General features: G+C 38.3%; 5 protein-coding genes across 5 annotated transcripts; 3 read left to right on the forward strand and 2 right to left on the reverse strand.

The window, feature by feature from the left end:
• Positions 1-5,709: 5,709 nt before the first annotated feature.
• LOC137732278 (transcription factor MYB14-like) lies at positions 5,710-8,073 on the forward strand. Its single transcript, XM_068471583.1, has 3 exons — positions 5,710-5,891; positions 6,334-6,463; positions 7,214-8,073. Exons 1-3 carry the CDS (start codon positions 5,759-5,761, stop codon positions 7,749-7,751), a joined length of 801 nt encoding a protein of 266 aa, XP_068327684.1. The 5' UTR covers positions 5,710-5,758; the 3' UTR covers positions 7,752-8,073.
• A 10,868-nt stretch (positions 8,074-18,941) lies between these two features.
• On the reverse strand, positions 18,942-21,818 carry LOC137731168 (malate dehydrogenase-like). Its single transcript, XM_068470277.1, has 7 exons — positions 21,660-21,818; positions 21,170-21,328; positions 20,892-21,067; positions 19,807-20,084; positions 19,587-19,722; positions 19,390-19,501; positions 18,942-19,299 (listed from the first exon to the last, which is right to left on the reverse strand). The coding sequence occupies exons 1-7, from the start codon at positions 21,700-21,702 to the stop codon at positions 19,205-19,207; spliced, it is 999 nt and encodes a 332-aa protein (XP_068326378.1). The 5' UTR covers positions 21,703-21,818; the 3' UTR covers positions 18,942-19,204.
• A 1,117-nt stretch (positions 21,819-22,935) lies between these two features.
• On the forward strand, positions 22,936-27,400 carry LOC137732173 (pre-mRNA-splicing factor SLU7-like). The gene is made up of 10 exons (XM_068471474.1): positions 22,936-23,002; positions 23,742-23,905; positions 23,997-24,109; positions 24,685-25,098; positions 25,233-25,368; positions 25,449-25,748; positions 26,180-26,396; positions 26,652-26,755; positions 26,922-26,990; positions 27,109-27,400. Exons 1-10 carry the CDS (start codon positions 22,987-22,989, stop codon positions 27,184-27,186), a joined length of 1,611 nt encoding a protein of 536 aa, XP_068327575.1. The 5' UTR covers positions 22,936-22,986; the 3' UTR covers positions 27,187-27,400.
• A 1,239-nt stretch (positions 27,401-28,639) lies between these two features.
• Positions 28,640-29,314, reverse strand: LOC137732748 (uncharacterized). The gene has a single exon (XM_068472026.1). The coding sequence runs from the start codon at positions 29,312-29,314 to the stop codon at positions 28,640-28,642; it is 675 nt and encodes a 224-aa protein (XP_068328127.1).
• An 11,792-nt stretch (positions 29,315-41,106) lies between these two features.
• LOC137732749 (uncharacterized) lies at positions 41,107-41,989 on the forward strand. Its single transcript, XM_068472027.1, has 2 exons — positions 41,107-41,448; positions 41,687-41,989. The coding sequence occupies exons 1-2, from the start codon at positions 41,107-41,109 to the stop codon at positions 41,987-41,989; spliced, it is 645 nt and encodes a 214-aa protein (XP_068328128.1).
• Positions 41,990-72,089: the final 30,100 nt, after the last annotated feature.

Genomic DNA, 72,089 nt, shown 5'->3' on the forward strand with positions numbered 1-72,089 from the left:
ATAGCACTTGGGATTTTTCTACTTTTCCAACAACGGCGACCCCAACAACAACATCTTCAGTGTCGAGTTTGATGTCTTCGAAAACCAAGAGTTCCAGGATCCTGATGACAACCATGTTGGTTTGGACATTAACTCCCTTACGTCTAATGCTTCGAGCAGCACTGGGTATTGCAGTAGCGGACTTGATCAAGATTTCAACGAGTTGAAGCTCAACAATGGAATTAACTATCAAGTGTGGATTGATTTTATGGGCTTGAGAATTAACGTGAACATGGCTCGTGCTGGCGTGGCAAAAACAACCAAATCTAATTCCTCCATTTCAAAAACAACCAAATCGAATTCCTCCATTTCAAAAACAACCAAATCAAAGTTCAAATCAAAGTTGAAAAATAAAGCATTCATCAAAACAAAGCCGCCGAACACAATTTCAAAGAAGTTTAATGGCAAAAATTGATGAAAAAATGTCTTAAAAAAAACCAAAACATAATACTGTTTCTCAAAAAAAAAAAAAAAAAATCAGATACAATGTTTGTTTAGTCTGGCACAAATAAACACTGTATCTGGAAAAAAAAGAACCAAAATCTAGAAACAGTGACTTAAATTTCAGAAATAGTGACTTAGATTCCAGAAACAGTCTATGTTTTAACCTTTGACTATTTCTTTTCTTTCATGCATCCGTTGATTATATTTAAGAAACAAGGTGTTTAATTTTCTTTGAATCCAAATACAGTGAATTTCACTATTTCTTTTCTAACTTACATTTAAGAAACAATGTGTTTATTTCATTTGAATCCAGAAACAGTGACTTAGATTCAAGAAGTAAAGTAACTTAGGTTCCATAAACGGTGATTTAAATTCCAAACATAGTGTTAGTTAAAATCTAGAGACAGTTTATTTTTACAGTCCAAAAATAGTGACTTATCGTTATTATTGAATAACATGCAAATCTCAAATTTATTTTCTAGAGAAACAAACGATGAACTCCACTAATGAAGAAATATTGAAAAACAGTATCTTGAATACACTATGAATAATAATGACGATCACATTTTAATGAAATAATACAAACTATAGCATGAGGATCTATATTTTTGTTTCAAAAGAAAAAGAAGAAGGTCTGTAAAACAGATGACCTCCATTAACAACAAAAATCTGGAACTCAACTTAAAAAAGTTAGAGGTAAAATCGAGAAATCATAATTTATTATAGTTGAGCCATTTTTAGTTAGAATACTTTAATATGGGTCTTGTACTAATCATTAAACAAAACTTATAATATAATTTTTTATTAAAACTTTTCAAACTCTTTTCATTAGTTTTCCTAAGATTTTATTAATATCAACTAAACCTGTAATAGTAATATAACAAGCTTCAGTTCGAGATGCTAAAGCCTGGACATGATGTCCGTGTAATGGAAGAGATTTTCCTATACGATGGTCAATCTTTCACATGTTATTGCAAATTCCCGTATTATAAAAGAGCAAAATAGTTATTATTCAAATTTCATTACTAAATAGTGTAGTATTAATAAATAGATAATATTTGTAGAACAATAGCAACACATTATAAAGAAGGGGAACTTTAACGCAGTTTCAAAAATTTGAGTTATTGTTGGATTTAGTCTAGTTTTCTATTTTTCAACTTTAATTATTGGATTTATTCCAGTTTTTTAAATTTTCAACTTTAATGCATTAATGCAAGTATTATTTTAAATGGTTTTTTAGTCTAAATAGTCTTTGTGATTGGCATAACTTCTCGCTTCAGTTATTGAGATTTGAAATCAATAGAAGTCGTCCCTGAGTTTGTCCACCATCAACCATTTTAGTCATTCTGGTGAAAATCTCCATTAAATAAGAATAAAATGACAAAAATGCTCTCAATTTAATAAACAATGGGCCAAAAGGATTTGAGAAAATTGAGGATATTTTTGTCATCTTATCCGTATTTAATGGAGATTGTTCTAAGAATGACCAAAATGATTGATGGTGGACAAATTCATGGACGACTTCTATTGATTTTAAATCTTATGGACCAATATGAGGAGTTATGTCAATCTCGAAAACCATTTTGGCTAAAAAAAAACCCTTTTCAAATTATTAATCCATACCATCTCTAATGACACACCCCGACTGAAATAAAGGCGTGCTGGCCGTCACGTGAGGATGACGTAGCCATGTGCACAGTGTGAAAGCAATATTAATATAAGAAATGCGAATAAATAAAAAAAACCAAACTAACTAGAGCACTAAAAGATAAAGTGCAAGACGAAAGTAAGTGTGAATTCACAACCAGAGCATAAGTAGCCTAAGTGCAGTCCAACTAGACAAATACGAATTTTACAACACCCGAAGGTGATCCTACATTTATGATGTTCTGTCAGAACCACCGTCAAAATCCCCGAGGTCCACCAAAGCACTTCTACCTAAAACCTGGAGGGGCGCAAAACAGAAAGTGTGAGTGGGCAAAAACAAAGCTTTTCAAAATCATTTCATTTCTCAAAAGTTCTAACCCCTCACCGTAAAACTTGTATAATTTCCCAGAAAATATAATACATGCTATACCGCAACCATGTTCAGAATAGCAAAATTCACAAATATGCCATGACAATTATCTCAGCATAAAAAAAGAATAAATATATATATATATATATACACACACACATATATATATATAAGCCAGGTGATATAGGTCAATGCAAATGATATGTCAGCCGAAGTCACCTAACGTGACCTGTACAACTCAAATCCATATCTCAGCAAATATACCTGCACACGAGTCGGAACCACCTAAAGTGGTCTGTACGACAGGATTGGGTGTAAATAAATACGCTCAAATGCTACGATCACGTGAAGATTGTGCGAATAATCGCGGGTCACCTACGAGTCGGAACAACCTATAGTGGTCTGTACGACAGAACTGTGCACCTAACTTGGATCCAAGGTGAGCGTATGGTGCGGAAGGTGAACATCACGTGAATGACTGTGCCCTAACTCTGGGCAGAAGCACTAACACTAGGGTGCAAGTTTACGAGCTCTCAACACATCTCACATAAGCATCAATTCACATAAACAATCTACAGCTCACCTGAGCGTCCACCACGTTAAATCACAATATGCACATATCGTACAAATTCATAGTCCAAGCAAAAATCACTAGGCATGACATTTCAAACATAATTTCATTTAAATCGATTTTCTGGGAAAAAAACTCAAGTATATAGGTATATATGGAAAACCAAAAGTCCACTCACTGGTATGTGGAAGGGTCGTAGCCCCCGAGCCTCGATTGACTGCGCTCGTCCTGAGGATAGGTCTCACCTATATGCGAAATGATTGAATAAATGTTATTTAAAGCAAATATACAAAACTAGGAAATAACTTTTCATACATTGCTCAAATGGGGCATTTGAATATACCACCATGACCTACTCAACCTCAGGAACATCCCCATATTTTTAGAAAAATTTTCCGAGCACCCACGCGCCGACCAAGGCACGGCCAGACGCGCGGCTCACGCGCAAGCACGTGCTTGGCACACCAAACCGATTCCCTAACGGCATTAGGGAATATTCCATTAAAATTCATAATATGCCATTAAAGTTACCTGAAGGCGTCAAAATATTCCGTCAACTTCAACGGAATATTCTCCTCCTTCTTTCTTGGTTCGCTGGAGTCCGGCGCTAGTCACCGCTGCGATCGCCAGAAACTGGGAAATTTTAAAACTTCAATATCTTCTTCATTTCTCAACCAAAATCCATCAAATTAGAACCAAATTGAAGCTTAAGATGATAAGAACATAATCATACACCATGGGGGACCTAAAACCAACTGAAAGTTGCCTAAAAAACCTTCGATATTCCTGCCAAACCTGCAACTCACTAAACATGGGCTTCCCGACGTCCAAATCACTTCAAAATTACTCCCCGAGCTTCGTGAAGATGTTTTAAGGCTCCCTATAACCTTAAAACTCCTTGAAAACTTCACAATCACGAGTGCATGAACAGTACTCCAAATTGGGGTTCTTGGTTTCTCGGGAAAACAAAGGTTTCACATCTAAATAATAGTATCAATAGGTTCCTGGGCTTGCAAGGAACTCAAAAGCAACCTCCTCGACGTCGATCCGTGGTTTGAGAGCTGAGTTCAAAGAGTAACCGTACACTTGTACGGACAATGGATGGAAGTCGAGAGAAGGAGAGAGAGAGAGAGAGTCAACGTGATGCTTGGGTGTGTGAGTGTGTGTGTGGTTCAGTTTGCAGCCAACCAAAACAAAGAAAATAAAACCTAAATCCTAAATAGTTCCAAAAGTCTAGGAAAATTAGGAATTGGACCATAACCAAAAACATATCACACATAACACGTCTCAACGTCCAAGGGCAAATTAGACATTTCATACCATCGATAAAAATAATTCGGGACAGGCTGTGACATCTAACCCTTGGGTTAAAATTTAAAAAATTTTACCCAAAAAATTTAGGTTTTAACCCATAAACAGTTTTTCTCTTCCAACCTTTTTGTGTTAAATTTTTAGCCCAAGATTATTAAAGATTGAATTTAGGATAATTTTTTTCTTAAAGTAAATTTAAAAAAAGTTTATGTAGACTAACCTAATTTAATTTTATAAATATTTTAACCTAAAAATATTTAGATTCCAATAAATATTGAAAAATCAGTAAACCAACACTAATGAAACTCGTGGAATACTAAGAAAGAATATGAAGCACATAAAAGAAATTTTTTTTAATTACTTTCGCTGTTGGATTTAAGTTTGGACAGTTAGATCTGTTTTTTACTGTTGAATTTGATCATATTAGATCTTAACCGTTAGATTCAATGAATTTATAAATATAAAACTAAAAAAAATACACATATATAGTGGACCAGCCCCACTAACTCATGGGGAATCCTGGGCTAAATTTGCCCCAGAAATGAGTTTTGGGTTAAAACTCATATTTTTCTCAATGATTGAAGTAAGTTGGGATACGTTTAAAACCTAAAATTTGAGTCTTACTCTAAAAATTGGCGTAGGTCTTACAATTTCCTATTCAATATCTCAACTAAAATAGAAAATTGCTTTGATATTTTCAGCAAAACTACATAGAAAGAGTTAGTGTCAAACCCGAATTACTTTGGCTGCTTCAACCATCCAACGTCACACTACTAGTTTCCCTTGTTTTCCTTAATATTTTATGAGATCATGGCCAAGATTTTTTGTCTGCTGCACGTCCTCAGTCCCGGAATTGGATCTCATCCATATTCATTTTGTGAAGATCTTAAGAATTCTCATATCTCAGTTATTTATTGTATATCATATGGTAAAAAATTATTTGATTTTTTTATTTAAAATTAAAATAAATAGTATTTGACGAAAATTGACCGCACGATATACAATGAACGATTAGGCTGTGAGGATTCCTAGAATCCCGACAATGTGGATCCAGAGAGAATCCTCTTCCCTTGGTCCGTACTTTTAATAGTATCTATATGCCAAAATGTAGTAATCTGCAACTCTCTAAATCTTAATCATAATAATGAATTGCTAATTAGTAATTAGGTTAATTATTATTTTAATCGATAGATTACGAGCTCCTTCGAGGAACTTGCGAGTCTCTTTTTAATTTCTGTCTTGGTCCAGTCAAACATCCCTTTGTGTACTGTGGATCTTAAGATAAATAGCCAGCCAAGGCCTCAGAAATATTGAGCTCTCAAACCCAAGTACTGCTGTATTCTTAGCATTTTTCAACCAAATTAATTAGGAGAGAAATGGGGAGAGCTCCTTGCTGTGAGAAGATGGGATTGAAGAAGGGGCCATGGACCTCTGAAGAAGATCAAATTCTTACATCCTTCATCCAAAAATATGGCCATGGAAATTGGCGTGCCCTGCCAAAGCAAGCTGGTAATTACAACTTTCCATCTGGGTTTTTTTTTCTTTCTCCAAAGATATATAGGCCACAAAGATCGGTTCTCCAATCAAAGATAGTATTCCACATCTTTGCATTGCATGATGACAAATTTTACAGTTCTATATATGTTATATACCATTTGCAAACCTGAATTAAGTTAGCCAGCTATAGAAGTCTATTCTCCTCTTTTGCACCCAACTTCGAATTTTGCTCCTCATAATTTAAATGAATTTAGTGTAGAGTACCGTTTTTCTAAAACATGTTAGACACCATTTATGCATGTTTCATGTTGAATTAATTAAACAAAAACTAAAACTGGAAAATTACCAATAATAATTAAGAACACTTCAATAGCTGCTAAATAGCAACGTTGCTATAATTGCTTTGAGCCTTGGACTCATCTTTTTCACTTGTTTTTTTTTTTTCTTGAAATAGGGTTGTTGAGATGTGGAAAGAGCTGCCGACTCCGGTGGGTAAACTATTTGAGGCCGGATATTAAGAGAGGAAACTTCACAAGAGAAGAAGAGGAAGCTATCATTAAGTTGCATGAAATGCTGGGTAACAGGTAAATAAAAGCATCAAATTTTAATTTTCATGAAACTTTCGTAATTAAGCTAGCTTCAAAACATGCATGTTTATCTAGCCTTTTTACCCTGCAGCCGACTATCAAGTTATCAATCATAAGGAGGATTAACATAGTCAAATTAATAAGAAAATTTCTATCAAACTCATTAAGGCTTGTTTTTACAAAGAAGAAGGGCATTTATACATTTACTCGAGATCTGAGGTCAAATATGCACACCCTACTCCTCTCTAGCCTGGCTTATGAGCCAAAAAATAAAATACAGGGTCGTTTCTCGGACACGCAAATCAAAGGCACTGATTTTCTGTTAGAGAATAGCAAGTGGGAGCTGGCAAAAAAGATTCTCTATTTGGAAGCCACCACATTAGACATAATTTGATTGTAAATAACATGCAACCATGAAGTTGATAAATAATTGTCTTACTATGCAGTCACAACTCTCAAAACTCAAATTTAAGCACAAAATTTTAGGACAACTAGCTGAAATAAATATATTTTCACATTTGACATTTTATTGCAGAAAAGATCAGTGGGTTTTTTTTTTCTTTTCATTATTATATTATCATTACGTTATTGTTGTATCGTCGATATATGATTGTTATTATTAAAAATAATCATTACTGCGAACCAAATATCAAAGCATGTTATTGTAGCTATTTTCCCAAAATTACGTACTTGTTAGTTAAACTATCTTGCAAATGCTTAATTTTAATCTTTTGTTTCATTTTGCAGGTGGTCAGCAATTGCAGCAAGATTACCAGGACGCACCGATAACGAAATAAAAAATGTATGGCACACCCACTTGAAAAAAAGACTCAAAGATCATACTACAACAACATCACCAACAAGAAGTAGTAGTAACAGTACTTCCAATGTCACAAGCCAATTTGCTGATGAACCTGAAAATTTGAATTATCCACAACCATCTTCTAGTGATGTTTCCTCCTCAGTCACAGAAGTCTCAGCTGCATTGAGTACCGATCAGGACACAATCGTCGTCAAGGGCGAAAACATGGAGTTGTCGGAAACCTTCCCCGATATTGATGACAGCTTCTGGTCAGAGGCACTTTCAACTGATAATTCCAGCGTGCCATTACAATTTCCAAGGGCCTCAAATGATGAACCAATATTGGAGTTTCCCATCATCAAAAACGATTCGGAGGAATTTGGTTTTAGTTTTGGTCTAAACATGGATGATGGCATGGAATTTTGGTATGATCTTTTCATTAGAACTGGTCATGGGGGAACGCCAGAATTACCAGAATTTTGAGTTTTACTATTTTCTCTCTTTGGAGTTTAGGAGGATATTTTATATTGGTGGTTTGAAAAAGTTTTTAAATATTTTTATCTTGAATTTGACCGTTAACAAATGCTAGGTTGGGCAGAAATTTCAATTGTGGGGGCAAATGTTTGTCCTTGTACATCCAAAAGTTAGACTACCACTTGTGCATTGACGAAGAAACTAAAGCTAATTAGCTCTTTCATTATATAAAAAGGAGAAAAGAGGTGGATAAAGAACAGAGTAATGTGAGACAAAAGAATTGACTTGGAGCACAGTTTTGTTACTTTGTATAGATATATATATATATATATATATATATAGATATATATATATAGCTACAATAATTTAATATTTTAGAGACTTTGGTGATATATAATCCTCCTTAGAAGGTTTTATTTGTTCAAAGTTTATGTGTAACCATAATGATGATGATGAAAATGATGTAGCTGGACCTTTTTACTCTGAAATAAAAAATTCATTGTTTTAATGTATGCATATTTAATATGTATATTCGATTTTGCAGTAATTTGTTTGATAGTGCTCCAGTCATATATTACGTGTTAAAGAAGGATATATAGTGAAAAACAGAATTAAATTGTTCTAATAAAAATGAAAAATAAAAATGCAAGCTTACAACACATAGTTAAAACTTCTTGCAATTGTGTCTAAAGAAAAAGGAAACATGGTTCTAACAAATCAACACCAGAATTATAAAAAGATGAATGGAGGTTTACCAAAAGGCTATTTCGATTTCAGATACCACTAGCTGATACTCATGTCCGCAATATGATGATATGCAAGACAATTAACGTATGAACAAGAAGTCAAATAAGTACACAAATTTTGCGATCCAAAATTGACATACCTATTTTTTTCAACACAGGCATTCATCCACTGAAAAATGGTGATTTATACAGAATAAGAACCAAAGGTATAAGTAGCAAAGCAAAATTAATATTAAACTACTACTGGTTTTCTTCTTGTTGGATCTCCTATTTTTTGGAATGCTCTTTCCACTTGGGCATCTAAATCAACTCAAGAAAAAAATATCTCTAAACAAGGGTTTAGCACTATGCAAAATGTGTGTAAGGAAAGCAAAAAAATCAATTGATCCATATTAAGATAAGAAGTACCATTAGTCCAAGAGTTAGTTGAATATTTTTTCGAGCCTTTGCCCATAAATTTATTTTTTTCTTGTTGTTTATAGTGGGTTTATAAATATTAAATTGATATTTGGAAAACAGAGCAAGTTCTATATCTTCGTCACCATTTCATAGTCCAAAAGAGAGTTCTATTCCGAGGGTAAATAATGTTGTCATAAGGCCCACATTTTCCACAACTTCTCAATCCATGATCTATTAAATTACAGTTGAAAATCAAAGTATCAAATGGACGAGCAAATAAAATATAAACTACAAATATTATTATTATTATGAAAAAAAAATAAACAATTTGCCGAGATAGCTGCAAACTGAATGACTACATCTTAATTGACTTAACTTTCATACTAAACTACAAATTATATTTACTAGCCTTCATGCACGCGAGTGAGCAAATAAACTATAAACTACAAATATTATTATGAAGAAAAAAAAATAAACAATTTGCCGAGATAGCTGTAAACTCAATGACTACATCTTAACTAACTTAACTTTCATACTAAACTACAAATTATATTTATTAGCCTTCATGCACGAGCTCACGTGCGTGTAGAAGGTATTTTTTGAATTACGGTGTGTTACGCGCAACTTACACGTTTTAAATCTTTTTATATGCGTAAATTGACAAAAGGAAAGTCAAATATTTGCAGTAAATGAATAATCTTAGATCATGCTAGAAGAAACCCCTCATAAACCAATTAAAGCAGCTGAATCAACATAATAAAATCGATTTCTATTGAATTTATATTAAGAATAGAGAAAATAAGATTTAATAAACAGCTGATTGAATCACATTATTACTAGCTCATTGTGAGGCTAAACCCATTCTCTCCCCTTTAGTGTAGATAATATTGTTTGTTAAAAAAAAATTCATTTGATGTCACATGCCGGCCCGGGAAGTGATCCGCCCCAGGCCGGGATGCAGGCACGTGCCTTGGCCGGAGCGTGGGGGCGCGTGCGGCGGTGGAAAATTTTTCTAAAAATTTGGGGATGTTCCTGAGGTTGAGTAGATCACGTTGGTGTATTCATATACCCCATTTGAGCATTGTATGAGAAGTTATTTCATAAGGTTGGTTATGTGTTTTAAAATTAACATTTTTATAGTTGTTTCGCATATAGGTGAGACCTATCCCGAGGACGAGCGCGGTCACTCGAGGCAAGGGGGTTACGACCCTTCTACATACCAGTGAGTGGGCTTTTGGTTTTCCGTATATACCTATATACTTATACTTTTCCCAGAAAGTGAAATAAAACGTTTATTCGTTTATATGCCATGCATTATATTTGCCGTTTGTTTATGCATTATTAGTAGCATATATATATATATATATATATATATATATATATATATATATCTGTATGTTGGCGCTGCGGACGCACAGGTAAGTGCCAGGTAAGTTATGGTTTACGTTTATGTTCAGTAGTGATTTAAGATGCATAGAGAACTCATAACCTGCACCCCCGGTGTTAGTGCTCCCGCCCAGAGTTGGGCACAGTCCTTCACGTGATGTTCACCTCCCGCACCACACGCTCATCTTGGATCCAAGTTAGGTGCACAGTCCTATCATACAGATCACTTTAGGTGGGTTCGACTCGTAGGTGACCCGCGATTATTCGCCCAACCTTCACGTGATCGTAGCACTTAAGCGTACTTATATTACACCCAGTCCTGTTGTACAGACCACTTTAGGTGGTTCCGACTCGTGTGCAGGTATAGTTAGTGAGATGGAGATTTGAGCTCTAGATTCAGCCGTACAGGTCACGTTAGGTGACTCCGGCTGACAGATTACATGACATTGCTTTGACATTACCTGAGCACTTGCATTTTACTTCGAGGTTTTTGGCATGGCATATTTCTGACATGACTTATATATATATATATATATATATATATATGTATACTCTATTTTTCTGGGAAGTATACAGGTTTTACGGCGAGGGGTTAGAATCTTGTTTATGAAATGGTTTTTGAAAAGCTTTGTTTTTGCCCACTCACACTTTTTGTTTTGCGCCCCTCCAGGTTCTAGTTGGCTAGCACTTTTGGTGGCTTCCCAGAGGATTTCCCCGGCATATCTGACAGATTATTACCAGTGTAGGACCACCTTTGGGTGTGTTTTTGTAGCGTTATTTTCTCCCGGACTGCATTAGGTCTTCGAGCTCTGAACTTTGTTCTCACGTTGTGTATAACTGGTTTTTATTTAGCTTCCGCATTGTGCACATGGTTACGTTACTTCCACGTGACGGCCAGTATGCCCTGATCTCGGTCGGGGTGTGTCATTTGACAACTAATTTAATCACATTATTATCCGCGTACGAAAGACTTTTTTTAAACGTGTTTAAAATAGAAAAAATAATATTTAATGAACAACTGATTGAATCACATTATTGCTAATCAATTATGAGATACTAATTATTTTAAAAAAAAAATGTATGAAAAATTTTAATTATTAAAAAAACACTATTAAAATAACGAAAATACCCTGCCACATTTGATGCATTATTTTGGGTTGCTTTTGAAGTTTTTGGTTTGAGGGACATTTTTGTTCAATTCTTTTTTATGAAGCTTATGACACCAAAAAACACTGTTCATTGAACCCTTAACTTTATATATAAAAGTAAAGATGAATACTTTAAAAACCTTAATTCGCAAAATACCAAAAATAACCTAATACAAAATCAAATCAAATCTAAAGAATAGCTTCCTAAATAAAGTAATCATTCATTTTTGGATTAACAATTACATATAGACTCTGAATTGTTGAAAGTTGAGGGGAAAAAGAGTGTATCGCAGTCTTTATTTCCAAGATGCATTATGTTTGGGAAGTGATTTTAAAGGAGCAGGATTTTCTTCTTTTCTAATCTCTTTTTTCTTTCTTCTCCTTCTACTTGAACGGTTACGATTAACTTACATTAATATTTTATATTATTTTTTTAAATACAATAAGAAAGAAAGCAAAGTGTGAGAAGAGGGGAGGGAAGAGTATGAGAATTGGAACGGAAAGAATCTTACTCTAATTTTAAATGATTTAAAACGCTTTTAGAAAAAAAAATGTTTTTAAAACCAATTATTAGTAAAAAAAAAAAATTAATCCTGAAAAATCACTTGAAGCTTTTTGAACCAAAAAAAAAAAAAAACATTTTCTCTAAAAACACTTTCAGTCATTTAAAAGCATTTCATCAATGATGTACTTGTTAAAGTAGGAGTGGGTAATAATAAAGGGGATGTCACTTAGCATTTCATTATCGATTCTCGTCAAATGTGAATTTAAATCATATTATTGTTAGGTCATCGTAAGATTTAACTCGTTCCTTTACCTGTTAATGTAAAAGTATGTGTACTTAAAAAAAAGTAATAAAGGAGCTAACGACTTATAAAGTTATAGTCTTTGTCTACGGTACTGATTAAATAGTAGGACCAAAATATCCGCTTAGTTGCCTTTCTTACTAAGTAGTCATGAGTGAATCTTCTTTTTGGAAAAGTTAATCACCGATGAATTTCCAGTCATCCACAAATATCTGTTAGTCTTTGCTTGCTGCTTTTCTCTCTGTACGCACTACAGAAACTGTACAAGATATTCAGTCCAGTCTTCCATGCATGAACAATAATGAGAAGGTCAGCTTTAACTAGGGGACGAGGTTTAGTCGCTCTATAATTTGTGGTACAATATATCTAGCCTGTATGATGTCGACTGTCCAGACGAACTAGAACGACACTTGTTTTGGTTTTGAACGTGAGTTATCAGCTGTTGACTGTTGAATTCTTTGCCCCCGCTACAAGAAAAAGTGGCAACTACCATAGAGTAGTAAACGTGATTGTTATTGACGTAACTAATTAAAAACAATGACAAAAAAAAGTCGAAAAGTGTGACATCACGGTTTTAGGAATAACTATTCTTGCAACAATCACGCTTGCTCCACAGTTATTTTCTATTTTTCTTTTGCTCTCAATAGACAACTAGTGATCGAGCATCAAATTTGGTGATGGATTTGAGTGAGGATCCTTAAAAAGTTATGGTAGATATAAGCAGTCTTCACAGGATACATTACACTTATGAAACATCCATTAAATGGTGTACTTCGATCTTCCAGACTAGTGGAAAATTTAGTCTCATTTCTGTGGGCTGAAAAATCTGACTTCGTGAGAGTGATTTGATTTCTATACCATAAATGACCCACATTTTAAAGAAGAAAAGAGAATGGTTAAATAGTATTGACAAAACTTACCCCTATTAAACTTACACCACTGTTATAATTGTGCTATAGAAATCAAACTACCGTGAAAGGCCTTGATCAACTCAATTTTATGGTGCACCTTTAAATTGGAGCTAAACCACTCAATAGGCTAATTTTAGGTGTTTATATTCAATAAGTCTGCTGTCCTATTACTTGGTTCTTCCTTATGAAGCCCAGTTAACTGACTCGGATTATGGTACACATTGAAGGCCCAAAGTTACTCAAAAGGAACGTCATCATAATTTTTGGACTAGTAACGACAACAGAACTCACAAACAACACGAAACTGGGTTAAGTATAATGTTGTTCATGTCAAAATCGTGTCAACCTTCCTAAATTGAAACTGAGGTCATTTAAATGGATTAATAATTATGTATCTTGTTGACATATGTAGGATTTATCAGAAAAGATAAATTAAAGAATATTCCACCCACATGAAGATATTAAACTTCCTAATTATCTAGGTGATAATTTGATGAAAAATCAATGATATTCATTAGGATTTTCTTGGGCTAATTGATCATTCTTCATCCTACCTAACCACTATATAAGGAGGCTTTAGTGAAGAAACAAACACAACACAAAAACACCAAGGTTTTACATAGTTCATATATTCTAGTTGGGTCTCTAGGGCAATCACCTCAGCCCTAGGTCTTGGAGGCAAAAACCAAAGGGCCAACTCGACATACTGTAGACCTTCGAGCTTCTAGACATGCAAGGGGGTTCAAGGTCTTTGTTTGTGTTCGTAGGAACGTGTCGACATCCAAGCTTCCGCACAAGAGGTATAAACGTCCCTCTACCTTATTGATGTTCTTCTAATTGTCGTATCAAAGTCACTCACACACTCCTCGCACGGTTACACGATGTATTAATGTATATGCCATGTTAGGAAGGTTGAAAAACCATAGTTGCTTGCTTTTGAATTTTCGTTCATATGAGACTATGTTTACAATTTGGTAAAGAAAAACGAAGTGGTTGGAGAGATAATTGAAACCCTAGTTTCGGATTAGCATGAAAAACGAGTTTTTGCGAGCCTTTTTGCATGTGTTTAGAGGGTTTTTTTTTTTTTTTTTTTTTTGGGGATTCTCCCAAGAATACTTAATTGTAGATTGCAATCTTAGCTTTCTAACGACATATGATACACATAAAACGGAGGCATATTTACAAATTTATGGCCTTTGTGAACATGCCTTGTGAGAATATGAAATCTGGAAATTTCTAGATTTCATGGAGGAAGAAGATGAACAGTGGTTCATCTCTTCCACTCTCGGCATGGGTGAGTACACATGTACCGCTAAGATTTCGAGGATGTTAGGTACACGATTGGATTTATCTCACGGAGTTTTATCTAATGAAGGTCACTAGGATGGAAGTGGACCACCACAAGGTAGCACATGTAGGTCATGCACCACCTGAGGCACGTGGGGTGGAGTGTGTAATAAATAAAAATAATAATTTGCACCGCAGCTTTCGGCAGCACGTGGGACATATTTTTGGGGCACTGCTGGCTAGTGAATCATCATGGTTCCCTGACTTATGTAGGTGTATATTTAGTTTTGGTATTGGACATGTTTTTTATTTACTAAAATTAAGGAAACGTTTTTGTTATTATTATATTATCCTTTTCTTTTAAGTTAAAATCACCAAAATTAAATAATTATCCACAGTTTGCCCGAATTCTAGGAATGTCAAGGAGATTATATCGATCTAGTTTACTCATGTTATTGGGCATTTTAAATTAGAAAGGAATATTCTTTAGTTGAATATTTAAATTGATTACTTCATATTTGTTTGTGAATAATTGGATGTTGTTAATTGGGCTTGTTGAGCATGTCATTTAAGAAAACGATCCATATTTAGGATCTTTATCCCACATGATTTCGTTGGGCCCAAAATTAGATATTTGACTGGGGTTTACCAAGTGGTCAATCTTCTTACTTGATGTGGTGTCAAGGATCTTTATGGAGACATCTTGGGTGTCAAAGACGGTTAATTTTCAAAGACACAGTATTGCCAAGATATCGACCTGGCCGCACTTACGGAGGCCCACTTATTGAATGTTTCTTATGCTCCTAGGAATTAGATGCACACTTTGATCTTTAAAAGAACCGAGAATCTAAATGAGAATTCTCTTCAGGAATTAGCTCGAAAGTTAAGGAAGTTCCCTAGGAGGCATGCTCAAAGTAGTCCAATTCAAGAAGATGAGAAAGAGAAAGATAAAATCCTCAAACATCGTTGATGCTACTAATGTTGAAGAGAGAGACATCTCACTCACATTGATTGAGTGAATCTTCACATTGGTTGAGTGAATCTATCATGATCTTCAATATTAACTCTCTACTTAACGAAGTATCATGATCTTGAATATTAACTCTCTACTTAATGAAGTATGCACATGGTGCACATTTTGCTCATACTTCTTTTTTAGTTGTATTCGAAGCAATTTTGGCATATGTGGTGAGAATCCAAATGAAGATAAGGTAACTTGGTTACCTAATTCTATTCCTTAAAGTACTAAGCAATTGATCCCCGTGGGAAATGTAGGAGATTGCGGATGCGTTCGCATTCCTTAATTTGGGCTTAGAATATTTCTTCAACATTTCATGATTGAGCAATATTTTTTGGAATATTTTATCCTTTTCAATGTGCCAACATTTCAGAAGTTAAAAATACATTATAATTTTAAGACAAGTGTTAGGTTATGGAATTATTGTTCCACATTATTCCTCAACTTATATTGATTGTAACTTTCTCTTTAAATATATTATTGAATGCTAGTTGATCAAAGTGGTTTGAGATACGTCATTACTTGACCGAATCACTAAGTGATTAACCAGACATTGAAATTTTAGTAAGTTTTGAAGAAGCCTCAAGAGAGTGCTATTCAAATCTAGCTCGAATTAGTGTGCTAATTCACTACACTTACAATTTTATTTTAGTTGAGAGCATTAAGTAGATGCTCCACATGTTTTTCTGAAAAATTTATTGTTTTTTCCTACTACTCAAGGCAATTATTCTTTAAATGTACATTGTGGGAAAGCCTTGGTTTAACAACTGTTTCACATGTATATCAAAAGAATAGAGTCTATTATACTCTTCTTGGAAAACCAAGAAATTACGACTAGGATTCCAATCACTTGGAAATGAATTTTGGAAATTTTGTGTAATGTCACACTATTTTAAGGTGGTGTAGGGGTAATTTAACTCTTCCAACCTAGTGGGAGACATTTCTTGAAAGTTTGATGCCTACAAGTAGTCCATAAACCCTAGAGTAATTGGATGAGCGAAGAAAAGACTCTGAATTTCCAATTAGCTTACACCACTTCTCACATATGGTGAGATAGTTGTCTAGGATATAGACTTAAAGGTTAACTAATTTCTTGTGACATTTAAACTTTAATAGAATTGACTTTAAACTTGTTCTTCACAATGGAGAGATCTTTCAATCTTTAAGCGAAGGTGGGGAAAATGAAATATCCTTACCAAGTGTCGGTAAAAGATTGTAAGTTTAGTGGGAGTACAACTAATGGAAGTGTACCACTAGACTTTAGAGATTCTCCAACCAAAAGGTTGTTGGGCGTGGTGGTTGTACTACTAATGAACGTGTACCACTAGTCTGAAAGCAGTCTCTAAGCTAGAGCGCTAGCTTAAGTACAAGAGGTTGTATGTTTAGTGGGAGTGTACTAAATAAAGTGTACCGGTAAACTACAAGTAATCTTCCACCTTAGAGAAGGACAACCAAAGAGAATGTGCTAAATTGCACTGGGAGTAAAACTAATGGAATCATACCTTATGCCTTTTGGACTAAAGTCTATGTCAAAAAGAAGAGGTTTAATGATCACTACTTTAACATGTTTATCTAAGACAGTCAAGTTAGCTATTGTCCCAAGAGGCATGTCTAGGCAAGTAGTTAAACCAAATCAGACTAACATGAGAGCTTAGGGAAGACAATTTGAAGTTAACACCATGTCATGTAATTCATTAACTGTGCAACGTATTTTTTATATTTGTTATCAAATGTAAGACATGGATATATGATACTCTAAGACATGACTTTAAAAATGCCTCGATCCAAGTTCAAGTACCAGACACTACGGTGCTGAACTAATCCATGCCATACTACCACGAAAAGCTCGAATGACCTTCAACAAAAGGGTACTTGTACCCAAACCGACACAGGTAGGTAGGTAGAGAATACCCAGGGGCGTGAGAACTCTTTCTAAGGAACTCAGCAAAATAGCTCTGTAACTTAAGGGATAAAGAGTGTCAAGTTTGGTGTATGACGAATAGTCTGGAGTATAAAGCAAAGAACTTCCAAGTGATTCGTTTTTGTTAGTTTGGTAATGGCTTAATAACAATACTCCTGGATATGTACGTTCTTTTCCGCGAGGTCGCATGTCCCATTTTTTGTATGAGGAGATAGTCTAGAATGAATGTGAACTATATGTGTTGATTGATAGTCTAGAATGAATGTGAACCATATGTGTTGATTGAGATTATGCCACACCCTATGTGAGTGAATGGGAGATGTATTTATTAAAAAGGATAAATCAAAGAATATTCCACCCTAATGAGGATATTAAACCTCCCAATTATCTAGGTGATAATTAGATGAAAAATAAAAAATATTCATCCTAAAATATGCTTAGAATTTTCATTGGCTAATTGGTCATTCTTCATTCTCCCAAACCAGTATTTAAAGAGGCTTGAGTGAAAAAACAAACACCACAAAAACACAAAGGTTTTTCATAGTTCATATATTCTAGTTAGGTCCCTAGAGCAATCACCTTAGCCCTAAGTCTTGCGAGGCGAAAACCACAAGGGCAACTCGACATACCGTAGCCAACCCGACAACCTTCTAGGTTGGGGCAACTCGACATACCGTAGCCAACCTGACAACCTTCTAGGTTCTAGACGTGCAAGATGATACAAAACCTTTGTTTGTGTTCGTAGGACCGTGTCGAGATCCAAGCTCCCACACAAGAGGTAAATACGTCCTTCTACCTAATTATGGATCAAGCTTCAGGCTAAGCTCACTAGTGGTCGAGTCTCACCCTACGTGAAAACAATCAGTATTAGCTCATTCAGCACTTGGGGACGTATAAAAGAACGTCATAAGGAGATTCTGTAATGGCTGTTGAAAAGGGAAATATGATCCTTACTATGCGGTTAGTTGTAAATCATAGTCGAAGGTAACAAAGTATTTCGACTTAAAGGAGAGCGAGGGGGAACGAAATACCCTCAACCAGTAGAGCTATAGATCCTATCATCTAGAGTTATATGCACTCAAGGCTGCAGCTCCATTAGAACCAGTCTCCCACGAGCAACAGACCCGTAGCGTCCGCAGACATATGACTCCTTGACAAAACATGAACAGAACATGCAAGCTCTTCAACACAAAATAATCGACTTACAATTGACTCCATCAAAATTTGAAACCCCGATGTTTACCATTTCACCAAATAAAGACAAATGAGTACAACAAAAATGGAGGTAAAGTAGAGCTGCATCAAAACAAGCCGAGGGAAGGGACATCTTGAAAAGACAAACACAACACAACAAAAATTAAAGAAATCAATCACAAACCATTTACGATATAGACGAATGATTGCAGTCAACAATCCCTACAAACCATTGAAGTACGACCGCAGACTGGAGCCAATATGATAGTGGGTCATATATGTTAACGGAGGCCCTAAAGCCCTCAGAGAGGCAATAAGGCGTATAAAGCATTGTGGGCTCCTAGAAAGTCTTGGAAATCAACATAACCGCAAGAGCTAACAAATTAGAATCAAGGCAGATATGGATTATTTTACGTCAATGGGACAATCCCATTGACGTTCAAATATGCAACTAAAAGAAGAAAAAAGTCGAAGTGTCCACGTAGAATATTGGGCTCAACAACTGTAAAACCCACAAAAGCAGCTTCTGCATCATTAACATCTCTCTATCTTAACAATGGCATTATTCAAAACTTCAGCTACTTCATTTTCTCACACATTGCAGGGAGGCCAACTTACAACCACACCAAGGAATGGCCGAGAGCATCTAAGAGAGGCAAGAGTATGCCAAAGCTTTCTCCTCACCCAGCTCCTCTGCAGTTGCATTCAACTTCTTCCTCGAGAACTCGTCAATAGAGAGTCCTATACAATTGTGAAACAAATGTGTATTAGAACTTTGAATGTTCACATTCTATTCAATTGTTAAGAAATGCAGAGACTACAGACACTTACCTTGAACAATCTTCCACTCCCCATGTTGGCAAGTGACTGGGAATGAGAAAATGAGACCAGGAGGTACATCGTATGAGCCGTCAGAGTAAACACCCATGGAAACCCAAGTGCCCTGAATGTATGGTCAAAGAAATAATAAGCATATAATAGATCTGTATAAAATGTTCTAACTGAAAACCGAACAGAATCATAGGTACCTCCGGGGTTCCAAGTACCCAATCACGAATGTGATCACAAGCAGAACTTGCAGCAGATAATGCACTTGACAGCTTACGGGCCTTGATGATTGCAGCACCACGTTGTTGAACAGTGGAAATGAATTCTCCATTCAACCTTATTAATAAAAAGAGTGCTTCACTGTAAGTAAACCTAATAATAGGACTAAAGCGAATTTTAAATGTAGATCAAAGCATGTACCATGCATCATCAGCAACAAGCTCACGGACACCTTTCTCCCCAGATGGTGTCTTGACAGTTGCATGGTTGACATCAGGATACTGCGACGATGAGTGGTTACCCCAGATAATAACATTCTTAACATCAGAAACTTGAACATTCAATCTCTCAGAAACCTGGCCCAAGGCCCTGTTATGATCTAGTCTAGTCAAACAGGTGATGTTTTTCTCAGGAATTGATGGTGCAAATTCCTTCAAGATCAATGCATTGGTGTTTGCGGGATTAGCAACAACCAAAACCTGCAAATAGGAAAGGGAGCTTGTAATGTCAAATCAATTTGAACTTCTAACTGCAATAAGTGTCTTCATGTTGTACAGAAAATGTAAAAGCTCTTATACCATAAGGGATTTTAATTCTTTTAATAAATCTAGGGGTATTCAATTAAGATTTTAAGTGATTCCCTAAAATTTAACGTGTATTCAATCAGGATTTTAAGATAGTTTACTGTTTATTAAAATCCTAAGAAATCTGGTGATTCAATAAGAATTTTAAAGAAGTTTATAACATTCCAGGTGTATTCAATTAGGAATTTATTCAAAGACTTTTAAAAAATTGAGGAATTTGAGGGAATTGGACAGATTTCGAAGTGTATTTTAAGTATTCACAAATCTCACGTCTCCCCCTGAGATTCCGAGGAAGCAAAATTTTACATGAAATCTTTACAAATCAATTAAACTCCATCAAATCATAGACTTATATATTGATCAAAATTCCTCAAAATCTCAATTGAATACACCGATCCTGAATGATGAATTTGATTGGAAACTAAAAAAAGCTATTTGGTATCCAAAAGGGAGCTTAATCACACCCCTTACGGAGAACATGACACATTCATAATCTTGCAGCTGCAGAACCACCTATATAATTACATTCAGAAAACAGAGAAAATAACATAGCACAGTATGAACATAATTGACTGATTTGTCATGATTCTGCTTGAAGATGTATTTGAATCGTGCACAAATTCATATCATAATGAAGTAACATATCCCTTATAAAAATCAACAAACTACGCAATAATTTCTGTTCTATTCAATATTTTTTACCTTGCAGTTGGGAGCTGCATGCTTTTCCAGTGCAGAAGCTTGGGACCTGTAGATGGAAACGTTCTTTGTCATGACGTCTTTCCTTTCCATGCCCTCTTTCCTTGGGAAGCCACCCACCATGACGGCGATGTTAACTCCAGTGCATGCCTCCACAACATCAGTTGTAGCAACAACACCTAATACAATCCACAACAGGTACCAATCACATCAAACTCAACCACAACATGCACACACAAACACGCAGTTCCATATGCCGATAACAGATCAGTGGTATTTACCTTTAAGCAGAGGGAAAGCGGCGTCCACCAACTCCATCTTGACACCATTCAAAGCCTCAGCAGCTGGTGGAATATCAAGCAAGTGCAGAATCACCGGCTGATCCGCTCCGAGCATGATTCCCCTTGCAATCATCGGCACAAGCGCATATCCAATTTGCCCTGTAAATCCACAAATATACACACTTTCAACATCACTCACTCAAAAATCATCCAAATTCATAACTCATCCAAATCGGATCGCTACTTCAACAAATCACAAGCCGCATCATTTCAAAACATCGATCTAATTACTACTTCGTCACTCCTCCCACTCTCAGTCCTAGCACACACACACACACAAAAATATATAATCATGTACAGATCTAAACGGTGCATCAATCATATGAAATTTACAAGTTAACAACCAAGAACAAGATCGTAGATCTAGAAGACCGATCAGGGCTTGCTGAAAATTCGAAGAAACCATGAGATTATGGATTCGATACAGTACCTGCGGCTCCAGTAACGAGGATGCGAGCTGGTTGTTTCGCCATGAATTCCGATGAGCTAAGGAGGAAGACGAATCGATCGATCTGCAGTGGCGAGGTGGAGTTGCAGATGAGAAGAGCTTACAGTCAGACACTAAAGGTGAGGCAGCAGAAGGGTATATATCGGCGTGGAATTTACGTTGCCAAGAAGATGCGATACGGACAAGGGGATAGCTTGACACGGCGCCGTTTTGAAATTAAGTGCACCCTTTGACGGCGTCATCAAGCCAGTGACTCGGAGAGGACGTGGGCGGCATGGCGCGTGATGGAGAATAGGCGGAGGAGGGATATTCCGTTTAGATTCGGTCTCGTGATGTGTCCTAACGACGATCGTCATGATCCATGCGGAGGCCGTATAAAGTAGTTTTTAAAGTTTCTAATCCACTGGTTCTTGTTTAGGCTGAAGTTGTCACGTGGGGAGGGAGTACACCAACAAACCAAAAAAATTGAGAGATTTTTTAGTGCACTTGACGACATGGTTGAGTATACCAATATAACTAGTGAGAATTTCTTTCTGAAGTGTTCGTATTAGTATTATACTATTTAGTGTATTGGATTGTGGTTTAGAAAAATACTACTTTTACAATATTTTCATACCACAATCGTATTATCTCTCAACAAATATGGAATCCATATGTGTTGATGGATCATTTAACAAAATGGTACAAATGTATGAAAAATATGATAAATGTAGCATTAATTGTGTTCTGAGAACATAGAAAAATCTGTCAATGAGATGAGTGATAATAACTTTTTCCTTTACGTTTTCATTTCATTTTACACACTACTCCAATCCGTTAGCTCTGTGAATCGATTAAACATTTTGCTTACATGGCAGGAAATTTGATGATTTTAGTTTAATTATTCCTACTTCCCTTCACAATACCTACTTATTTAATTTGATTTAATTGTTGAAGATTTGGAATCCAAATTTTATCTTTTGGCTTTATTTCATGGTGTGGATTTCGGTTAAGATAAAACCCTCCCTTAATATGAAAATTATTCAGTGATGAAAGAAAACTTTGCAGTTGACGCTTTACCATGTGGTGGAAAACAATCATACTTATACATTTTGATGTGAATTCTCTCTCCTCCAACAAACTAACAATTTAGTTAACACACTATAAACGCCCCAATCGCATCTAACGGCCCAATCACAACTCAAGTTAAAAACATCAAAGAATTTCCCTTATATAAATACCCAGTTTTATGAAATAATTGGTTTCGGTGTTCCTTTATTTTTCCAGAACGTTCTCCGCTGCTTTAGCGCTGCTCTTCCTGCATTCAACCATGGCTACTGCATCAGGTATAGTTACAGACTTACAGTTCTCGTCGACTCCCAATTTCTCGAATCGATCGCCGCCTTTCAAATCAAAGTTGTCACTGGTTTTTTTGTCGCTAAATATTTTAGAATCTTGATTAACAAGGAGCGAACGAGGGCTTAAATTTTGAAGAAAACCCCATTCTTTTGCGTTTTGAGTGTGAATGATCAAAATATGCTTAGATTTTTTGGGGCTTTTTGAATTGTTGGGGAAGATTGGTCTCAGTTTTGTGGATAATTCTGATAATTAAGAGCACCCCGTCCATTGAATATTAACATTTATTGGATATTTTCTTAATTTCGAGATATGTTACGTTGCGATTTTATCGGAAGAAGATGGATTGGACTCAACGCTTAGGTTTTTGACATTTTGTTTTTTGTAGTGTGAGTTAGGGTGGGAGTGTGAAATGATATTTCAGACTTCAGAGGTCTATTTCTGCTCAATAATTGGTGAATGAAATTGATCCCTTTTTGCTAATTTAACTACCTTAACAGTTCACAATGTAATTCTGCAAATTCTAGTTAGTTATCAAGTGCAATTACTGAACAGTTTGGTAAATAGGAACCCATTATGCATACATATATAGACAGAAACATCATGCCGATGTTGGTGTGAGTAATTTGATTTCAGTTATGTAATTGTCTAAAACAATTTGAGTAATTGACACTTTTGTAAGAATGCAATCCCGCAATTTGATTTTGTAATGTTTTATGGTGTGTGCAGCGGCTTTCAAATCAAGGGAGGATCATCGGAAGCAGATGGAATTGGAGGAAGCGCGTAAAGCTGGGCTAGCGCCAGCTGAAGTTGATGAGGATGGGAAAGAGATTAATCCTCATATTCCTCAATATATGTCAAATGCACCTTGGTATCTTAAGGCTAATCAACGAGTAAGCTAACATTCTAAGATTCGTCAACCCTTTCCCTTACTTAGATGTCAAGGTGACATATGCTTAGCGTCTTTTTTCTATTTCTGTGTAGAGTTTGAAACATCAACGGAAATGCAAATCAGATCCAAATTATACAAAATCCTGGTACGACAGAGGTGCAAAGACTTTTCGGGCTGATAAATACCGGAAGGGAGCATGTGAAAAGTATGTGGATCATGCATTGCTTATAATACTGGTTCCTGATTTTCTTCTCCAGCTGTCGTACCACATCTAGCTTGTCATCTTCACTAAGATATCGGTAACCGAATCTCAAATATCATATACTTGTTCACTAATTGTAGTGGGAGTTTAATGATCACGTCTTTCCGCTGGGAAGTGCTTTTCATATAGGGAATGACAAGATTGCTGATGGTGTTATGAGCTCACAAGATTCATATATCCACTCTTATCCAAAACTGGTTTGTTAGTCGATCAAAGAATTTAGATGCATTTACTTAATAATTTTATAATTTGTGATGGTACCATGAGTTTTTTCAGGAAACTATACTCGGTTGTTAAATTGTTGAATGCCTACAGACAAGTTTTGATCTGGTTTTCTATAGTCACTGTAGTAATATAATCATGTTAGTAACAAAAGCTTGTGTATCTTATTTACTTATTCTTGGGGATAGGATGCATATTTTAGCCCATGAAAGAAAATTTAAACTCTTCTTACCATATTTTGTGTTAGAGTTGGGATTTATTTATTACCAGGGGGTTTCATCCTTTTCTTTTTACAGCTGTGGGGCGATCACGCATACCACAAAGTTGTGCACGGAGAGGCCTAGAAAAAAAGGAGCAAGATGGACAGACATGCACATTGCACCTGATGAAAAAATAGAGAGTTTTGAGCTGGATTATGATGGAAAACGGGATAGATGGAATGGTTTTGATGCAGCAACTTATGCTCATATCATTGAGAGATACGAGGCAAGGGACGAGGCTAGAAGGAAATACCTGAAGGAACAGCAGATAAAAAAGTTGGAGGAGAAAAATATTAAGCAGAATGGGGAAGGGGAGGTTAGTGAAGATGATGAGGATGTCGATGCTCTGAAGGTAGATGAGGCCAAGGTTGACGAAAGCAAACAGATGGATTTTGCAAAGGTTGAGAAGCGTGTTCGCACGACTGGTGGTGGAAGCACCGGAACTGTGAGGCATGTATTGCTTTGTTTGCTATCTCCTTGATAGTCTGTGTGTTGTTTAATACGAAACATTTTTTATTTTGTGTATGGCCTTCCCCCAAAAGATGATTCACACATGGTTTTAATTTTGAATTCTCTTGGTTCAGAAATTTGCGCATTCGGGAGGACACAGCTAAATATCTTTTGAATCTTGATGTCAATTCTGCTTATTATGATCCCAAAACTCGGTCCATGCGTGAAGATCCTCTTCCTGATGCTAACCCGAATGATAAGTTTTATGGAGTGAGTTGTCGAACTCGGAATATTTTTTTAATTCTATGAATGTGAAGGAAAAATGATTTGTCAACTTGCCATTTTTACAGGGAGATAACAAATATAGAGCGAGTGGGCAAGCTCTAGAGTTCAAGCAGCTCAATATTCATGCATGGGAGGCATTTGAAAAAGGGCAAGACATTCACATGCAAGCTGCTCCATCTCAAGCAGAATTACTGTATAAGAACTTTAAGGTCATTAAGGAGAGGTTGAAGTCACAAATGAAAGATGCCATTATGGAGAAGTATGGCAATGCTGCAACTGAAGAGCAACTTCCGAAGGAGCTTCTTTTGGGACAGTCTGAGAACCAAGTTGAATATGATCGTGCTGGCAGAGTTGTAAAAGGCATGGTATATATGAGATTAAATTATCTTGCCTTGCATTAATGATATTTGTACCTTTTATCTGTATGCAAAAAAAGCGAGAGGGGGAGGATAGTGTCTGTGTGCATGTCTTATGGGGAGGGGGAGGATAGTGTCTGTGTGCATGATATTTGTACCTTCATTATTTTTAAATGGAGGGGGGAGTTTCAAACCCGGTCGCATGGGTGGAAACCCAACACCCTATCCACTAGGATGTTGGACCACACATGCAAGTTGTTTGCTAACATAAATCTCTTGTGAATTTATCTGATAAATTAATCTACCTAGTTGTCTCCTAGGCAATTTCATCTTCAGAATATGCTTGATAATGTCAAGATTGCCCTCTAACTTTTATATGTAGCATCTTTGAATGCTCGGTAAGGAAATTAACATCTACTTTCTTCCGATTTTCTTTGAAGGAGACATCCCTTCCAAAGAGTAAATATGAAGAGGATGTTTACATCAATAACCACACAAGTGTTTGGGGATCATGGTGGAAGGATCACCAATGGGGATACAAGTGTTGTAAGCAAACAATTCGGAACAGTTATTGCACTGGTGTAGCTGGAGTTGAGGCTGCCGAGGCAGCTGCAGACCTAATGAATGTGAACATTGCCCGCAAAGTAGCCTCTGAAGGTTTGTATCTTTCACGTATGTTTTTGTTTATTTATTTTAATGTTTGAGAACACTGTTTTTATTGTTGATGGAGAGTGCTTTATCCATATTATTAAGTAATATCGTTTATTGTGGTTGATATCATCATTTCGTTTATTGTGATTACGATCGTGTTTCCAGATTCTTATTTGTTTTACCTTCGTACATGTGGATATGTCTTGTTACTTTGTTATACTTTGAACTTCTTATCACATTCTGATTCTTCAAATTTTTTGCAGACGCCTGCTCCAACAGAAGTAAAAAGGGTTGCTACCTGGGGAACTGATATACCCGACGACTTGGTCCTTGACCAGAAAAAACTTGATGATGATCTTAAGAAGGTGATCTTGTGGGATTCATTTTCATTTTCAATTTACTACTTTTAATGTCACTTTATATATTTAATTTGAGATAAACTTTATAATACTCAACTCACGTCGCCACTATACTAGCCATTGTGTTTCCAAACTTTATTGATTGATTGTTCATGTGTGTTGCTTTTCCCAGGAGGATGAGAGAAAGACGGAAGAAAAGGATGAAAGAAAGCGCAAATATAATGTTAAGTGGGACGATGAGGTATAGATAAATACCCATTATGTTCCAGTTGTGTTTACCTTTCTTTTCCTTGTATGATGTTGCTCGAGTACTGTGCTTCCTGGATAAATTTTTTTACACCGTGTCATGCATTTTGTAGGTTACTCCCGAGGAGATGGAGGCATATCGAATGAAAAAGATTCACCATGACGATCCCATGAAAGATTTCCTGCGCTAAAGAGTCAACTGTATTTGCCTTTAATCTGGATACTGTAAGCTTAGAAATCTTAATTAGCATCTTGTCGATTAGGCTCCGAGAAACATTTGCAGAAAACCTGCAGTTGTCTGAGCTCTTTGGATCTTGTTATTTTTTAGCACATCTGTAGAACGATGAAATCATATTAGAAAGAGGACAATTGGATTCAACTCTACTTCTCCATGGATTGTGGAAATTGGGATACTAGCATACAAATATGTGGAGGGGCCTTGTAGCATCCGAGGTTATGTACGGTTTCCGTCCTCCGTCAATATTTGCTTGTATAAAAAAGAGAAATGCTCTCCCTCTACACGACTCTCTTTTATTCTAGCTCTTGTATTTAATAAATTAAAGCACAACCAAGGGACAAAAACAAAGGGAGGAGTATAAAAGGGGAAACGGAGGTGAGAAATCGTGTACCTAATAAAAACCATACAAATACTGTAGAACCTCTTTATGGTAATACTTGATAAGGAATAACCTCTTTATAGTCGTAAAAATTTCGGTCTCAACTTGAGGCCAATTATGTATAGGAATAAATTCTACATTGTAATAAGTTATAATTATTCTAGGTCCCATATTAAGGAAACTCGCCTCTATATCGTAGTAATAATTGTCAACAACTACAAAAATATGTAATGTCACAAATAAAAGTCTAAGATGAACTAAAATATTTTGCTATAAATGTTTGGAAATTGTTTGGAACAATGTTTTACTTTATAGAGATGGTACCACGCTTTTGAGCTTGTGAGTCCATAATGCGTCGTAAGCATGGACATTTTCCTGGTGAGCTTTTCAAACATGTTTACAGAAAAGCATTAAAGAGAGTACTGCATACACACAAGCACTAGATTTTAAGGCTGAGTATGTTTTTTTCCAATGTTAAATCTTGAAAATTGATGTGCTCCACTTCTAGTTCTTTGTATTCAAGCAATTTTCATTAAGAGTAACTATGTTAAAAAATAAAATAAAAAATCTAGCTCACTTAGTGATAACCTCTCTAAAATTATAAGATTAGTCCAAACATTAGGACTTTATATATAGATTACAACTATACCTCACAAGGGTGAAGAGGTCCAAATTAACGATCAAGTAATGTAAAATAGATCACAACTAAACTTTTGATTATTTCAGATCCAAAAACAATAATCTTTAATCTTATATTCTCGACCAATTCACCAATCCACAATAAAGCATTTCCATGTACATATTCCACAGAAAATATTATAAAAAAAAAATAATTGAAAGGAAGAAAACCTAAATTGTTTGTATACATCACCACACTTTCTGCAGAAATCACTTCATTCGTCAATCTCTTCACCCTGAAAACAAAAAACTAGCAAATCTTAAAGCTTGTTCAATCACTCCCATATTTTGTATTGGAAACAAAAAAAAAAAAACAAAACGACCAAAAGTTAAAATAAATTATGTTGATTTATGAACTGCGAGCCAACATCTCCTGGAACTCAAGAAGGGATTTCTCCTTCTGAAGCTTCATGTCTTGCCTAAACTTGTGGATGAACTCCTCCGCTCTTTCATCCACTACCCGCAGCTGAGGTGACTTAGCAACCACTGCTTGCCACGCATCTTCAACGCTGTACAAACTCTTCTTATTTCTTTTCACAATCTTCCCATCATCCTCCTCGTCAACCGCTTGTTTCACTTTGCTTGTTTCTGCTTGCTCACCAAAATGTCGATCCTTCTTGGCGTCCACACAGACAGCGGCAGGCTCTTCAAAGAGCTCGTCTATGTGTATGGCTTCCGTATTCTTATTATGATGGAGCTTGTTGTGGTACTGGTAGCCAGATCTTCCCAGCGCATAACCGACGTGGGAGTCAAAGGTGTCGTAGTGATGGTTATAGTATCGGTTACTAGGGAAGGTAGAGGAAGGTTTGGTGAGAGCGCGGACTTTGGATGGGATAAGAAAATGAAACTTGGTCTGCAAGGCACGGAGGTGTCTGGCAGTGGTTTTGATTGCTCTGGGGATGTTGAGTTTGTGGAGTTTTGATTGTACTTTATCGGTGAAGCTCCTCCACGTCCTCTTCGCGCATCCAAACTTCTTTGCCAGCGTCCGGCATGACCTAGAAGTATTGGATCGTAACGAAATCATTGTTTCCTTTCTACACAAAAACTTTGCTGCAACGATAAGGCAAATGAGGGTATGATCTATATGATGGCTCGTATGGAAGAAGCTTTTGATACCTTACTTTTTCTGTTTTGCGCTTCTAAATGCTCCCGTTTTTTGACTAAATTTCGGGAAATGCCATTCTCGTCATAGGTAGCCAGCCAATTCAGAAAAATTCAACTTTGGAATAAGAATGGCAAATTAGCAATAAAGAAATGAATGATGAGTTGGTTCAACTTTCGGCAAAGCTTGGAGGCCCCAGCTTGGAGCAATCTTGGGTCCTAAGTTTGGCGAGAGAAGAAGACCAACCAAAGAAATAATTCATGTTTTTAGCATTTGAAACTTTTTGAGTTGTATATGTAGTGTGTGGTGGGGTTTCCAGCATGTCACGTTGTGTTCGTTGTTTTGTGGGCTGAAATTGTGTGATCTGACTATTTTCTACAGGTCTTCCTACTCTTGTACTAGTTATATGAGTAAATACATGAAAGATAATGTAGAGAAGGCAAGAGAAGCATAGAATTATGGGTAATTGTTCTTGATTAGTTGTGGTTTCAATTGAACATCAGTGATTATTATAAATAACTTCAAGCTTGGTGATCGACTTTCTGTACAAAGAAAACATAAAGGAAAACGAATCCTATTGATTTGGCTATGTAAATGAAGACTGATTTCCATAAATCAGGAGGTGATTTGGGAACTGATTTGGTAAAAAAAATATCTTTGTGATTTGCTTGTGTGTATCACGTTTATCATGACATAATATGTAATAATTAGTAAAGACATCATTCTATTTACGTTTGGTCAAAAAAGAGATTGACTATGGTACGTACATTTATCATTTAATATGCACCTATAAAATATAATCGTTAGACGGTGAATGTATTAAGTAAATGCATATATAGCCAAGAAAAGAAAGGTAGAATAATTGTTTACATGAGTTCTGATTGGGTAGGTCAATTGATGTTCATGTCCTAACGAGAAGACAAACTGTTTTTAGTTTCAAATACCGACTATGTGTGGTTCACATCAAGTGATAAAAACTATAATTTTGACTTCAAGCACTAGTGGTCATCTTTGTCTCACAATAGGCATAATCAGTGTTTGTAACTGAGATATAAATTAAATAGGGTTTCTCCTCATGAAGATGTATATATGAATCAATTCATCTACTTGCTTCATAAATTAAATAGGTTGATTACGAAATTTGCTAGAGCAGCGGCTTCTCTAGATGAAATTTGACAAATATTGTGCCTTCTCCATTGGTACCATTTATCATAATTAAACTTGATGGTGGTACCCTTCCATAGACCATCTCCAATGCATGTATTTTGAGGTCAAGAATGTTAGTGTTTTGAGTTTTGGGGTGGGTGTATAGGAGTCGAGATTCTCTTCGAATCTTTGCGTGTTGAGCTCAATAATCTGGAGATTTAGGGAGTTGAAGAGAGAGAAAAAGAGATCGGAACCGTTTAAGTTGTGTGAGTGAACCCGTAATATGAACTAATAAGGACTGCATGATTTACAATAATAGTGCAGATCTTCAAATACATCTACTTCAGACACAGAAATCTGAATAAAATTTTAATACGTTATATAGATTTACTAATGGGAGTAGGATTCTCTCCCCTTCTCTTTCCATCCCCTTCTATCCCCTCCTCTCACATTCTCTATTTTGTCTTTCTTTTTCTATAAAAAATTAATATAAGATGTTGACGTGATTTAATCATGACCGTTCAAATAGGAGGGCAGGGAAGTGGAGGGGGAAAAAAAAAAAAAAGGAAGAGAATCCTACTCCCTTCTAATGACCAAGGTTGTGAAAATTTTGAGTGGAAATGTGCCATATCTTAGCCCACTTGCAAAGGAGAAAACGTAGGCCCTGAGTGCCAAAATGCAACCATGTAAGGCCATCTCCAACCGAATGGTCCAGAGGGCCAGAGGGTCGAAAATAGCCAAAAAAGGGTCTCCAACCAAGGGCTAGGCCAAAGGGCTCGTGGGCCCCACAGAATTTGAAAGGGCCAAAGGGCTGGCCCAATCCAGCCAGCCAGCCAGTCCGAGGCTAGCCAGAGGGATAAGTATTCTTGTCGGATATAACCGACATGAATGCTTAAACAAATTTTTGAATCCAACGGTTAGCTGACGCTAGTTACCATTGGATTCAATTTGTTTTTTTTAATTCTTAAAAATTCTAATTTTTTTTCCTATAAATACCTAAACCATTGATTAAACTTAAGTTCTAATTTTTTTGGTTTTTTGGGCCAGTTACCATTGTAGTTTTTAAATTTAAGTTGTTGGATTTGAATTTAAGTTGTTGTTTTAGTTTTTAAATTTAAATAATAAATTATGTTTGGCCTTATGGCCCTTTGGTCCTCAGTTGGAGACGGTTTTTTGTGACAGGGCTAAAATAAGTCCTATGCCCCTTTTAGCCTTCGGTTGGGGACGGAGGTAAATATGGCCTTGTACTATTCATTAAAATATTAATATCTTCGAGGGCCAGAGGGCTAAAACGAGCCCTCTGGCCAGCCCTCGATTGGAGATGGCCTAAGCCGAATGAGGATCCTCTTTGTGAAAATCTCGGGGATCCTTAAATCGTGTTTGTTCATCGTATATCATGCAGTCAGAAATTATTTTAGATTTTTTATTTTAAATTTAACACAAATAGTACCTGATAGAAACTGACTACACGATATAAACGACACGATTAAAGGATTCCGGGATCCTCATAAAGAAGATTTAGAGAAGATCCTCATTCATGTAAGCCAATGTGGCGCAGACCACAGCACGAAGATAATATCTTTTGTTAAAAAAGAAATTTCCTACTTTCTTCACAAATATCGATTGGGTGAAGAGGATTACATGTGACTTGTGAGGCAGGCCTTTGCACTCAACTTTTTTATTGGTCTTCTCGTGGTCTTTTGGAGCAAAAGCAAAAGCACAATCACAATTTTCTTTTCTTCAGATTTTTATTTTTTTACGTCATGCTCGTAAATAAATAAAAAAAAAGATTATACAAAAATTAACTCAAAAATTGTTAACCGAAAAAAATTAAATATAAAAAAAAATTAAACAATTACTAAAGTTGGAGACGCAAATTATAAGTTTCCTAAGAGAAAGATCTAACCCAATTTTTATTTATGGTGAAACAATACTAAATTTTTCGAAAAAAAAAGTAAGGAACACCCATAAGTTGGTGGCGAAACTGGAACCACAAGATGAAGAGCCACGAGCTGAACCAAATGACCTGAATATGTTTCTTGATAAATTTCTAAAGTTAATTCAACTTACAGTATTCTGACTTTTCTTGAAAACTTTAAGCAAAGTCATTGAATTTCAGGAGAAATGGGAGGGAGCTCCGTTTGCGACCTGAATATGTTTCTTGATAAATTTCTAAAGTTTATTCAACTTACAGTATTCTGACTTTTCTTGAAAACTTTGAGCAAAGTTATTGAATTTCAGGAGAAATGGGAGGGAGCTCGGTTTGTGTAGTTAATATAACAAGGGAGAACAAAACTAATTACAATATAACTGGCTTAATATTATAACGGTCATACCTCGCAAAATACATTAAAGTCGATCAAATCCTTGTGAATTGTTTCTTTTTTGGATGGTACTATCCATACACTTATTTTTCTTTCCTACATATCCATACACTTATTTTTCTTTCCTACACATCTCTTGTTAATTTCTGTTTTTTTTTATCTTGTTCAATTAATTCGATGCGACTGACGAAAATTGAGAGATGTGTGTTGATATCACGCCCTTTTTTTATCCGCACGCCCCTTCTTTCTTCTATAAATCAAATGGATATACCAGACTACGAGTAAGCCCGAAAGGTATGGTTTAAGGGTGTTGGACTTAATTAGTTTGAATTTATTTTTAATGTGTGGGATATTGTAGAATTTTTCAGGTTGACGGTCTGAGGGCCCACGATACTATCCCTACTTAACCATGTGCACAATCCTCATGTATGGGGTTTTATCACAAAAGACCTTGACGTTAGTTATAGAGAGATTTTTATTTAAACTACTTTCTCTTTAGCCTTCTAGCTGATGTGGGACAACAATGAGTTCCAACACTCCCCCGCACGTGAGACCCCATTTTGTGGGTCACATGTGGATATTACATCGGCAACCATGTGGAGCCATGTCGGGACTCATCCATCACTTAGGGCCAATGGGGACCCACCCAATCATGTGGCATCTTTGGCCTATGTGGAGCCATGTCGAGACTTACCCATCGTGCGGGGCCAAACAGGGACCCACCCAATCACATGGCAGTACGGACCTGCCTTCTAGCTCTGATACCATGTAGAATTTTTTAGGTCGACAGGCCGAGAGCCCACCTATGGTTTAAAGGGGTTGGACTTAAGTAGTTTGTATTTATTTTTAAGTGTGGGATACTGTAGAATTTTTCAAGTTGATGAGCCGAGGGTCCACTCTAACAACACTGATACTATCCCCACTTAACCACTTGCACAATCCTCAGGTGTGGGGTTTTATCACAAAAGGCCTCGATGTTAGTTAGAGAGGGGTATTTCTATTTAAACTACTTTCTCTTTGGCCCTCTGGCGGATGTGGGACAACAATAAGTTCCAACACTCCCCCGCACGTGAGACCCCATTTTATGGGTCACATGTGGATATTTACATCGGCAACCATGTGGAGCCATGTCGAGATTCACCAATCACGCGGGGCCAATGGGGACCCACCCAATCACGTGGCATCTTTGGCCTATGTGGAGCCATGTAGTGACTCACCCATCACGCGGGGCCAAACAGGGACTCACCCAATCACGTGGCAATACGGGCCCACCTCATGTCTCTGATACCATGTAGAATTTTTCAGGTCGATGAGCCGAGGGCCCACTCTAACAACACCGATATTGTCCCCACTTAACCACCTGCACAATCCTCAGGTGTGGGGTTTTATCGTAAAAGGCCTCGATGTTAGTTAAAGAGGGGTATTTCTATTTAAACTACTTTCTCTTTGGCCCTCTGGCGGATGTGGGACAACAATAAGTTCCAACAGATACCAACATTTTAGCCCGAATCACGTACAAAATTCTCGATCATTAAGTTCTCATGCAAACATTACCATTGTCCTTTGGAGTTATAGTTATTTTCCAGTAAATGGGTTTTGGATGTAGCAGAAGTGAGAATCCAGTTTAGATGACTTATCTTCATACAAATTGTAAGCGGTTCCTAAAATTTGGTGAGAAACACCCTAGGCGTTTTGTTGACAATAATGAAAAATTATTGTGATATAATTTCATATGGACAAACTTCTCATTTCTAGTTGTCACTTTTGGTATTATTACAGTTTAGCGAAGCAAGAGGTATTGAGTGCTGGTTTGGTATTGCTGTGCTTTGAAAAAAGGCTGCTTCTGTTGTGCCGTGAGAATAAACAGCTGTGAAATAAAGCAGCAGAGTGTTTGTTTAACTTTTTTGTAAAAGTGCTTTTGAAAAAAAAAGCAGTATTATAGTGTTTGGTAAACTTTTATGTAATACAGATATGAAAAAAAACCGGTTTTTCAAAGCTGGGTTTTGCAGCTTCTTGTTTTTGGCTTTTTTTTCACCCAAAACTGTGAAAAAAAAACTGAAGCTGAATGTTTACCAAACACAAAAACAGCTCCCAGCTTTTTTTGATACCAGCTTTTTTTAGAATCACCTCAGTATCAAACCAGGCCTAAGTATGACTTTGCGGATGGAGAGTTTGATACAAATTATTATAACCCAATCGCCCGTTAAATTAGTAACTAGTGTAAATATATAGTTGCATTATATTTTCTTTTCTGATCCAAATTTAGTTCACCGTACTTCCTAAGCGATGTATTGTTTACCCTTTTGGCATGCACTTAGTGTAAAACTGGAGTGTACCCGAAACACAAGCACATGTCATTATATAAGTGGAGGAACACTTTAAAAAAAATAAAAAATATTCTTTCACTTGTATAATAACATATAACGTATCATCCCATATTTGTAGCTCATTAAAAAATCTCTCATAAAACAGGTGGGATCAATGAATGTTACTTTCGATTGTCAATCAATTGATTTCATTTGAATTCAGGTCAATGAACCCAGCAAACCTCAAAATAAATCGCAATACAGACCATGAAGCAAATCCACCCAGCATAAAATTATGATAAAAACCTAATATAAAATACAAATATTTGGACATACAAAGATAAATTTAGTGATACATTCTTTAATAGATATGAACGGAGCTCAATTATTGCATAATGAAACTCACCTTTATTAGAAATGTGTTAGTTTTGTATGTTTGAATAATATCACTTATTAAAAATTATGACCCAAATCAGTATCAAAACTTGATTAAATAGCACAAAGTCATCCTGTCATAAAAAGCGCTCACTTTCAAGAAAGTAATGTATAAAATTCTTTAGAACATGAGCGTGTTCCTTTTTGGTTGATAATCTCGTATTTGGCTACCATCCGGATCAAAATTGTCGGAATCTTAAGGATTCTCACACTCTAACTGTTTATCGTACATCGTGCGGTCGAAAATTATTTTAATTTTTTTTTATTTAAAAGTGATGATACCCACCCCTCAACCCTATTTTTCCCACCCACTTGTTATTGAAAATATTAGTGATATATTTAACCTTTTCTAAAATGACTTATGAAGCCCTAACAAAATTAATCAGGCCAAATTCTTTTTCGTGGTCCTTGTGGTGACACGATATTTTCAATGTGATCTTTGTGTTGAAAAGACTTTTGATTAAACACTCGTGGTGAGCCTTATTAGCAATTGAGGTCTAAATCCAAACTTTCATTAGTCTTCCGTTAAATAAACTCACATGACTATCACATAAAGGGTCAAATTCGTCATTTCAATTCAAATTACATCATATTCCATGACATCTAGTATGAGTTAGGGTTAAACGGAAATTAGATTTCATAGAAAAAAGCTTGAATGTAAAGAGTGAAACTAAACCTGTAAAACCACATCAAGGGCTAGGAGAAGAGGTGAAAGTGAAGCCGCATATAATTTCTTAGGTATGATTTAATTTCGTTTGGAAATTATAAATACTTCTAATATACCATTGTTTTTTTTCAATGCCAACACGTCTTTGATCATGAGTTAGAGTCTTAGTGTTAGTTGAATTTTCATTCTTGTATCAATTTGTACTAGTCTGAATGCATATATGCCTTTCAATTTTGTCTTTAATTGGTAGTGTGGTTTGATGCACGCCGTAGTTGGCCAGTACACAACCTTTCAATTTTTTTTCTTAATCTACTTTGAATTTTAATTATTTAAGTTTCTTATGCTCTTGAAGTTCATATGCAGAGGGTAGACATGAAAATTGAATTTTCTGCACTGCCCTTCACCCATTGTCTTCAATTATTTAATTCTGCAATGCCTTTCACTAGTCTGAATGCATAAACTGCAATGTCGTTAACCCGTTGTCTTTAATTGTTTAAGTTATTCTTGTAAATTATCTCTCATTTTCACTTGTTTCAATTTTGCTTTGTGCACTGGAATCAGATGCCAACTTTTAACTCACAAGAAAAATAAGTGTATGTCATAACTCACCCAGAAAGAACAAGTGTATACTAAAGTCATACTAGATGTCCATAGAATAGGATGTGATTTGGTTTGAAATGATGTATTTGACTAATCCATGTGATAGTCACATGAGTTTATTTAACGAAAGATTAACAAAAGTTTGGATTTGGACCTCAATTGCTAACAGGGCTCACCACGGGAGTTTAATTAACAACTTTTTCATCACAAGGGTGACATTGAAAATGGTGTGTCACCACGAAACCACATAAAAAAAAAAAAAATGGACCTTTTAGTGTAAAATGTGGTTTTTCGTTAAAATGAATAGTACTGAGAGCTTTTAGTTAAAGTTTCCATTTTTTATGGCCAAAATAACATAAATTCAACATTTTGTTTCCAACTAAAAAAAAAAAAAAAAAAACACTGTTATCTTTAATCTGGAGAAATCCCAAAAAGCAAAGAGAGATTTGACTATTTGAGGAGAAGGAAATGAGAAGGTGTGAAAAAAAGGCGGGATGCAATCAACACACTAGCTCTCAAGTCTAGTTGTTGCCTTGTTAAAATTAGAAGAAAAAACAAGACAACAAAAATTGAAAATTAGAAGGAAAAGGAATAGCCACGCCCACCCCGTCCAATCTGGCTGCAACCATCCTCTACCGTTTTGGGGTCTCATTCCCAACCTAATCTTTTCCTTTCTCCATCTCAATTGTACCCACAAATGAACAAACTCAACCTCAACCCAAATCGTTATTATCAGTCCACAAATGAACAAACTCAACCTCAACCCAATTCAACCGATGGTTGCTCATTTTCCTCCAAATTTTCAGAGAGAAAAGTTGGTTGGCGGTGGGAAGGGGGTTGCCATTGAATTGGGTCGGGTCGTTTGGTTTTGATTTTCAATTTTTGTGTTTTTATTGGAAAATAGTTGAACAAATGTATCAAGGACATTCAAGGAATAAGTAAAGAGAGTATTATGTGTTTTTAACTTTTTATGGCAGGTGAAAACTAGGCTAGGCATTTTGAAAGAAAAAAAAAACTGATTTAACCATCCGAATTGCACTGATGACTTGGTTTGGTTGGGTTTTTTTATTGTTTTTTAATTTTCAGTGGTTAAATTGAACCACACCGTCCTTAATCGGTTTGGCAATCGGTTTCCAAAATTCTTAGAGTGCGGTTAATCAAACCGACCCGCATATATTTAATTTTATTTTTTTTAATCATAAATAATACGCATAGTAATATAAATGGTTAGTTTTTTATGAGTTACCGTGTTTTCATCACAAGAAAACAAAACTTGATTAGTTTAAGAGTCCCTTTCAAGAAGAACAAGCACACCATTTGTGTTTTCTTTTGAGCAATCACTCACATTGGTGCTATGTTTTGTTTCTTTTGGAAGAGAAATTTATTATGTATTTTCGTCTTTACACAAACCAAAAACCAATCCAAACCAACCCACCACATTCAGTTAACCAACTTGATCGGTTTTAGACCTAGCTTGGTCGGTTTCAGTTTGCAAATTTGGCCAAACCAACCCACGCTTACCCCTAGTGAAAACATAAGATGAGTGAAAACATAAAGCTACCCGCACGATGTCTGATGAACGACCAAAATGTAAAGATGCATAAGATCCTCACAAAAAGGATCAAGAGGGAATCCTTATATGATAATCTCATCACACTCCTGCAAAATGTCAAATAATAAACAAGCAAGCAGAGAAAAAGATATTGAGGCGCTTTGGGATTAAACAAAAGTTTTATCGAGAAATATGGCTATGTCCAATGGTATACCTACTTCCAAGTCCCTACAGTAATTTTCCCTAATTAAAGAAGTGGCTCGTTTGGTAGGCTGTTGTGCATATACATATGTAACTAGACTATATTGTAATTTGGCATTTTTTTAGTGTATGATTTGGACTTTGGAATCTTGAGGTTCAAAGTTAGGGTCAAACATAGATTTAAAAATGGATAATGTTAAGGGGACTAGATTTTTAAATTAAATTTGTAAACTAAATAATGTGTAACTAATAGGAAATAAACACATTAATCGACACTTAATTAATAATCTAATCATCAACGCTTAAGGATAATGTGTAACCAATATGAATGAGCATGTTTATCAACGCTTAAGTAATAGAGCAATCGTCAACTTTTATGTCTTTTAATTTTTAAAATTTTGTCTCCAAATTTAGTCTTCCTAAAATATCCTTTTTCTAAAAGCGAAGCTCCAACAGTAGTGGCTGCCTTGTTATAATTGTGGAGCCAAAAATAATTAAGAAAAATATGGAGGCAACACGTGGACTTTTGGGTTAGAAAGACAAAATTACGCTTGAGGCACATCGGGACTCCTACACGCATGCAATAAATAATAATGACTCAATCGATGTTAAAGGTGATCAAAACGATATTCTTTTAAACCTTCTCATCACTCCTCAACAAATCTTCACCCACAAGGTAACTCCTAATTATTCTTTTCAAATTGGGATTAATTACCTAAATTAATTAATTAATTATCTAATTAATTGATTAATTGCCTAAAGTAATTCCATAATATCTTGCAATCAATCCCACAAAAATAACCAAATGTGGCCGGTCCCAATTCTACTAATAAGGCCAGCCACACCCCTATATATAGCCCTCATTTTCTCCAAAACCTAGGTCTAATTCTCTTCTAAAATTCTCTAAATTTCTCTAAACACTTTTCCCTCAAATTCTAACTTTGGCATCAGAGAATCTTCGGCCAAAGCTCCCCCCATTCATTGTGGGCACGTGAGCATCTTGGCCTTGATCTTAGGTGTTAATTGTTTTGCAGGTGCATTTTCGTCCAAGAAGAAGAAAGAGGAAATTTGCATCCACAAATTGGTGCTTTCATTAAGAGTCTTGATTCAAACGCTCATAAAAGACTCTCGTATTCAAGGTTTTTGTAGATTTTTCGTATGTTCTTATTCTTGGAATTTTTATTTATAAAGATCCTTTGATAAAACGTAGAAGAAAAGTACAATGACTAGAAACTCAGAAACCACAGTGAATGAAAATTCCAATGTTCAAGAATTGGGACCACGGTGATCCACAAGGCTCAACGCAACGACAAGTAGAGTGACACCACCACTGCGGGGTGCCACCGTTGCAGCAACCGCCATGGCCATCCTCGGCAAAGCCCAAACCGATGATGCCAAGACAACAGCCCAAGGCCCACATGCCATTCCAACCTACATGGGCCCAAGCCCAAGCCCAACGCGCTCCTGAGCCGAGCCCAGGCCTAGCACCCACATGCGCCACAGCCCACTCTTATGGCCCAACCCACTCCCATGGTGTCCCAAGTAGCCCAAACTGGTCCAAGATCGGTTCAACCATCCCGGCTCTAAATTTATGGGCCGATGATTGAACCGAGGGTATTTTCACCATATTTCTTTACAGATTTGACATTTCCCAACTCAAATCTCGCTCCTGGAGTCTACCACACTTCAACTAATCAAGGAGACGCATTCGGTCCAAGCTTTTCCAACCCAAATGGTGAACAACACTTGTCTCGACAAGTCATAGAGTTAACAAACGCCATGAGGATGTGTCCCGAAGTAGACAAGGGCATACGAGGAACCTCTCAAGTAGCATCTTGGCAAGCAGCCACTCGAAAAACCACAAATCGACGTTCCAGCAGTGAACATTCCTGACTGGGCCCCTGAGATAGTGTATACTAATGTCTTAGCGTTTGGAGGAATGTGCATTCTAGATTAGGCCCATGAACGAGCGTACACTTATGGTTGGGACCGTACTCCGACAATCAACATGAGCAACCTTCCAGGTGAAATGTTCATTTGCAGCTAGGCCTGCAAGAAACACGACGGACGGAGAGAACTAGTCACTCAATCCGACTAAAGTTTAACTGGAAGTCTACTAGGAAATTGCTCACCTGCCAGGAAAATACCACATGCATTGCAACCACGGCATAGACGAACCGAACATATAGAAGAGTAACCTAGATCGGCAAGTAAAGATCGGGGGTAGTAGAGGGTTCCGTTACCCTAACAAAGGCAAATTCAGGAAGAAGTAGAGAGGCTCTTGACTGAGCGATTGCGTGATTTCTAACATAACAAGGTCACTGATGAGGCATTACGACGGGACATGACCAGCATGAGCAAGTCACCCTTCACGGACGAGATCAAGTAGGCAGAGCCTCCACACAAAGTTCAGCATGCCACATTTCACATCCTTCAAAGGAGATGAAGATCTAGAGAAAAACTTGAAGCACTACCAAAGCACGATGGTCCTTTATCGGAGTAACGATGCCCTCATGTGCAAGATATTAGCCACTACTTTGCAAGGTGAGGCGCAAGATTGGTTCCACACTTTACCGCCACGATCTATCCGGAGTTTCGATGATCTTTCTTTGGTTTTCACCAACAAATATTCGTCCTACTACTCGATCAAGAAAAAGTCTGACCACTTGTTCAATGTGAAGAAAAACCCAAAGAAGTCGCACCGTCACTATGTGAAGAAGTTCAAAGTAGAGAAGGTGAAGATAGTCGGATACGACGACTCGATAGCAAGCGCAACCTTCCAAAAAGGATTCCTAGCAGACCACCCACTGTTTGGAGAATTGATTGTGACAAGGCTCGGCAGAGAAGCATGCACTTAGGGACAAGGCTCGGCTAGTGGACAAGGTGCTCGAGCAGCCTCAAAAATAGTAGGCAGTGGCTCAAAAAAATGAGGACATGAAGCAGTATAGCAAAAACATGTAGGAAGCCAAACGTAGGGATCGACCCATGACTAAAGAATGCTTTGCATCCAAGAACTACTCTAAGTTCTTGATCCCAATTCAGTAAATCCTTCGTGACATCAAGAGCGAACTATGGCTTAAGCTGCCAAAACAATCAAAGGGAGATACTTCCAAGTTGGACCACACCAAGTACTGCATATTCCACCGAGGCCTCGAGCACACAACCAATGACTACTATACTTGGAAGAACTACCTAGAGAAGCTTGTGAAAGAAGGCAAAGTCGACAGATACTTGGACAAGCCGATTGCGCAGCCTAAAAAGAATGCGGATGCTGACGAAGAAGAAGAAGATGCAGCAGGTTTTACTAGTCTCGCTGAATCTGAGCGATTCGGATTAACGACATCTTCGCTGAATCTGAGCATTTGAGGGCCACCAACAATTCAAAGAAGAAGTAGATCGAGTATGCTTTACTAGTCTCGCAGGTTCAGGTAGTTGACACCCAACCTGGACCCATCATTGGCTTCACCGAGCAGGATGCAAAAGGTGTCGACTTCCCCCATGATGACGCACCAGTGGTATCTGTCAAACTAGCCTATGCATAGTTGACAAAATGATGGTTGATAATGGAAGTGCAGTCAACCTACTTCAGCTCTTAGTAATTCAGAAGATGGCCTTGAAAAACATAATCATACGCCGAGCGAAGGTACTCATCGGATTCAACGGACACACCTCGACCTCCATCGGCCATATCACACTTGACGTGAAAACATTGCCAGTTGTCTCAAAACAAACGTTCACGATAGTAAGCGACCCGTTTCCCTATAATGGGATTCTAGGGAAACCTTGGTTGATAAAGATAGATGCTGTCACTTTCGTCAAGTACCAAAAAATCTGATTTCGCATCCCGGGAGAAGAAGTCGGAGAAATCAAGTCTGACCAAGCTGCATCTTGACAATGCACTGTGCAAGTACTGAATGAGTTAACAAGGAAGACTTTTACCCCCGTAGAGGCTACCAAGGTCCAAAGGGGCGATGAAGCTACCAAATAGCAAGCGGATCAAGAAGATAGGATCCAAACCAACTTGCCAACAGACGAGACAAGATGGAAACCCAAAGAAGACGTCGAACACATCATTCTTGATCCCCGGCAGCTGGAGAAGACTGTTAGAATCGGCTCACTTCTAAGCCCGAAGGAAAAGGAAGAACTCACGATTTTCCTTAGGGGAAATCGCAACATCTTCGCATGGTTACCTTCTGACATGCCTGACATTGACTCCTATATAGCTTGCCATAAGTTACTCATCAATCTCGCTGCCAAACCGGTGATCCAAAAGAGAAGACATTTTGCACCTGAGTGAGTGGCGATCATCGAGGTTGAAATTGACAAGCTACTAAAGGTCGAATTCATAGAAGAGGTAGCACACTTAGCATGTCTTGCCAACGTCATGCTAGTAAAGAAAAAAGAGAAGGCCAAATGAAGGGTTTGTGTAGACTACACTGAACTCAACAAAGCATGGCTAAAGAATCCTCATCCATTTCCCAAAATTGATCTATTAATAAATTCAACTTCTGGGAACCAGCTGGTCATTTTCTTGGACGCATACTCCGGCTACAACCAAATAGACATGTACGAGCCCGACAAGGAGAAAATTGCATTCATGATCGAGCAAGGCACCTACTGCTACAAGGTCATGCCCTTTGGCCTAAAAAACGCGAGAGCCACTTACCAAAATAGTTAACATGATGTTCAAGAAGTAAATTGGAGTAACCATAGAGGTCTACATCGACAACATCATGGTAAAAGGCAAGTAGCAGTTGGACCATATCGGCAACTTGATGGAAACTTTCAACATCCATAGAAGGTACAAGATGAAGCTCAATCTTGCCAAATACAGAGTCGGAGTATCTTCAAGCAGATTCTTAAGGTACCTCGTAACCCAATGAGGAATCAAAGCACATCCCAAGAAAATTTGAGTAATCCTAGAGATGAAGTCTCCAACTACCTTGAAGGAGATCCAAAGCTTGATTAGAAGAGCAGCCGCCCTCAATTGCTTTCTCTTGCAATCCACCAATCGATGCAAGCCTTTTTTCAAAGCCATCAAGAGGGCACAACGAGACAAATGGGATGATGAGTGCGAAAGAGTTTTCCAAGACTTGAAGAAGTATCTTACATTAACTCCCTTACTATCCAAGCCGGAAGCAGTGGAGGATTTATACATTTACTTGGTAGTATCGGAAGTAGCAATAAGCTTTACCCTCATACGAAAAGAGTCAGGGCCCCAACTTCTGGTATTCTACACTTCTACAACTCTTTTCTATACGAAAACTATAAACCCGAAGATTGAGAAATTAATTTTGGCGCTAGTTGTTGCGGCTCAGAAGCTCATACCATATTTTCAGGCTCACATAGTCATTGTCATGACTCAATACCTTCTACTACCAATCCTATATGGATAAGATGCTTCTCAATGAGTAATGAAATAGGTGTTGGTACTTGGCTAATACGCCTTAGTTTTTCGACCCTGCATGGCGATAAATGCCTAAGCCTTAGTGGACTTTATAGCAGAATTTGATGCGAGATTTATACGCACACAAATTAAACCCTCTTTTTGACAATTGTAGTATAAGTATAAGTAGGGATCGTTCTGGACCGGGGATTAGGAGGGATTGCAAATCACTTGGATTTGACTCAAAAACGTAAAAACATAATATAAAACACTATACTAGACTCAAATTATGCAAAACTTAACAACGTAATATAAAGTTTAAAACACTTAAACTAAACTCAAAGAATGCAAAACTAAACAAACGTAAAATACTTAAAATAAATCAAATGATTAAGACTTAACAAAAGATGGGGGGGATTGAGTTTGATTTGACGAGAATAAAATGCACAAATTGTAATTAAAGGCAAAACGTAAATATGAATGCGATGAAAATATGGATGATGGAATAGCCAAGGGGTTCTTCTCCACACATGTTACACTTGCATACAAGATTGATTCTCAGTTGGTCTTTCGATAAATTATGAAACTCAACGCCCCGGGTCAATTAGGTACGCTTAAATTAACCGTCAAGTTTTCCTTAAGTTAATGAATTGGATGGGTTTGCGCAACGCAATTCACAACATTCTCCAAAAGTCCTTTACGTGAAAAGCACAATAAAGATACAATCAAAGATCATTAAGCATTATGAAAACTATAAGTGTTGACGAGGCATTCGTTACTATGGAATACGCATGAAACTTATGCCAAGAATTTGTTTAACGCAATTGTTTATAAGCAACCTCCACTACTTGTGAATATAAGTTTGTAACTATTAGGTGAAACTCACTTATATTCTAGCGTCATATTCATGTATGAAAATTAAGCGCGCATTCTTAATAAACATTCATAAATAAGTTATCAATCAAACGGTTAAACAAATTGAATCCACAACTTATGAAATTCCAACGAAAGTAATCAATTCATATTGCAAGTATAAACATAGTTTCGAATCACCCCCTAGCTAAAGGGGGTTTAGTTCTTCATAACTTTGAAATCAAAGGAACACCTAAACATTCCAACAACTCAAACTTGAATTGTATGAACGTTTAGGCACTCTTCTCTTCCATTCCTCATACGTACAAAACAAAGAGAATTGAATTTAAACATTGAAATCGAAGAAACACCTAAACATTCCAACAACTCAAACTTGAATTGTATGAACGTTTAGGCACTATTTTCTTCCTCGTTGTTGTAGCACAAGGTCTAAGGTGAGCTTTGGGGATTATGGATGATGTAGAATGATAGGTTTTGTGGAAGAAAGAAGGAAGTGATGGTGTTTGGATTGGGAGGGAATGCACGGCACAAGGGAGTGGTTTTGTGTTGTGTGTTGTGTTGTGAATGGAATGGGTTGTGCACGGCATTGAGTGTGGATGAGCTGGAAATGCATGTGTGTGCATGTGAAAGCTGCCAAGATGCATGTGAAAGTGTATGAATGTGCACGGCATGGGTTGTTGATTTTCTGGAATTGAATTAAAGGATGCATGTGGCTGCAAGGTGTGGTGAATGATGATGAATGCATGTGAATGAAGTGGATTTTCTGATGGAATGTGCACGGCAATTAGTGGTGGATGGGAGTGCATGTGGATTAAAGCTAGGTTGAATTAATATGTGAGTTGGATATGTGGCTGAAATAAACAAAGAGTGAGGGGAATGATATGCACGGTTTTGGGAGAAAGGTGAATGATTGTGCATGTTTTGCACGGCAAAGGGGAATGGGTGATGTGTGATTGAATGATTAAAGTGCATGTGGGTTGTTTTAAAGGATGGAATGCATGTGAATATGCTGGAAATGTAAGGAACTCACGGCATGGGCTTGTTGTTGGTGAAAATGTGGCTGAATGGTTTAATTAATGGGAGTGTATGTTTGAATGATTAAAGGGACATGTGGGGGTGGAAATGATGAATGAAATGCATGTGAATGACAGCTAGATATGTTGATGAATGCATGTGACTTGTTTGTGGTGAGTGATGGCAGATTGTGTGGGTGAGTGATTAGGTTGGAAATGCATGTGGAGTGCATGGTTGTGTTGAATTAAAGAATGGGAATGCAATCTGAAATGCATGTGAATTATGTTGGAAAGAAGGGGAAGTCACGGCACAAAGGTGAATGGGTGATGTGTGAATGTGGTTGAATGATTAAAGTGTAAATGTGGGTTAATTAATTAAGTGTATGATATGATAAGTGAATGATAAGTGTATGCTATGATAAGTGGTGAATGATAAGTGATATGATATGTGGTGATGATAAGTGATAAGTGGTGATGATAAGTAATGAGTGGTGATGATAAGTAATGGGTGGTGATGATAAGTAATGGGAGCATGTGGGTTAACTAATGAAGGAAATGCATGTGCAATGACAATGTGTTAGAATGGATGTGTGTTATGCATGGCATGATTGGGATTAGGAAAGGTTTAAATGTCCTAAAACTAAAGAGAACAAGGTTCCAACACTTTGGTCTTCAATTAGGTCTTCAATTTCGTCCAACACTTTGGCTCCAAGCATAAGCTATCCATCCTTAGCCCAAAAGTGCTCCAAAAGTCTCCAAAATGCATCTTTTTGCTCCTTTAGCCCTTTGGACCTACAAACACACGAAAATAGCTTAAAGTACTAAAATAACTAAAGAAACATAACGTAAATGCACGAGAACAAGCCATTTAAGTCGCATGAATATGCTCCTATCAAATACCCCCACACTTATCTTTTGCTAGTCCTCGAGCAAAACAAAACAAAAGAAACCAAAAACAAAACGACACTGAACAAGAAAAACTCAACCTAAACCTTCCAACAATCGTTTCAGGGATTTCCAATGCACATGACAAGTTAAAAATCATTAGTCCCATAGATTTTTGTCATCTTCACACTTAAGTACATTCTTAATCATAGTCACCACATACTATTTCACAATTAAGCATTTAAAACCATGTTTTGAATGTAGTAACATGCCTTAGAGAATTTCCTCAATTCCTTACTAGAATGCACTCTATTTTCACACAGATTTTTTGACTACACACCCTACACTAGTTATATGTGACAGATTGATGTAAACATGAAAGACTAGTATCTCACATATGTTATAACCAAGAAAGCATTTTCTGGATTTACGATAATGACATTGAATATGATCTCATGAATGGAATGCTACTACTTAGAATGAGAACCAGTGATTCCATAAGCTCATATCAATTCCAAACTCCACATTTTGAAACACATAACACTCAAGATAGAAGTTGAGGGTTGTAACGGGGCTAAGGGTAATGGTTTAACAAAGAAAGGTAAAGTAAAACAAAGGTTCTTAAAGCAGTAGTGAGCAAAGTATTGAATTTAGGCACTTAGAATTTCCTTTAGAACGCAAAAATCAACTTTGAACACCCAAGGGGAAGTCACACAAAACTTAGGGCCATATTCAACTTTTTTGGACCCTTTCTTCAACCATCAATGCTCGTGAGTTCATTCTCACTTATTTTCACTCCTTTTCTTTCTTTTCTTCTTCTTTTTCTTTTGTATCTCAAAACATACATATAAACGTAAGAACAAACTTTTACTCCCCCACACTCATTTTCTTGCATAATGTAACTCAAAAGGAATTCATTTAAGTCATGCTCACTATACTTCAAGAACAAGGGTATAGGAAAGTCCTACTCTAGGCTAGGTAAGGGGTGATGTGGTTAGCAAAGAAAATAGGCTAAACGAGGCTCAACGGGGTTAAAACTAATATATACGAAATATGGGAAGTAAGGCTATTTGGCTATGGTGGCAATTACACAACTTCATCTTGATATATATTATGCAATTCAATGTCATGCTTTGAATGAAACGGATATAAGTTCTAGCATTTAGTTCTATCATGATACAATTGCATTCTAAGTAGTAACCGAGCAAGGAATAATGAGATCATGCAACAACTTTAGAAAACAAAGAATCACAGAAAATAACTCTCCAAAGAACGTTTAGGCTCAAGTCTCGCAAGGTTGTAGCGTTTGTTTGAGTTCCTTCCTTCAAGCATGTTACAAAAACGAATTTTTCTTTTATGATTGCATGTGATGTCATACATTATAACCATAACCAAGCATATACCAAGAGTAAATCAAACTTTCATCCACGTTTATAACTCTTTTTAACAGTCATGCAATTACAAACCAAATCCTCATTATTGTGTTGGAAGGTACCCTAAGACACAAACACACAAAAACGACTCAAAACACTCTTTTTAGGTTTTTCAAAACATTTTTTTTCAAATTTTTATGTGATTTTCGGAGTTATAAAAACAAAACATACTAAAACACTCTAAAACAACTTAAAAACACCTTAAAACAGCAAGGAACAACATTTGAAGTAATGGGTGATAAAATCCCACGAATTTGCATTAACAACATTAGTTACCCCCCCACACTTAAATCAAACATTGTCCTCAATGTTTTAAGTATAGATTCACACAAAACATAAGTAAGCACACAAAAAGCAACTAAACATACTAAACATGGCAAAATGTAAATAACAAAGAGAAGAGTTTAGGGACGCAAATCTGGTTATGGAGTGTAAATTCCATCTTCTCCTTGGTGATTGCATTGAGGCATTGATCTTGGTGATTCCACAGGCTTACTCTTGAACTGGGTTCCTCCCATCGTTGATTTTCCTTTGTGCTACTCTTGAACTGGGCTGCAGGATTCTTTTGGTCTCCCCCGAAGGTCTGAGCTTACCCCTTTTATCTGTTTCTTTGTTCAATCTTTGCAGGAGTAGTCCCTTCTCTGGAAGTGTATCAACCGTTGAAGATGACTACTCGAGAGCAACGCTAGGTAAGCAACCAGGAATAAATTCCAGGCAGTCGGATCCAGATCGGAAGACTGACTCCAAGTGCCGGCTGATTGCTTCTTTCACTTTGCCATGCGAGTAAGAACAAGGACAAAGAAAAGGACAGGGAAAGAGCATGATATGAGATATTTTTGCTTTTGACCTTGATGATATGAGATACCTTTGCTTTTGAAGAAGCGGTGAATGAATCAGCACATGCTTCAATCCACCGTTTCCTCCTGGGTCATTTGTACTCCAGGTATCTGGTATCTTCTTTGGGGGAGAAAAAATTAAGTATTTCAAGAGGCTTTGCTGGGAGTGCGCCCTCAGAGGGGAGGAAGAGTTGGACATTTTCTTCAGGTCTGCCTTGCCATAAGAGACGAAGGTCGACATATATAGGGATTTCTTAATAGCAAGTGGTGGTGCTGTTCTTTCACCCGTGTCGACAAACGTCTCTTCGATTTCTGAACGGACGCCTCTTCGATTTCTGCACGACGCCCCTTCGATTTCTGAACGACACGTAGTAGTGCGTACGCGGCTCTGTCAGAGCTCTTTTGACAAAGTCGCACGCGTTTTCTGAAAAGCAGAGAAAGCGTCGCTGAAATTTACGCTTGTCGGCAAAAGTGTAGCTGCGATGATGACCTCCACGTGAACTTTTGACAAAGTTGAACGCGTTTTCTGAAAAGCCGCGAACGCGTCGCCGAACTTCACGCAGGAAAATCCGGATTTTTGAATCGGTGGTCGTGTCGCCTTGGCTTTTTATAGCGGTATCGATCACCACTACACGCACACTCTGAAGATTTCCCATTCTTGAAAATCGTCTCCGGCCCTTTGAAATTTAACTCCATCCACCCCTTCTGTTTGAACACCTTTGAAAAATGGCAAACCCATCGAACCTTAGCTTAGAATTGAGTCTCAGCAGTGATACGAGCGTGCCGCGTCAAGGTAACGTATGGCGCCCTTCTTTTTTATCTTCTAACGGTCTTCTTACAGGTGAAGACTCCGTGATGCAGGACGCCACAACAGCTACAATAGTAGCTAGGAACCTCCTCACTCCAAAAGATAGTAGGCTGCTGTCAGGACGGTCCGATGAGTTGGCCGTTCAAGAGTCCCTCGCACTTAGTGTTCAGTGTGCGAGTTCTGTGTCCAACATGGGCCAACGCCTGCTTGCCCACTCCCGTCAGGTGGAATCATTGATGGCAGAGGTAGAAAGTCTTAAGCAAGAGATCCAACAGCTTAAGTACGAGAATAGAAGTTTGCACGTGCTTGCAAACAACTATTCGACGGGCATGAAGAGGAAGCTTGATGAGCTGCAAGAATCCAGTGGTCGAATTCAAAGTGACTGTCAAAGTGACCGTCAACGGCTTACTGCTTTCTTCCAGAGGCACATTTTTCCTGGCTCATCCAGCGTTTGGCCAAGTATTGAGGCCTCGAATGCTCTATCTTCGATGCCTCCTGCTCTGATGCCTTCTGCCCCGATGCCTTCTGCTCCGATGCCTTCCGCTCCGATGCCTCGTAGTGGGGCTTCACGTAAACAACTTTTGTGAAGGCTCCATCATTCTGCCCTTTTTTTTTGTAATCAAATCGGAGATCAATGGACAGCTTTATTTTATTCAGTGTATTGGGTTGCCTCCCAAGTAGCGCTTTCTTTTACGTCTTACAGCCGGACGAAACCTTCATTTCTCACTTAGAGCCCACGGCATGCAATGGGATCTCCTCCATAACATGATCCTTCATTTCTATGCCATTTGTAATGACCGTTTCTAGTGCATCGCCATGTAATTGATCAATGTGTGCCTGCGCCAAAGAATCAAGAATATCAATAGAGAAACATGAGTGATCATCATTAGGAAATCTCATAGTTTCAGAAATATTAAAATCAATCACTTCCCCATCGAATTCCATTGTTAAAGTGCCTTTAAACACGTCTATCTTAGTTCGGGCCGTCTTCATGAATGGCCTCCCAAGAAGAATCGGCAAGGATGGAGCATGGGTGGTTTCCTCCATTTCAAGGACATAGAAATCCGCCGGGAAGATCAAATTATTCACCTGCACTAAGACATCTTCCAATACGCCCTTTGGATAGGCATTAGATCTATCGGCCAACTGAATAATCACACCATCATTTTTCAATTCACCAAGGTTCATTGAGGCATAAATAGAGTATGGCATGACGTTAATTGAAGCTCCTAAGTCTAACATAGCATGTTCGAACTTAGTTTGACAAATAATACAAGGGATTGTAAAGCTACCTGGATCTTTGCATTTAGGTGGTAGTTTCCTTTGTAGCACTGCAGACACATTCTCACTTACCTGGACCACCTCCTTGTTTGAAATCCTCTTCCTCGTTGTGCAAAGCTCTTTTAAGAACTTGGCATACTTAGGGACTTGCTTGATTGCATCAAGGAGCGGAATGTTGACTTGAACTTTCCTAAAGGTTTCCAGAATGTCCTTTTCACTCTCCTCCTTCTTTGATTGCCTAAACCTGCTAGGAAAGGGCACGTTTAGTGGAATAGAACTTGACAAAGTCGAATTTGGACTTACCTTAGGCATGTTGGACGGTTTTGGCACAATAGGGGACTGCGGCAAAGTTTCTTTCACCCTTGCCGTGGCCTTCTTTGCTTGTTCCTCCTCTTCTTGTAGCAACATGTCCTCTTCTTGACTTGTTTTGGACGGCCTTGGGGTGGTTCCGACCTCCTTACCACTTCTCAACATGATTGCCTTGGCAGATTCGAACCCTCCCTTTGGATTGACAATTGTTGAGCTAGAGAGCTTGCCTTGGTCTCGGAATTGTCCTACAAACTCCGCAATTTGCCCAATTTGTTTCTCCAAGTGATCCACCCTTTTGTCTTGGTTTTGCATGGCTTTGGTTTGATTCTCTTGCCCCTGAGACAAATTGTTAAGTATCTTAAGAAGTGTTTCATTGTCCAACGACGTACCTTGATTGTTTTGGGCAGGTTGTGCTTGGTTTAAATTGGAGCCGAATGGCCTCCTTGTTGGTAAGGTTGTTGAGGCTCCCTCCACTTGAAGTTTGGATGGTCTCTCCAACCCGGATTGTATGTATTAGAATATGGATCATTCCTTGGTTGATTTTGGCTTGGAAATCCAATGGCGTTTGCACTCTCCCACCCACCATTCTCAATCAATTGAGGGCACTTTTCTGAAGGATGACCTTGAATAGAACATACGCCACATACAATTGGACTTTGGATCTTCATTCCTTCGGCCATCTGAGACACAAGAGAAGTAAGATTAGCTACTTGAGTTTGAAGGTCGGATTGAGAACTTACCTCATTCACTTGTTGCCGTGGGGGGTCCCTTTGCCCAAGTCCTTCATATTGTTGTGCATTTAGAGCACGGTTTGCAATTAGGGTCTTGGCTGCCATTGGTGTTTTGTCCACCAATGCACCTCCCGCCGAAGCATCGAGCATTTGCCTTTCAATGGGAAGAAGGCCCTCATAGAAGTATTGAAGGAGAAGCTCCTCCTTCATTTGATGTTGAGGACATGATGCAACAAGGGCTTTAAAACGCTCGTAGTATGCCGGAAAAGATTCTCCTTGACTTTGTTGGATTCCGCTAATTTTCTTCCTTAAGAGAATGACTTTTGAAGTAGGGAAGAACTTCTCCAAGAACGCTCTCTTCATGCTCTCCCAAGAAGTAACGGTCCCGGGTGCCAATTCATAAAGCCAATCCTTAGCCTTTTCCACAAGAGAGAATGGAAAAGCCTTTATCATCAGAATGTTCCCATCAACATTTATGGGTGTCATGCTCGAACAAACAACCTCGAACTCCTTGAGATGCTTGTTGGGATCTTCCATGGAAAACCCATGGTATTTCGGAATGTGGTGCAACAAGCTTGACTTCAACTCGAATTCATCAGTCTTGCCTTGGGCAGCCTCGGGGTATTGAATGTAAAGAGGGGCTGCATTGGCCAAACCCGAGGCAGAAAGCTCTTTGATGGTTCGATTGTCCATGGCCATGGTTGGTACTTCTTCTTTAACCCAATCTGTGGCTTCCTCTTCTACTTCAGGTTCGGGACTAGGAGGATTAGACTCTTGCAATTTCTTGTTCCTTCTCAAAGTCCTCTCGAAATCACCGTCAAAGTCGGAGATATGCTCACGAATAGGTTGTGAGCTACGGGTCATAAACTAGTACCTACACACAAAAGTAAACAAGATAAATAACCAACTTAATAGACTTGGCACAAGTAAGAAAACAAGTTGCCACACACGGCACAAAAACAAAACACATACACACGGTGCAAAAATTAAAACAAAACAGAAACTAAACAATTTAAACAAGACTCAAGACAAGGGATTAGCAATTTTGCCAATCCCCGGCAACGGCGCCAAAATTTGATGCGAGATTTATACGCGCACAAATTAAACCCTCTTTTTGACAATTGTAGTATAAGTATAAGTAGGGATCGTTCTGGACCGGGGATTAGGAGGGATTGCAAATCACTTGGATTTGACTCAAAAACGTAAAAACATAATATAAAACACTATACTAGACTCAAATTATGCAAAACTTAACAACGTAATATAAAGTTTAAAACACTTAAACTAAACTCAAAGAATGCAAAACTAAACAAACGTAAAATACTTAAAATAAATCAAATGATTAAGACTTAACAAAAGATGGGGGGGATTGAGTTTGATTTGACGAGAATAAAATGCACAAATTGTAATTAAAGGCAAAACGTAAATATGAATGCGATGAAAATATGGATGATGGAATAGCCAAGGGGTTCTTCTCCACACATGTTACACTTGCATACAAGATTGATTCTCAGTTGGTCTTTCGATAAATTATGAAACTCAACGCCCCGGGTCAATTAGGTACGCTTAAATTAACCGTCAAGTTTTCCTTAAGTTAATGAATTGGATGGGTTTGCGCAACGCAATTCACAACATTCTCCAAAAGTCCTTTACGTGAAAAGCACAATAAAGATACAATCAAAGATCATTAAGCATTATGAAAACTATAAGTGTTGACGAGGCATTCGTTACTATGGAATACGCATGAAACTTATGCCAAGAATTTGTTTAACGCAATTGTTTATAAGCAACCTCCACTACTTGTGAATATAAGTTTGTAACTATTAGGTGAAACTCACTTATATTCTAGCGTCATATTCATGTATGAAAATTAAGCGCGCATTCTTAATAAACATTCATAAATAAGTTATCAATCAAACGGTTAAACAAATTGAATCCACAACTTATGAAATTCCAACGAAAGTAATCAATTCATATTGCAAGTATAAACATAGTTTCGAATCACCCCCTAGCTAAAGGGGGTTTAGTTCTTCATAACTTTGAAATCAAAGGAACACCTAAACATTCCAACAACTCAAACTTGAATTGTATGAACGTTTAGGCACTCTTCTCTTCCATTCCTCATACGTACAAAACAAAGAGAATTGAATTTAAACATTGAAATCGAAGAAACACCTAAACATTCCAACAACTCAAACTTGAATTGTATGAATGTTTAGGCACTATTTTCTTCCTCGTTGTTGTAGCACAAGGTCTAAGGTGAGCTTTGGGGATTATGGATGATGTAGAATGATAGGTTTTGTGGAAGAAAGAAGGAAGTGATGGTGTTTGGATTGGGAGGGAATGCACGGCACAAGGGAGTGGTTTTGTGTTGTGTGTTGTGTTGTGAATGGAATGGGTTGTGCACGGCATTGAGTGTGGATGAGCTGGAAATGCATGTGTGTGCATGTGAAAGCTGCCAAGATGCATGTGAAAGTGTATGAATGTGCACGGCATGGGTTGTTGATTTTCTGGAATTGAATTAAAGGATGCATGTGGCTGCAAGGTGTGGTGAATGATGATGAATGCATGTGAATGAAGTGGATTTTCTGATGGAATGTGCACGGCAATTAGTGGTGGATGGGAGTGCATGTGGATTAAAGCTAGGTTGAATTAATATGTGAGTTGGATATGTGGCTGAAATAAACAAAGAGTGAGGGGAATGATATGCACGGTTTTGGGAGAAAGGTGAATGATTGTGCATGTTTTGCACGGCAAAGGGGAATGGGTGATGTGTGATTGAATGATTAAAGTGCATGTGGGTTGTTTTAAAGGATGGAATGCATGTGAATATGCTGGAAATGTAAGGAACTCACGGCATGGGCTTGTTGTTGGTGAAAATGTGGCTGAATGGTTTAATTAATGGGAGTGTATGTTTGAATGATTAAAGGGACATGTGGGGGTGGAAATGATGAATGAAATGCATGTGAATGACAGCTAGATATGTTGATGAATGCATGTGACTTGTTTGTGGTGAGTGATGGCAGATTGTGTGGGTGAGTGATTAGGTTGGAAATGCATGTGGAGTGCATGGTTGTGTTGAATTAAAGAATGGGAATGCAATCTGAAATGCATGTGAATTATGTTGGAAAGAAGGGGAAGTCACGGCACAAAGGTGAATGGGTGATGTGTGAATGTGGTTGAATGATTAAAGTGTAAATGTGGGTTAATTAATTAAGTGTATGATATGATAAGTGAATGATATGATAAGTGAATGATAAGTGTATGATATGATAAGTGGTGAATGATAAGTGGTGAATGATAAGTGATATGATATGTGGTGATGATAAGTGATAAGTGGTGATGATAAGTAATGAGTGGTGATGATAAGTAATGGGTGGTGATGATAAGTAATGGGAGCATGTGGGTTAACTAATGAAGGAAATGCATGTGCAATGACAATGTGTTAGAATGGATGTGTGTTATGCATGGCATGATTGGGATTAGGAAAGGTTTAAATGTCCTAAAACTAAAGAGAACAAGGTTCCAACACTTTGGTCTTCAATTAGGTCTTCAATTTCGTCCAACACTTTGGCTCCAAGCATAAGCTATCCATCCTTAGCCCAAAAGTGCTCCAAAAGTCTCCAAAATGCATCTTTTTGCTCTTTTAGCCCTTTGGACCTACAAACACACGAAAATAGCTTAAAGTACTAAAATAACTAAAGAAACATAACGTAAATGCACGAGAACAAGCCATTTAAGTCGCATGAATATGCTCCTATCAGAATTCACGCCTAGCCTAGGTGTCATAACAAAGCGGCCTAACGACGCCTAGGAGGCAGCCAAGCACACCTTAGCCATGCTTGCTCCACCCAATGGAGACTTCTGGCATTTGCATGTCGATGGCGCATCCAACTACAAGGGTTCGAGAGTAAGTATGGTCCGTGTCACCTAGATGATTCGATGCTCGAGCAGGTGATCACTTTAGGCTTCAAAGCATCGAACAACGAAGCAGAGTATGAGGCCCTACTAGTAGGCCTCTGAATGGTAAATGACTTAACGATAAAGAAACTAGCAATTTATTCCAATTCTCAGCTAATCACTAACCAGACTACTGAGGAGTACACAGCGAAAAATCCAAACATGACGCAATACCTATAGAAGGTACGAAAGCAACTTGAGGCATTTCAGACTTATAATCTCACTCAAGTTTCGCGGGCAGACAACACTCATGCAGATGCACTAGCTAGCTTAGGCTTCGCCCTTGACCACCAACTCAAACGCTCTAAAATGGCAAAGTCCCATTATAGATTACCTGGTTAATGTCACACTCCCCACGGAAAGGTTGAAGTCTAGAAAGCTCCAAACGAATGTAGCACACTACTACATATGGAACAAAATTCTTGTCCGAAGATCTTACATTGGTTCACATTTTCACTGCCTAACGCCTCCCGACGACCTAAAGGTTCTAAGTTCAATCCACGAAGGTGTATGTTGAAATCTCTCTGGAGGCTGATCCTTAGCACAAAAGGCTCTTAACACGGGCTACTATTGGCCTACTATGCATCGAGACGCTAAGGAATTAATACAAAAGTGCGACAGCTGCCAATGTCACAAAAGTGCGACGCTAAGGAATTAATACAAAAGGCTCTTAACGCGGGCTACTACTGGGCTACTACTAGCCTACTATGCATCAAGACGCTAAGGAATTCATATCACATATATGTTCATGGCTTTGAATTCACCTCTAACTAAAACAAATTTAGTTCCTCATGTTCACAAAACAAAGATAATTAAACTTAAACATTAAAAACAAAGATAGAATTCACCTCTATCTTTGTTTTTAATGTTTAAGTTTAATTATCTTTGTTTTGCGAACATGAGGAACTAAATTCATTTTAGTTAGAGGTGAATTCAAAGCCATGAACATATATGTGATATGAATTGATTTCCTCCAGTTATTGTTTCATAAATCATGAATGCGATTTACTTATCTGTTTGATTGATAACTTATTTTTGTATGTTGATTAAGGAGGCCTACTTAGTTTGCATGCATGAATTTGATGCTAGAATATAAGGGAGTTTCACGTAATAGTTATTCACTTATATTTACAAGTAGTGGAAGTCACTTGTCATGATTGTGTTAAGTGAATCCTTGGCAGGAGTCTTATGCGTTTCATAGTGATGAATGCCTTGTCAATGCTTATGATTTTCATAGAACTTAATGACTTTTGATATGTATCTTTATCATGCGTTTCATATACGGAACTTGAAAAAGATAATTTGGTTGTGATGCGTATTCATTCAATTCAATGAAATAAGGAAAATTTGATGGTTGGTTGTGCGATGCAATTAACTTGGGGCATTGTCATTCATGGTTTAAATGAATAATAACTGGAAATCGATTTGTATGCATGTGTGTCATGTGTGGAGAAGGACCCTTTAGCTAGCCATTCACCCATATTTCACCCAATTTTGTCCAAATTGTTTAGAGTCTTTAAATCTGTTTGTTTTTACTTCAATTTCGTCCAAATCAATCTCCCCTTTAATTAAGTGTGTTAGATTAGTTAGAAACGTGTTAAAATCTATCCAATTTAGTGTTTTGAGACTTAATAGTCTAAAATTCATCCAAATAACTTCTTAGAGTCTGTTTCGAGTCAATTTAACTTAGTTTGTGTGTTTTGAGTCTTTTTAGTTTGTTTTGAGTCATATAAGTCTAGTTAAGTGTTTTTAAGTTTTGTTTTGTGTTTTTAAGTCAGTTTAGAGTAAATTAGCATCCCTTCTAATCCCCGGCCTAGAACGATCCCTACTTTCATATACTACAATCATAGGGTTTTAATTTGAGTGTTAGAATATTTCACATCATAACGCCTTTGACTAGTACACCGACCTTGAGCCCGAATCTATCAACGGTTGGGATCAACTTGAAAAGGAATTCCTCAACCGTTTCTACAGTACTCGCCGCACTGTAAACATATTGGACCTGACAAGCGAAGCAGTGGAAAGATGAACCCATCATTGACTACATTAACAGATGGCGTTTATTGAGTCTGGATTGCAAAGGTCGGCTTTCTGAAACCTTCACCATTGAGATGTGTGTTCAAGGCATGCACTAGGGGTTACATTACATCCTCCAATGCATAAAATCGAGAATGTTTGAGGAGTTTGCAACTCGATCCCATGACATGGAGCTGAGTTTCGCCAATCATGGGAAAAATGAGCCAATCATCGACTTCAACAAGGACAAGGTGTTTATTCCGAATATGGAGAAGACTGGGAAGAAGCCTGCCAATGAAGCTTTTACCGTCAATGCTACCCCCATCAAAACCTCTTCCGCGCCTGTTAAAATCTCTTCCAAGAACAAGAAAATGAGATAAAAAGAGGTGAGCCTCCTCGTACCTAAGATAGGTACAAAAACACCTTGAGGGAACTGGAGCAAAAGACGTACCCTTTTTCGGACTCCGACGTGGCCGCAATGCTAAATAACCTGCTGGAGAAGAAAGTAATCGAGCTGCCTGAATGCAAATGCCTTGAAGAGATGAATCGCGTTAACGATCCTAGGTACTTCAAGTACCATCATATCGTGAGCCATCCTATTGGTAAATGCTTCGTCCTCAAAGACTTCATCATGAAGCTAGCACAACAAGGGCAAATTTAATTGGACCTTAAAGACACGGCCCCAACACACACTGCTACGATTGTGTTTGCATCCTTTGATCCCGTGCCTTTCCAAATCATGCATAACCACTTCAATCAAAGCTCAAGCTATAGGGCACCTTCTGCACAACCATCGTTGGTGAACGTTGGTGACCTACAAAAAGACAAGGAAGCCAAAACCACAAGCCATATGGCCAAATGTGGAATAAGGGAGGAAACACCACCGCCGCAACAATAAGAAGCCCATAAGAAATGTAAGAGCTACTAAGCCAATATACCTAGGGGAACCTATGGAGCAAGAGCCACGCATTCCTGTCTCTTTGCACGAGTACTTCCCCGAATGACTTCTTCTAACAGTGCACCATCACTGCCTGTCACATGGTCGAAATAGAGATGGAAGAGCCCTCAAAAGGCAAAGTTATCGCCGTTGAGGAAAAGAAAACTTTCACGCCTAAAGAAAGCTTGCTAGTACACTTTAGTATCAAGGAAACACTACTATTGCCCAAGGAGATGCGAAAAGCACTAGTAACGGTCTTGGCGAGTCCCAATGACCACGAGGTACAAGAAAGCAAGGACGAATGCTTGAAGCTTCGATCATATGAATATGCCACATGTTGTGCCACCTATGACACAATCAGCTTCATTGACGAAGACTTGTTGCTAGGGTCAAAGCTTCACAACCGTCCTCTCTTCATCTTTGGGTATGTGAGGGAGCCCAAAGTCAACTACATGTCGATGGATGGTGGATCAGCCATAAACATCATGCCAAAGTCAATAATGACTACAATCAGCATCGATGTGGATGAACTATCTCGAAGTTGCCTTCTAATCCAAGGTTTTAATTAAGGAAGACAAAAAGCGATGGGTATGATCCAAGCTGAGATGACCATTGGCGAACTCAAATCAAGCACGTTATTTCACGTGATAGATGCAAAAACTTCCTACAACTTGCTCTTAGGAAGGCCTTGGATCCATGAAAATGGAGTAGTGTCGTCCACTTTCCACCAATGCCTAAAGTTCTACCGAGAAGGGGTGAAGGTGATACAAGGCGACACTAAGCCATTCACCGATGCCGAATCCTACTTTGCGAACACCATGTTCTACATAGATGAAGACATGGTACCCGAAGCTCTTCCAAATGAGATTAAATCCACTGGCAAGGTCATACCAAAAAAAAAAGGAGTGGTAAGTCGTGCCCAAGAAGCAAGAAGCGGAAGCGATGCCATCTTCGAGCAAAGACGATGATGAGCCTGCTAAAGCCACAACAACCAAAATAAGCAAGAAAGCCCTATAGACTTCGGCTACAGGGGAAATCCCTCCTTAAAATTGTCAAGGGGTCCAAAATCTCTCAAAATAGGAAAGAAAGCTAAAACATCTTCACAAAACAAGTAAGAATTGAAGATTGCTCACAAAATAGGCAAGAAAGCCCTATAGATTTCGGCCAAGCAAGGGAAACTGGTTGAAATTAAGACAGAAAACATGCCTAAATTCTCTTTTGGACGAATTAAGACACAAATCAAGGCCAAATCCATCCAAAAGCTTGGTTTTGGAAGTCGATAAATACAAGGATCCAAGATACACAAAGGGGTCAAAAATTGCACATTGAGAAGAACCTCTGCAAAAATCTTTGAAGACTAATACGTTGCTAAAGCTCTCTCCGAAGAACGTACAACCAAAGCCAAAGCTTTTTTTCGACCAATGCCGAAGCACTCGCCTTGAAGAATCAACAAGCACTCGTACCAATGTCTTCAAGACTTTGTTGCAAGCTCAAAACTTGTAATGACGTTCGTTTCAAGATCAAGTCACCAAGACTCTTGAATCAATGAAATCCTGCATCAACATCCACCTTTGCCGTATTTTTTAGGTGAAGACCATCCAAGCATTGTTTCAAGCTCAAAACTGAAGTAATCGTTCTTTTGAGATCAAGTCATCCTGACCCTTGGATCAATAACCTACACATCTACATCAAATTTAAAGGCTGAATCAGATCAAAATTATAAACAGAGATTGTAACCTACAAATTAATTCAATACAACTCTACTTTGTACACGTGTTCTCGTTTCATTTGTTTCAAAATTTTCGTGTTTACAGCGAGCCCAATGCAAGGCCGAGCCTAAGACCAGGGGGCCCAAGACGTATCACTCTAAGCTACACGGACCCAAGCCCAAGGTGAGTCAACCTGAGCCCTGACCTTGTTGAAGCCCAGTGCGCTCTTGAGCCAAGCCCAAGCCCAGCGCCCACGTACACTAGACATGGAGCAGCCCGAACACGTGGCCCAACCCAGCTAATGATTTGACCCGACCCACTCCCACGGCCCAATTCGAGATCCAATCCCCTCCCAAGGCCTTCCAAGCAATCTAAACCGGTCCAAGATCAATTCAACTGTCCCAGCTTCAGATTTATAGACTGACGATTGAATCGAGGTTATTTTCACCTTATTTCTTTACAGATTTGATATATCCCAACTCAAATCTCATGCCTGAAGTCATTACACTTCCACTACTCAACGAGACGCATGTCATCCACGTTCTTCTAACCTAAATAATGAACAACACTTGTCTCGACAAGTTATAAAGTTGATAAGCACCCTTGCACAGTAAACGACCTTGGTGAATTAACTCTCGCAGCGAACCATGATGCAGCGTGCCCCAAACGAGGTGTCCCGAAGTATGACAAGGGTAGACGACGAACCTCTCCAACAAAGTCCCGGCAAACAGCCATTCGACTAACCACATACCGAGTGTTCAGGCAGTGTACACTCCTAACTAGGTCCCTAAGATAGCATGTACTTTCGTCTTAATGCGTGTAGGAGTGTGCACTATTCGTTAGGCCCACAAATAAGCATACATTCACGGTTGAGGCCACACTTCGATAATTAACATAAGCAACCTTTCAAGCGAAATGTTCATTCGTGGCTAGGCCCACAAGAAGCGTAGTCCACCTCACATCGAAATAAGCAGCATGACAAACGAAGAGAAGCAGTCATTTAATTCTACTCAAGTTCAATGAACAGTTTACGAAGAACTCATTCGTCTACTAGAAACGTACCACATGCTCCGTAGCCGCAGCATAAATCAACCGAACATATGGAAGAGCAACGTACACCAATAGGTCACGATCGGAGGTAGCCGAGAACTCTGCTACCCCAACAAAGGCAAATTCAAGAAGAAAATAGAAAGGCTCTTAATCCAGTGATTGCATGATTTCTAACTCAACAAGGTCACTAACGAGGCACTATGATGGGACATGACTAACTTTCACAGACGAGATCGAGTAAGTAGAACCTCCATGTAAGTTCAACATGCCACATTTCACATCCTTCAAAGAGGATAGAGACCCGGATAGCTAAAACACTACTGAAGTGCAACAATCCTCTATCGAAACAACGACGATCTCATGTGCAAAATATTTGCCACAACTATATAAGGTGAGGCATAAGATTGGTTATGCACCATGCCACCACAATCCATTCGAAGTTTTGACGAACTTTCTTTGGTTTTCACCAAAAATAATTTTATCCTATCGCTCAATCAAGAAAAAGTCCGACTTGTTCAACATCAAGAAGAACCCAAAAGAAACACTTCACGACTACGTGGAAAGGTTCAAAGCAGAGAAGGAAAAGATAGTCAGATGCAACCACTCGATAGCTAGAGCAGCCTTCCAAAAAGGAATTTTAATAGACCATCCATTGTTCGGAGAATTGATCATGAAAAAAGATCTAACTTTAGCAAAGTTTTCGCTCTGGCAGAGAAACATGCACTTTGGGGCGAGGCACGTCAATGCACATTCAAGGCAAGTTCGAGCAATCTTGAATATGAAGTCCCCTATAACTCTGAAGAAGATTCAAGGTCTGATAAGACAAGCAGGATGACGAGTGAGAGAAAACATTCAAGGACTTAAAGAAGTACCTGACATCACCTCCCTACTATCCAAACCGGAAGTAGTGGATGACCTATTCACATGTTTAACGGTATCTGAAGCAGCAATAAGCTCTACCCTCATACAAGAAGAGCTAGGGGCCCAATTACCTGTATTCTACAATTCAAAAGCTCTCATCGATGTGGAAACTAGCTACTAAAAATTCAAAAGCTAACTTTGGCGACAGTTGTTACAACCCAGAAACTCAAGTTATACATTCAAACACACACAATCATCCTTATGATGCACTATTTCACCCAATCCAGACGAGCGATGATAAAGTGCAGGCACTAGTGGATGCAAAATTCTCTGACGAACGCAACAACTTTGCCCAAAAGGCGCGCCAAGGGTAGACGAACACTAGAAAGACGCACTAGAAAACAAGTTTTGTCCTCGTCGTTTTCGGCAGTTGAGCATAACCTCCTGTTACGCATCACACGGACCCAACCAACCCTTGCTCCATAATTCAGCTCTAGAGTGGCCCAATACCGGAAGTTGAGCATCTCTTGCTGTATGTAACATGGCCCTAGCTCCACGGTTCCCTACCGCGCCTTCACGCCTAACCCAGGCAACGCAACAGAATGACCCAACGACGCCTCAGAGGTAACTACGCATGCCCTAGCCATGCCTGCTTCAGTCGATGGAGATTTCTGGCATTTGCACGTCGACAACGCATCTAACTACATGGGCTCGGAGTAGGTGTAGTCTTTATCATGAAGGAAATTATTTATCCTAGCTAAGAACATGTAAGAACATTTGAACACAAAAGCAAACTATTAACACTTTAAAGTAGGCATGCATTAAATAACAATTCTAAAACCCATGAATTTCAAAGACTAATGAATGGTGAACCACAAGACTCTTTAACAACATTAAAGAGAAGAAATGATTTTGAGGTTCATTACCCTTGAAGCTCATCCTTGTTTACACAAGGGATTCACCCAAGTGGAGAGCCTTAAAGTCACCTCTTAGCTCCTTAGATCTTCGTTGTGATTTTCTTCCTTTTTGATACTCCTTTGCTCCTTGAGGATGTGAGGAAAGGAACTCCAAAAATACCAAAAGTTTTGTACCTCTAAGTCTCCACACCAAGGATGATGGTGTGAAGATGAAATGGATTACCTAGAAGAAGTTGGATGCTAATGAACTCCCCTAGGACGGTCGGCCTCTATAAAGAAAAAGGAAAAAAAGTTTCTCTTCTTTGCCTCAAGAAAACTTTAATGAGAGAATGGCTATAAAGATGCCTTTATACCACCTCACATGTGAGTGGCAAACTTGAAATTAACCTAAGTTTGCTACCACTCAACCTATAGCTGGCTTTGACTTTGTATTTAGGTTAATTTCCATTTATTTTTAGTTGTCACAAAACTTAAACTCAATGGCCTTGTGGACCAAAACCTTTTTGGGCCCCGAGACCTGAAACTAACTTGAAAACCCAATACGAACCTTTCATATAATTAATTAATCTTCACCATTCTCAATTAAACCATTTAATTGCTTATCCATCTCATTTATATTTCTTCACTTTCATCCTTACTTGGTGTACGATCCATTAGGTTCCAATTAGCGAGGTAGTGGGCGATTGTTACTCTTAAAGATTGATTGTGAATTGAAACTACATTTTAATTCTCCCTTTGATGAAGATTAGTGTTTGCTAATCTTCAGGGCTTCCATAAATCATGAGTGACACCTAGCAGTATTTCAAAGCTACCCAAGCTAAGTAGAAGTGGTTGAAGAACCTATCTAGTTACAATTACAATGCAATACGGTCATTCTCTAATACAATACTCTTAATCACATTGTTTGAGTGATAGTTTGTTTCATGAATATGATTTGGAACCAACTTCCTAAGTTATATTCGTATGCTTTGGTCAAAGACTCCCAAATCATATCTCAGAGTATCTCCCTGCACTATGGAAGGTTAGAGATCCCTTGTTGTGCATTCATATGCCTACATGACTAGATAGCTTGACCCCAACAATGTCTTGGACACTCTCAATGGAATGCCTTAGACATGATCAAAGATCAAGGACCTAACCATTAGACATTTATGATGTCTTAGGTCAAATGACTACTTTCCATATTGCAACTTACGAGTTCTTACATGACATGTATGTTCGAACTCTCTTTTGATCGTAGTTTAGTGTACTCGATTACCATTTTGAGCACCTATGTGTTTGTCTCAATGTCCAACACTAAATGACTTAAGACTAGTCATACTTATGCTTGAATTAACATAACACATGCTAACCTTAGTGGATTGTCAATGCCTAATTGGTAATCCTATGGCTAGGAACGTTTTAGGAATGAACATAAGAGAAAGGTCTCGTTAATCTAACTTACTTAGATCACTTCTCTCTTAGATTAAATACATTCCTTGGATTCCCTTATTGCTTAAACACATAATACAATAAATAGTGATTAACAATAAGTTTTGCCCTTCATTAAACGTATAATAGTTTAACACAATAATATTCCAAAAGCTATTACATCAAATGAGTGGCTTTGTGGGCATACTTCCAACATGTCATCCCAGACAGTTTGATGCTCCAGCATGCAATCACTCTAGGCTTCAAAGCATCCAACAATGAAACAGAGTACGAAGCCTTACTAGCAGTTTCTGAATGACAAAACACTTGGCGGTGAAAAAGCTTGCAATTCATTTCGATTCCTAACTAAACACCAACCAGACTACTAGGGAATACACAACAAAACATCCAAAGATGGTGCAATACCTAGAGAAGATACAAAGGCAACTTGAGGCGTTTCAGATTTATAACCTCAATCAAGTTTCACGGGCAGACAACGCCCACACTGACTCGCTAGCCGGCTTAGGCTCTGCCATCGACCACTAACTTAAACGCTCTATTTCAATGGAGTATCTAGATAAGCCAAGCATAGAAGTTGTGCCAGTAGCCGAGGTGTCACAGGTTAGTACAACTCCAAACTGGCAATAGTCCATTATAGACTACCTGGTCAATGGCACACTCCCCATGGAAAAATTTGAGTCAAGAAAGCTTCAAACAAAGGCAGCACGCTACTACATGTGGAATGGCATTCTCATCCAAAGATCCTACACCGGACCACATCTCCGCTGCCTAGTGCCTCCCGATAACCTAAAGATTCTAAGCTCGATCCACGAAGGCATTTTTGGAAATCACTCTAGAGACCGCTCCTTAGCACAGAATGCTCTAAAGAGAGGCTACTACTGGCTTACTATACATAAAGACGTTAAAGGATTTGTACAAAAGTGTGACCGCTGCCAATGCTATAAGCTAGTACCAGTACTGCTTGCCAATGAACTACACCTGTAGACGTGTCCTTGGCCGTTAATGTAGTGGGAAATCGACTTAGTAAGGCCGATGTCACCCACCACTAGGGGTAGATGCATGATGATGGTGGCAACTAACTACTTCATCAAGTAAGTGAAAGTAAAAGCTATGACAACCACAACTCAAACGGACATAATGCGCTTCATATGGAGGAACATCATTTGTTGATTTTGGCATCCTTCAGTCCATCATCACAAATAACAGCCCGTAATTCGTAGGCAAAGATTTGGCAAAGTTCTTCCAGCAATATGGCATCAAGCAGCACATGTCCACGCCAAGGTATCCTCAAGGTAATTGGTAGGTTGAAGCATCCAACCAAATGATTCTTGACTGCCTTAAGAAATCCCTCTCCGAAAAGAAGGGAAAATGGCCAAACGAACTTCTCGGATGTCTATGGACGTATCACACAACCAAACGACGAGCAACCGATGAGACTATTTTCTTTTTGGCATTTGGTTCAGAGCAATCATTCATCCTAATGTCATTGTGGAAAGTATCAGTACTCTACTGCAAAGCAACGAATAGAACAGACAAAAGATCGCCACAAACTTAGATTTGGCAGAGGAGAAACGCGAAAAGGTCATAACCCACATCGCAACCTACCAGCAGCAGCTCCTCTCCAGCTATAACAAAAGGGCCAAGATACAACAGTTCCAAACTGGAGATCTAGTCCTAAGAAAAGCCTTCATCACTGCTCGCAGAGAAGGCTTTAAAAAGATGGATCCCATCTGGGAAAGTCCATACAAGATCAAAAAAGTAGACGGCAAGGGTAGTTATACCCTCGCCACCCTAAAAGACAAAGAGATCGAAAAGCAGTAGAAAGCCCACAATCTAAGAAAGTACCACGCGTGACCTCTTGCTACATCAAAGCTCGAAGACTCAAGCAGCTTGACGGGCACCACCTTGTAAGCTGAGAACTATCTAGTTGTTATGTAGTTCGTACCTTATAACTAAGTTTTCGTTCGTTTCACTCGTTTTTCAATGAGGAATTCAGAAGTAATCTACAACTTAGCTCAACTGCAGGCTTATAATAACTGATCACTCTTGCATTTCAAAAGAAGACCACGCCATTCCTAGGGACTTATCGCAGGAATTGCACCCCTATGGGGACCAACCATGCTCTCCAATGCGATAAGGTAAACCAATTCCCTGACACCCATTTGGGTCTGCTCTCAAATGCGAGAGGATAAACTAATTGCTCTCCAGTGTAAGAGGGTAAACCAATTCGCCGACACCTATGTATGTTTGCTTTCCAATACAGGAAGATAAACTTTACACTCTAAATATCCAAATGTGGATGAGTCGGGCTGCCCTGGTGTAACTAGGTGCATGATAGCTTAAGCCGGGATTCCTAGAAGTAACCACCATGGTCTTTTTCAAGGTTTAGCTAATTGAAGGATTTTGGGTCTAAAGCTGCTACCGAGTGCACTAAGGTAGCCTAGGGTTTCCAAAAGACTACTTATGGCTTACCCTTCAAGCAGTAAGTCGCGATAAACTTATACAACCGTACATTTTTGTGAAAGGTTAAACAAGTTAGCGTGCATATATGAAGCTTTATCCACTGCCGACATACTACACTGTCAATAAGCTTCACCTCTGCCAAGCGCGGAATGATCATTTAGATCTATACTAATTCCTAAAGTGTTGTGATACTTGCTACGCAACCCACGAAATTGGTTACATAAAGAGCAAAGAGCTCTCTCAGACATTTGCATACGAAATTCCATACAACCATGTACTTTTGATACAAAAGGTTAGCGAATTTCATAACCCAAAAATCTTTAGTATGTTGTGATGTAGGCCACACAACTCAAAGGATTGAAGAAAGCCAAAGTTAACAGCCAAGTGGTCACGCGAACTCATCTGCTTCAGTAAGTAAGGCGTTAGATTTCTGACCCTATGGCTAACAACTTTGTAAAAGTTCTACACCAACACTTACAGTTGTATAGGCTACGTGGGCCTGTCTGATTATAGAAAAGCAGCATGCCTACCGCTGGCCTCAAAGTCAAAGGTTGGGCATAAACAAAAGAAACAAAGATGAAAAAAAAACGAAGGAACCAAGTTTATTAAATTTTCTAGCAAAATTGATAAATAAATAGCAAAGGACGAAGGAGTTCAAGCAAAGCAAAAAGCAAAAAGGAAACAAAGAAAATCCTAAAAGCTACCTAGAAGACTACTCTTCAGCAGCTTGGACATCCTATGACTACTCGGTCACAACACCTTCCGTAGTTGCGATGCTCTTAGTAGCATTATCATCCAGCGCTTCATCCTCGGCTACCCTAACCTAGGCACCAACTTCTCCAACTACTTAACCAATGGAAGCCTCAAAAGTAAAGGCAAGCAAGTCTTCTGGAGAAATTGAGAAGGTCTCGAAGTCTTTCTCAGCAAACTCAAAGTCAGACGGCCAACTAAAGAAATGATCTACATAACCTAGCTTGTAGAAATCGACTTGACTCTGAATAACTGAAGCCTCAAGCGCAACCTTTTCATCTTTCAACTGCTCATTCTCCTCAAACAGACCAACACGGACACACTGCAGCTCATCCACGTCCTTCGTCAAACTTTCGTTGATCTTCACTGCACCTTGGAGTTCCAATACTTGGGGTTCAAGCATAATGATGATCTTCTTGAAGTGGATCACTTGATTATAAGCATCAATCAACTCTTCATCCTTTGCGTAAGCAGCAGAACGAAGCTCAAAAAGGGCATGCTCAACATCTTGAATCTGAGGTATGTAACAACCAATCCCCTTCTCTACACTTTCATACTTAACTTGGATTACGTCAAGCCTAGTCTTCAAGTCAACGATCTCCTGGTAAGCGATCTCAAGCTGTAGAGAAGTGGGGGTAGAGATATTGGACCCCTTCAAAGTGATGAGCTCAAACTCCAACTTTCTGATCTTCTCGGAAGAAGAATAAGCTTCAGCCGCCATAGTTTTTGCCAACTCCTTAGCAGCTTTGGTATCCTCTTGGTTAATGAGCATACACTCGGCTGCCAGAGTTGTTATTTTCAGCATCATAGCAAGTAGAGCAGTTTTTCTATATTGGATTGTATGCTTCACAAAGGAACTTGGGCAAACAACCTCTCTGACGCCATCAATAAGTTTGGCACACGCGTATATATCTTCAAGCAGATCAGGCTTCAAAAGCGTACAGATCTCAGCAGCCTCCCTAAAAATAAGCTTAGTGGATTTCTCACAATTACACACACAAGCAGTCTCATCTTTCTCAGCAGGCGAATTAGTCTCAGCAATAAAGGGAGTGGGCTTTGGCGCTACTTTAGGAGCATAGTCCACCTTATCGCTCTTCATAGTGGCAAGCCTCTTTGAAGGTGAACCGAACTTAGCTTCCAATAGGCATCTAGGTATAGACTTCAACATTGGAGGCATGACAGAACCTTTACGCTAAGCAATCCTACCAGCAATCATACTAGCCATTTTCGGCGTGGCAGACATCACAGGCTTAAATATAGCAGCTTCATTTTTCTTCTAATTGGAATAAGTTAAGTCAATCACAGGCCTCTCGGCAGCAAGTAGAACCTCATGAGCAGCAGAGAAAGTCTTCAGTTTTTTCTCAACCGACATCTCTTGAACAGGCGGGGGGTATCTCTTTTTTCCACCTAGGCTCCACGACAGCAATCGAATGAGCCAATGCATCTACCTTGATCCTCTTCATCTTCTCTCTCAGGAGTAACCCAATCTTTCTCCTAGAAAAAATGACAGAGCAGCCAACTCCATTCACAGTACTTAGCAGGGGAGCTCAACCCATGCTGGCTTTTCCTTCATTTTTTTTCTTTCGAACCAGCAGACAGGAGGCATATATGCCCAGCATTCCAATAGCCCATGAGGCCCGTGACCTCCTCATTTCTATCAATCATCCACATGGTCCACGTCAAGTCTAAGAGCCTAAAGGACATGAGCCATGCGGCTCATCTAGCACTGCGCCCCAACACCTTAATACACCGCCCCAGCTGCACAACTACCCTTGGCTTTACCCAAGCCAAGTAGCCCAAGTAGTGGTCCTTGCTATAATACCTCATCGGCCCATGTTGAGTCGATTCCTGGCCCCTGCCGACTTACATGTCGCACCACCACGATGGTTATCCTACGACAGCACTATCCAAGAAGAACATAAGGGAAATTAATTTTTTTCTTACATCGGTGCGGCACAGAGAAGACAAAGAAAACAACGAAATACGGTCATTTACACAGGCAAGTGTGGAAGACTGCTAGGGGAGGGGAAACAAATATCCTCTAGCTTTCTCTGACGTTGATTTAATCATCTACTTAAGGTAGACTTAAATAGACTTTAGAATTAATTTATTTCCCTTTCCTAGAAGGATCTAATTTCCAATTAAAGAGGGAAATAAGAAACAATCCTATGTTTCCTAAAGCAAGAAAATCTCTACACCTGTTGCCTTTTCATCTGAACAACCCAATAGGTGTGGGGGCATTTTTGGGGCCAAAAATAATCAAGAAAGTATGGAGGCAACACGTGGACTTTTGGGGTAAAAGACAAAATTACCCCTGAGGCATATCAGGATTCTCACGCTCATGCAACGGACAATAATGGCTCAATCAAGGTCAAAGGTGATCAAAACAGTATTCTTTGAAAACCCTCTCATCACTCCTCATCAAATCTTCAACCACAAGATAACTTCCAATTATTCCTTTCAAATTGGGAATAATTCCCAAATTAATTGATTAATTACCAAATTGATTGCAATATATTATTTGGCATAATATCTTGCAATTAGGGCCAAATTTCTACCATAAGTGACCGGTCCCTATTTCTCCAAATAGGGCCGGCCACACCCCTACATACAACCCCTCATTTCTCCAAAAACCTAAGTCAAATTCTCTTCTAAAATTCTCTAAACACTTTCTCTCAAATTCTAACTTTGGCATCAGAGATTCTTTGGCCAAAGCCCCCTCCCCCGATTCATCGTGGGCACGTGATGCTCTTGGCCTTGATCTTAGGTGTTATTGATTTGCAGGTGCATTTTCGTCAAAGAAAAAGACGGCGGAAATTTGCATCCACATGGCCGGTCCCAATTCTCCTAATAGGGTCGGCCACACCCTTATATATAGCCCTCATTTTCTCCAAAACTTAGGTCCAATTCTCTTCTAAAATTCTCTAAACAGCCCTCAAATTCTAACTTTGGCATTGGAAAATCTTCGGCCAAAGGCCCCCCCCCCCGGCAATTCATTGTGGGCGTATGAGGCTCCTAGCCTTGATCTTAGGTGATAATGTTCTGCGGGTGCATTTTCGTCCAAGAAAAAGAAGGCGGAAATTTGCATCGACAAAAATGTCAAGGCACAAACTCAAGTTATGATTTTGAAATTTGGGGTTATGAGATGTGAATTTGACAATTGGAAGTTTTTATTTCATCCCTTCAAATAGAGGAATACATTTGCTTTATCCAACTGGGTTTGAATTTGTAGGGTTCTTAGCGAAAGCTCGAAATCCAAATCCCAAACTTAAAATGTGAGCGAATTATGACAAAAATAAAAAAATTAAAAAAAAACTCTTATGATCAAAATTCATAACCCTCTGGATTCCAACATCTGCTAACATAGATTAGGTCCAGATGCCTGGGAAGGCATAAAACGCGACGATAGGTTTTCCCGGCATTCTGAGTGCCTGCAACCACACTAGTCGAGTCACCGAGGGCAAAACAATGACAGTTGAATATGGAATTCAACCCTTCTTAGAAGCACCATGCACATGTGTTGTTGACTAATATTGGTGGTAGTGGGTTCCTAATAGAGTGTACAAGCACTACCAAGATTTATAGCTTGCCCTCCCAAATATTGCGCAACGGAAAACATTTTTTTGGTTTAGCAATTCTAACCCGACGGAAAATACAGTTGGAAAGGCTAAATCAATTAATAAACTGGGTTGACTGAATGGATTTACACGACGACAGAAGTTCGCAGGTTAAGACAACCTTCGTCGGATAAATTTTTGGCACAAAAATGGGAATATATTAACCAAAGAATTACCTGGTCATTGTGTAGTTGATGTTT

The sequence above is a fragment of the Pyrus communis genome, chromosome 4 (genome assembly GCF_963583255.1).
Source record: "Pyrus communis chromosome 4, drPyrComm1.1, whole genome shotgun sequence".
NCBI lineage: Eukaryota > Viridiplantae > Streptophyta > Magnoliopsida > Rosales > Rosaceae > Pyrus > Pyrus communis.

Bases quoted from the DNA above. Each gene is read 5' to 3' on its own strand.
- LOC137732278 (XM_068471583.1), top strand. From the start codon at position 5,759: ATGGGGAGAGCTCCTTGCTGTGAGAAGATGGGATTGAAGAAGGGGCCA. The intron at 5,892-6,333 runs GTAATTACAACT...TTCTTGAAATAG, and splicing joins TGCCCTGCCAAAGCAAGCTG to GGTTGTTGAGATGTGGAAAG. The intron at 6,464-7,213 runs GTAAATAAAAGC...TTCATTTTGCAG, and splicing joins CATGAAATGCTGGGTAACAG to GTGGTCAGCAATTGCAGCAA.
- LOC137731168 (XM_068470277.1), bottom strand. From the start codon at position 21,702: ATGGCGAAACAACCAGCTCGCATCCTCGTTACTGGAGCCGCAG. The intron at 21,329-21,659 runs GTACTGTATCGA...GTGGATTTACAG, and splicing joins CCTCGTTACTGGAGCCGCAG to GGCAAATTGGATATGCGCTT. The intron at 19,723-19,806 runs GTACATGCTTTG...TTTATTAATAAG, and splicing joins CTTGTTGCTGATGATGCATG to GTTGAATGGAGAATTCATTT.
- LOC137732173 (XM_068471474.1), top strand. The intron at 25,749-26,179 runs GTATATATGAGA...TTTTCTTTGAAG, and splicing joins GCAGAGTTGTAAAAGGCATG to GAGACATCCCTTCCAAAGAG. The intron at 26,756-26,921 runs GTGATCTTGTGG...TGCTTTTCCCAG, and splicing joins TTGATGATGATCTTAAGAAG to GAGGATGAGAGAAAGACGGA.
- LOC137732748 (XM_068472026.1), bottom strand. From the start codon at position 29,314: ATGATTTCGTTACGATCCAATACTTCTAGGTCATGCCGGACGCTGGCA.
- LOC137732749 (XM_068472027.1), top strand. From the start codon at position 41,107: ATGGTCCTTTATCGGAGTAACGATGCCCTCATGTGCAAGATATTAGCC. The intron at 41,449-41,686 runs GTGACAAGGCTC...CGTGACATCAAG, and splicing joins CACTGTTTGGAGAATTGATT to AGCGAACTATGGCTTAAGCT.